The following is a 71,524-nucleotide window of genomic DNA, read 5'->3' on the forward strand; positions in this document are numbered from 1 at the left end:
ATATCCAGTCACCTCTAGCACCCACAATTCAGCGTCATCTCATTCTATCTTCACTGCTTTGTCTTCCGCCGTTTGGCATAATAGATTAGGACATCCAGGGCTTCCTGTTTTGAACGCCCTGCTCAATAAAAAGTTGATTTCTTGTAATAAAGTTAAGGATTCTTCTGTTTGTTCTTCATGCATTAATGGAAAACAAGTAAAATTACCTTTTCAGTCCTCCAACAATTTTGCTTATATGCCTTTCGATTTAATTCATAGTGATATTTGGACTTCACCCGTTCTTAGCTCGGGTGGCCATCGTTTTTATGTACTGTTTTTAGATTCGCACACCAATTTTCTTTGGACCTTTCCGTTAGCTCACAAATCTCAAGTCTATTCCGCTTTTCTTATATTTCGGTCGTATGTTCGAACTCAATTTGAAAGAGAAATTAAGGTTTTTCAGTGTGACAATGGGGGTGAATTCAATAACAATTCCTTTAAACAATTCTGTCAAACAAACGGAATGCAATTTCGGTTCTCTTGCCCGTATACCTCACCTCAAAATGGGAAATCAGAACGTACCATTCGCACCATTAATAATCTGATTAGAACAGTAATGCATCATGCTTCCATTCCGCTTAAGTTCTGGCAACATGCTCTAGAATTAGCAACATATCTTCTAAATATATATCCTCACAAAGTTCTAGGATATCAATCACCCACCAAGATTCTGTACAAATAGGAACCCACCTATTCCCACTTGCGCATCTTCGGATGCATGTGCTACCCTCTAATTCCATCCCAAACATGAAATAAGCTCGAGTCTCGTTCCTTTCCATGTGTTTTCTTAGGTTATCCTTCTAATCATAGAGGATACAAGTGTCTGGACATATCTAGAAATAAGATAATCATATCACGTCATGTAATTTTTGATGAATCAATTCTTCCGTTCTCAACAGCATCTCCACATCGCACATCTCCCCCGCCAACTTCTGTCGAATCGAACAACGATTTCCTACCCGCTGTCCCGTTTCGCACTCACACGACTCCTAATTTCGCTGATTCTGCACCTTCGTCCGCGTCACCCACTTCTGTTGCGTCTGTCCCGTCATCTGCGTCACCCGTCACTCCCTCAAGTCCAACCGAGTCGTCCGTGTCGTCTAACCCGACATCTGGTCACGTCAGTTCGTCGGTGTCATCTGTCGTCCCGTCAAGTACACACCCTTCGTTCGAGTTGTCTCCTGTATCGTCATCTAATCCCAGTCCGTCCGTCTCCTCGTCTGCGCGCATCGCGCACACGCAGTCCTCCGAGTCGATTTCAGCCCTCATTTCCCCCTCCAATACATCTCAAACTTCTGCTGATACAACACCTTCTGCCTCGTCTCCTCAATTACAAATTGTTAACAATCACAAAATGACCACGAGAGCTCAACATGGCATCCATAAACCTCGTCGAATGCTAAATCTATCCACATTAACCAAACCTACCATATCTCCGCTTCCAAAAACACCTTCTCTTGCATTAACTGATCCAAACTGGCTACAAGCCATGACTGATGAATTTGAGGCTCTTATTGCAAATAAGACGTGGGTACTCGTACCCCGTCCAAAATGTGCTAATATTATTCGTAGTTGGTGGATTTTCAGGCACAAAACAAAGTCAGATGGCTCCTTTGAAAGATATAAAGCAAGATTGGTTGGGAATGGTTCCGGACAGTTGGCAGGAGTTGATTGTGGTGAAACATTTAGCCCTGTGGTTAAACCGGCCACTATTCGTGCTGTCCTCAGCATAGCACTGTCTAAAAATTGGAAAATTCGGCAATTAGACGTCAAAAATGCCTTTCTCCATGGGGATCTTACTGAAACAGTTTACATGCATCAACCACTGGGGTTCCGGGATTCCAGGTATCCTGATCATGTCTGTCTGCTACAGAAATCACTATACGGCCTGAAGCAGGCACCTCGGGCCTGGTATCAGCGGTTTGCTAACTTTGTCATACGAATCGGCTTCTCCAACAGCATATCTGACAGCTCCTTATTTATCTACAGACAAGGCTCTGACACGGCATACATCCTTCTATATGTTGATGATATTGTGCTAATCACTTCATCTGACACACTTCAGGCTTCAGTAATGTCCAAATTGAGCTCCGAATTTGCAATGAAAGATTTGGGTCCTCTACACTATTTTTTAGGCATATCAGTAACTCACTCTCCTGGCTCCTTATTTCTGTCTCAGCGGAAGTATGCTTCTGAAATAATTGCAAAAGCCGGGCTCAGCTCGTGCAATTCGGCTACCACTCCAGTTGACACCAAACAAAAGCTCAGTATCAATTCTGGCTCTGATTATCATGACCCCACTGAATTCAGACGATTGGCTGGTGCTCTCCAATATCTCACTCTCACCCGACCTGATATCTCATATGCAGTTCAACAGATATGCTTATTCATGCACAACCCAAAAACTACACACATGGCTTCTCTTAAACGCATTCTCAGGTATGTTCAGGGTACTCTTGACTTTGGCCTCACACTTCTGGCATCTTCTCCTAGTCAATTAATCTCCTACACGGACGCCGATTGGGCAGGCTGTCCTGACACTCGCCGATCAACATCAGGCTACTGTGTATTCCTCGGGGACAATTTAATCTCTTGGTCCGCCAAACGACAGCCAACACTGTCCCGATCCAGCGCAGAAGCCGAATATCGCGGCGTTGCCAACGTCGTATCTGAGACATGCTGGATACGCAATCTGCTTTTAGAACTTGGCTGTCCGATTCAGAAATCTTCAATAGTGTATTGTGATAATATCAGCGCAGTGTACCTCACGGGCAATCCGGTTCAGCATCACCGCACTAAGCATGTGGAAATGGACATTCACTTTGTCCGAGAACGCGTTGCAAAAGGCGAAGTCCGTGTCCTTCACGTGTCATCTCGCTATCAAATCGCTGACATCTTCACCAAAGGCCTTCCGTCAACACTATTTGAAGATTTTCGTAATAGTCTCAATGTTCGCCCTCCGAACCTTTCGACTATGGGGGCGTATTAGAATATGTATTATTTATCTGTATCAATTCTGTTATTTATCCCTAGCCTAGAATATAGGCTCAGTTGTTGACTATAGTTGTTCACTACAGAGTGAACTGTATTCTGTATAAATACGATATTTCATATCAATAACAACTTACTGAGAATCACAATCTCACAAAAGGTAATCAACTTTTTTTTTTTTCCATTCCTTTTCTGTTCAGAAAAATCTAACAACCGAGGGTCAGATTTTAGGAATGTTTAAAGTGCAAAATGTGTAGAAATTTTAATACACGAGTCGAAGCCACTGGTCACTTGTTTTTCTAAATTAAGCCTCTGAACTCACTTTACACAAATTGAGCCTCTAGCTAACGACTATTCTAGCTAAACCATTAGTGAATGGCCCAAAAATCTTTATAACTTTTATTGATGAAGTTCATGATTTTAGTTTTCACACTCATTAAGCCATTCACTAACGTAACGTTAGTAAGTGGCTCGATGTATGTGAGAATTGAAGTTTATGGAAATTAAAGTTTAGTATGTTGTTAAACAGGGAGTCAATTAAAGTATATAAATGATATAAAGACAATGGAAAATTATTTTCATGCAGCAAACAAGGGAAATATAAGAATTATCTTTTTGGACCACAACCTTTTATTTAAGAATTGTGTGAACTCACTTTGCAATTTCTCTCAGTCAATAATGTTATTGACACTTTCTCCACCATCAATCTTTTCTTGATTTCGGAAGAAATAATTTTCAAATATGCATATTTTCCAAATAAAGAAATTGGAAAATTATTTTTTCAAGACACATAAAAGAATAGTTTAAATGGTAAAATGTATTAGGTTACAGAATTTAGAATAATTGATAATGGTAAAATGTGGCTATAAATGGTAGAGGTGTTTATAGATTGATTAATTAATTTGTAAGAGAATTAAATTAATATAATGTCGAAGATGATTATTATTATAATTATGATTATGATTATGGGATTAGTGAGCATTTAGGAATGACTTTAAGTTAAAGGATTAGACCTCAATTGTACAAAAATATTCAAATCTCTCTGAAAATAAATAACAATAAGTCTATTAACTTTTTTTTTTTTTTTGAGCAGAGTCTATTAACTTATTTAGCAGGTAAAATGTATTTTGAAGCCTTTGATTTTTTAAGTTTTAGTGTATTAAATTTTGATCTTTTATTTAGATGCATAAAGCTTCTAATAATTAATATTTGGTTGTTATCGGGGATGGAGCCAGCTCAGGGTTCAAGGGGGAGAGCTCCCCGGCCATCGGCTCCACCCTTAATACCTGTAGTTCCGTTCCTTGTAGCCCTCCTAATATTAGTTTATATATACTTTATGTACTATTATTTCAATCCTTAATGGTAGATGAGATGGGTTAAGAGGTCATAGATTCAATTGCCACCAACCTTAATTTATTTTAGAAAGTTTTTATTTATTTGAACTTCATTTTTCAATAATTATAAAATTATGTTACCATTATTAATTAATGGGTAATGATATATACAATCCTTAGGGCTGTATATTAGCATTTAACATTAGCATTTAATAGGGTAGTATATTTATGTGTATTTCTAATATTTGTATATATTATTGTATTGAACTTTTGAATAAATTAAATACAATTGTATACTTCCAATATTTACATTAATAGGTTTTGTTGTATTTAAAATTTCAATGTAATAATAAATGTAAGTAATACACTAATAAATATAAATATACTATCCTATTAAATGCTAATATACAGCCCTAAGGGCTGTATATATCATTACCCTTTTTATTATGTATTTTTATTAAAAAGATAAATTTTAATTTATGAAAAATATAAAATTTCAAAATTTAAAAATCGAAAAATATAAAAATGTTATAATTTTTTTTAGAAACTAGCATTGAACTAGTGAAAAATACAGGATTGGTCAGTTGGAGGGTCGATGTTACACGTATATGTGTAATTTTTTTATTTTTTTTGCTAAATCGAACTTGTTCAATTTTTTTTTTTTTTTTGTACATACATGTTATTATCTGAATGTTCAAAAACCAATTTTTAAGTATAAATATAAAACTTTTCAAAATTATTCTATATTGTGTTTAAGATTATTAACATGTAAAAAGTTGTGTGTCTAATAGAAAAATCGGATTTAGGGGAAGGCCTAATAGGTAAAAAAAGTTAGAAATTTGGATTTAAGAAGGGTTTAATATGTCAAAAAATTCGAAATTTGGATTTAAGGAGCACCAATAGACCCTAAAAAAAAAATAGAATTTTAGATTTAGAGAGAGACTAACAGACTAAAATAATTAGAATTTTGGATTTAGAAAGAGTTTAAGAGGACATGAGCTAATTTTAGGGTGCTAATTCAATATGCCATCAAAATTTCTTGGAAACAGAGGACGGGAACCACTAGAGCCTCAAATTTTGTGGAGATAGGAGGGATTGAAACTACATATGGTCATGGTATTCTGGCAGTCGGAAGGTCTCGAATCTCTCCCTATATGCATTGCATTGAACTAATAGAAAATTAACTTAACTCCAAACGGTTAAAATTAGCTTTCGCTCTGCCACTAATTATTACTTTTCTTTAATTCGTCAGATGTTAACTTTATGATATAAAAAAAATTCCCATTAATATCTGACTATTTCTATGGGGGAACCACGTGATAAGTTTCTTCTTCTTGTCAGTTATCTCTTTGGCCCCTACACTCCTAATGATTCAAAAATCTTACATTAAAATCTAAATAAAAGCAAATACACTAAAATACAAATATATTACTATATTTTTACTCAATTTCAGAAATTTTGAACTTGATATTCATTTGGAATTTGACATGAATCACATGGAGTTCCCCGTGAAACTTAGTCTATGCCAAAACAACTAACATTCACATTAGGGTAAATAATTTATTAGTATTTTAGTTTTTATTTAACACACTGTTTAGTTTTTCTATTTTGAAAAGTACATTATAAGATCCTTAGTTTTTTTATCGATATTAACTATTTGGTCCTTCTACTTATTTTATTTTAGATTTTTAACCGTTATATTTGGCATAAACAAAAGATGAAGAATATATACTCCTTCTAAATAAAAGATAAAGACTAAAAGGTCACCCCTAGGGTTACCAACAACTAAGGAGCCCTAGGGATAAAATAGGAAAAGCATAAAGATAGATATTAGGGTAAATAAGTTCAATGGCAAAGAGGTAAATAGTAGAGTGGCAAAACAGTAATAAGAAGGTGGCAGATATTGTCCTCAACAAGAAGAACTTGGGGAGGAAGTATTCTCCAGGTCCGATACGCCCCGCGTGGCCTCCCTCACGCCCCGCGTGGATGTGTCCCTGAACTTGGTGTTGCTGGCTCGAACTCAAGACGCGAGGCGCCCGATAGATTACGCCCTGCGTCAAGATTACGCCCCGCGTCGTGCGACCTACACCCCGCGTACTCGACCTCCTGATCTGAACTCTCATCCGAGGTTGGCTCCACGTCCCGCGCCTCGCCATACACGCCCTGCGTGTATGACCTCCTGGATGGTTCCCACGACTTCGAGTCCTCCACGCCTCGCGTCCCAGCGGACACGCCCCGCGTGCTCTGTTCTTCGCCCTTTCCTTCCTCCTTCTCGGTTAGCTTTCTACGGATCCCATCCTTCAACTCCGGTTCAATCTTTAGGGACCGGATGCCCTCATCATACTCTCCTTCTTTAGAGGAGTTGGGCCCCAACTCAATGTTAGTACGAAGGTGACTCTGCCTCAAGGTTGATGCTCCGCTCTCCCCACTAGCAATGCTCGTCTCTTGGGTCGGCTCACCCACACCTAACAACCCGACGGGCTGCTCAACACAGGTCCCTTCTAGCGGCGTCGGTTCCCGGCTAGGGTATGCAATCAATGCCGCTTTCTTTTCTTCCTTAGTCGGACCCATCAACGGTATGAGAATATACTTGACCCCATCTTTGAAGATGGTGTACGTGTTGTCCCGTCCCGCATGTGAGGCGTCACGGTCGAATTGCCAAGGCCTCCCAAGAAGCAAGTGATACACATCCATATCAGCCACATCACACATAACCTCATCATGGTAGGCCCCGATAGAGATAGGAACCTTGCACCGGTGAGTGACATTGAGCTTCTCCCCCTCTTTGATCCAGCCCACTCGGTATGGCTTCGGGTGTGGCTCGGGTACTAAGACAAATTTGCTCAAGGCGGCTTTGCTAAGGATGTTCTCTTGGCTTCCACTATCAACGATCATTTCACATTTCAATCAGTGGACTAGACCTCTAGTCCTAAACAATTGGTGCCTCGGGTCATGCTCTTGTTTAACCGACATCAATACCCTCTTCACTACATGGACCTTCTGCTCATCCCCGGATGATCCACTATCAATGGGCTCACAATACAACTCATGATTACCTCCATAATCACCATCATCACATCGCTCAACCATATTAGCGCTCCTCCTCCTTGGACACTCATTCGAACGATGGCCCGGTTCATTGCATCGGAAACACTTAAACGGAGCCGGTTTTGTGTACGGGTTGTTGCCCTTAGGAAGGGTGGCTGTCCTAAAGGGTCGCACATCTCCGCTAGGTGATTTTCCCCCACTCAAGATCTTGGTTCCACTAGAACTAGCACCACATTTATCCTTGCCCACCTCTTTGGACTCTTCCCCCTCTTCACAAACTTCCTCAATTCTCGGCCTCCGGTATCCGTCACGTGCCCTAACATTCAATTGAGACTCGGCCTTCAAAGCTAGGTTCCTTGCATCTTGAATCCAGATTACCATTTGTGTCCCAATTCTGTCTTGAATATTATACCGTAGCCCCTCTAGATACCTTGAAGTCTTTTGGCTTTCGGTTTCCGACAAGTTAGCCCTTGCCGAAAGCCTTAAGAACTCCGAAGTATACTCGTGCACGCTCCTCGGTCCTTGTGAGCAATTCCGGTAGGAGCTGTAAATATACTGCTCGTAGTCGGGTGGTAAAAACCGCTCTCTCATCATCGATTTCATCCTCCTCCAAGACCTAATCGGTTACCTTCCTCCTCTTCTCCTCTCTTCCTTCACATTATCCCACCATACCGAGGCTCCCCCTTTCAACCTATATGCCACTAACCGAACTCTCCTATCTTCCGGTATCCCCGCATAGTCGAAGAACCTCTCCACCTCAAGCAACCAATCAAGGAACCCCTCAATGTCAAGTTCCCCTCCAAATGAAGGTAGATCAACCTTGAGTTTGAAAGCATCATCCCTATCATAGTGTCCTCCATACTCCCCTCTCCCATTCATTCCGCCTCTATATCCGCCCCTATCAATAGCATGACCCCCATACGGATCATTCATCCCATAGTTTACCCTTCCGTGACCACCTACATCATCATCATTTAAAATATCCAAATTCCCGGCACGCACATGCTCGGGACCAACAACATCATGCATAGTCATACCATTCATATGTCTAACATCCAAAGCATCATCATCCATTCTAATCCCTATAGTTCTAGCAATTTTAGGCATCTCAAAATCATCAAATAGATCTCCATCGCTCAATATCAACGTTTCTAACGGCTACGGGATTAGTACATCTTACCTCTTGAACCCGAGGGTTCTTTCATTGTGGTGCTTGGTTTCTCATAGGAGGTGGCGTAGGGTGTCTATCCGGTGGTGGCCGGATTGTATCTTCATTTCTCCGGTGAGGGTCTCCGGCGGGTTGAGTGTGGGTACTTCGAAACTCAAGAGCAAGTCTCTCCATGGCAAGGAGTATGTCTCTTCTACCCGCTTCTTGCTTCTCTTCAAGCTCTATCATCTTATCATTCATTGCCTTCATATTTGCTTCCATTGCCTCAAACCTTTGGTCATTGGCTCCCATGGCTTCGGTGGTGATACGTGGTTGAACCATTTCCGAGAAGAAGTCTCCGGTCAAGGAAAACGACTCGGCTCTGATACCAAATGATGTAGATTAAAATCGACTGGAGGTTTTAATCGTAAACCAACAAAGATTACAAACTTCTCAAGCTTAACTTGAAGGTTGAATAAACCCAAAAAGGAATGAATCCTTGCTCCAATGGAGGCTTCAAAGTATAATATTCATCAAAATTACTCAACATTACAAAAGATGGAGAATATATACTCCTTCTAAATAAGAGATAAAGACTAAAAGGTCACCCTTAGGGTTACCAACAACTAAGGAGCCCTAGGGATAAAATAGAAAAAGCATAAAGATAGATATTAGGGTAAATAAGTTCAATGGCAAAGAGGTAAATAGTAGAGTGGCAAAACAGTAATAAGAAGGTGGCAGATATTGTCCTCAACAAGAAGAACTTGGGGAGGAAGTATTCTCCAGGTCCGATACGCCCCGCGTGGCCTCCCTCACGCCCCGCGTGGATGTGTCCCTGAACTTGGTGTTGCTGGCTCGAACTCAAGACGCGAGGCGCCCGATAGATTACGCCCTGCGTCAAGATTACGCCCCGCGTCGTGCGACCTACGCCCCGCGTACTCGACCTCCTGATCTGAACTCTCATCCGAGGTTGGCTCCACGTCCCGCGCCTCGCCATACACGCCCCGCGTGTATGACCTCCTGGATGGTTCCCACGACTTCGAGTCCTTCACGCCTCGCGTCCCAGCGGACACGCCCCGCGTGCTCTGTTCTTCGCCCTTTCCTTCCTCCTTCTCGGTTAGCTTTCTACGGGTCCCATCCTTCAACTCCGGTTCAATCTTTAGGGACCGGATGCCCTCATCAAAATATTACATAGTCATTAAGGTCCATGTGATCAAAACCGATTGGAGTTATTATTATTGACCCACTCGAAACCGGAATAACCCCGATTTACTAATTAAACCAGTGAACTCGGATAGCCTTGGTTTACTAATTAAATTGAAAGATCTCACATTGAATACACAAGCTTTTTAATGAGCAATCCATCCTTATATAATTATGCGCAGTTGTTAATAATACAATCAGGTCAAGTTAAAAAAAATTATCAGATTTTTTTCCTTTGAAAAAATATTAGATTCATGTAAAAAAAATATTTCTATTCCATAAATTTAAAATCATATGATTACACACCAATAATAAGCTTAATGTATAAATTATTTTAAGCTACTAAATAAATATTTTTTATTTATTAAAAACATATAATATCAAGTAAAATATAAAGAAATTGATAAAATTTAAATCATATATAATATATACTATTATTTATGATGTGATTTGATTCAACACAATCCGAATAAATCGATTGATTCTATTAACCCTAACCTAATATGTCCCTCACGCTGCTCTTAGGTAAAAGAATTGAACTCTCCACACAATTCTATTAACAGCGTACAACTTTTAAATAAGCTTTACAACAGATTGAGTTTGTTACAACATGATATCTCTAATTCAAAAATAGAGGACCAATTCAAGGTCTATCTTAACTAATTAGGAATTGACACTATTAACCTTATATATATGATTGGGCCTTAATTATAAGCTCGAGCTTTTAGTTCAATCGGTTCCTTGACATTAGGGGCTTTAGAGTTATAAAATAGGAAAGTTGAGGTGTGTGATAGGTTCAACTCAAAGTTGTGGGCGACAAAAATTGGATGGTGAAATCATGTATTTAGTCTTTCAAAGTGTGAGTTCTGATATAATTAATTATATTTGCAGATTTAAGAAACCTACAAGAGTTGGGATTGAGTGTAAATAAAATCACTGAACTCATAGTATCAAAAGGTACACATTCATTCAACACTTAGTTTCATTACATTGTTGATTTATATTCATTTATAAATGTGAGGTGAAGAATTCCTTAATACAACGATAGATGATTCCTTAAATCTTGAAAAATAAAAAAATTCCATATATATATATATGATGTTGATTTATATTGATTTATAAATGTGAGGTGAAGAATTCCTAAAACTGAACAAGTTGGAGAATCTTGATCTAAGTTGGAGTCGCTTCAGTAATAATATCTTGTCATCTCTCAATGGACTTTCATCTCTCAAAACTCTTGATATTAGTTACAACAATTTGAAAGGACCATTCCATTTCAAAGGTTAGTTATAATTGGTTAACCAATTTAACAAGTAGCTATTTCAAACAATTTTAATTAATATAACCAATTAATTATATTTGCAGAATTGGATGGTTTAAGCAACCTACATGAATTAAAGTTGAGCGGAAATGAAATCAGTGAATTCATAATATCAAAAGGTTAAGGTTTCCATTCAACACATGTTTCTTTACATTTTGCAATCAATTATTCAATATTAACACTGAAAAATGTTTTGCATGGTGCTGGATATTTTCTTTGGAAAATATAAATTTAATTCTTAAACCTTCCCTATTGAACTTTAATTCAAAACATAAGTTTTGTCTAATGTCTCTAAATTTTATTTTTATTCTTGGAAAAACAACAACCTAACAGTTGAAATTATTTTGATTTTAATAGATTATATTTTATCTTTTACTTCAACATCAAATTTTTTATCACTCTTTTTTGTTACATTGGGTTTTTGCTTGGCAAATTAATTAATACTAAAGATATAATTAGGTTAAAATAATGTTACTCATTGTGCATATGAAAAATGCTCAAATTCTTTATCTTGAAGCTTCAAATTGTTCTAGGTTTATGATTGAAAAACTTTTTTTCTTCACGGAGTTGCAGATCTCAGAGGTCTATCCAACCTCAGTACTTTTTATTTGAATAATATGACATCAAAAGATGAAATAAGCAATCTTCTACGGCCACTGGAGGAGTTTCCAAAGATAAAGACTGTTTCTCTATGCTTTAATAATTTCCAAGGACAAATATTTGGTGAAGGTACTTTACAACCTTTTAACTTCATAATTTCTTTCATTTTTATTTTCACAGAAATTGTTTTTTCCTTTAACAATGTAGGATCTATTTTCGAAAGTTTGGAACATTTGTACTTGAACGATTCTATTGTTGATAACAATTTTTTACAAAGCATTGGAACAATGAGAACCCTTAAAACTTTATCATTGGAAGGATGTGGACTCAGTGGCAACATACTTACTTCTCAAGGTATATATCATCACTTATATTTTTTGTTTTTTTTTTCCATAAGTCATGCATTTCAACTCATATATTTGCATTTGCATAATTTCTTATTAGGATTGTGCCAATTGAAGCATCTTCAAGCACTTGATCTATCAGATAATGATCTTAATGGAAATATACCTTGGTGCTTGGCCAATTTCACTTCCCTTCAATATTTGGACCTCTCTGAAAATCAATTCAATGGAACGATGTTTTCGTCTCCCTTACAGAGTTTAACATCCCTCAAATATCTAAGTCTCTATGGCAATCTCTTCCAAATCCCAATCTCACTGACTCCACTTTTCAACCTTTCCCAACTCAAATCATTGATTGTTGGAAAAAATTTGATATATGCAGACATAAATGACTATAATTTGATTCCAAAGTTCCAATTAGAGTTACTCAATTTTAATGGCTATTACGTTGGTTACGGTGACGTTGGAGCAATACCCAAATTCCTATATCACCAACATAACCTACAATGGGTGGTCATCTCGAACATTAAATTGAGAGGAAATTTTCCACATTGGTTGTTAGAGAATAACACAAGAATGAACGCTCTTTATTTGAACAACAATTCTCTTTCTGGGTCTCTTCAACTACCAACTAATCCTCATGTGAATTTGAGTTTCTTGGACATTTCTGATAATAGTTTCATCGGTTATATTCCTTCAAAAATTGGAGTATACTTTCCACGATTGGAATCATTAGATATGTCTAGAAACGAGTTCAAGGGTAACATTCCAGATAGCTTGTGTAACACTAGCGTATATGATTTGGACATGAGTCGAAACAATATATCAGGAAGAATACCAAAGTGCATGGGAAATATGTTTGAACTTAGAATTTTAGATCTCTCAAATAACAATATTTCTGGATGTCTACCTTTCAACTTTAGTTCACTCATTCAAGTAGTCAAACTATCCAAAAATAGGCTACAAGGATCATTGAACCATGCCTTTTATTATTGCTTTAGTCTAATAGTGTTAGACCTTAGCCACAACAATTTATCAGGAAGCATTCCTTCATGGATTGAGCGAGATTCTCAATTGAGTTATATTGTCTTGGGACATAACAATTGTCAAGGGGAAATCCCAATTGAACTTTGCAAGATGAAGCAATTAAGTTTGCTTGATATTTCTCACAATAGAATTTCTGGCCATATGATTCCATGTCTAAATTTTACAAGCTATTGGGATTTGAAACAAAGGTTTATTTCAATACCCTTGGAGTTTACAGTGAAGGGTTTTACATATTCATATGATAGAAAAATTCTTGGTTATATGTCAGGAATTTTGTTATCAGTTAACAATTTGATAGGCCGGATTCCTCTTCAAATTGGAGATCTTAGAAATATCAAAGTACTAAACTTTTCTCACAATAGTTTGAGCGGAACAATTCCTCCAACATTTTCCAATTTGAAAGAAATTGAGAGCTTAGACCTTTCACATAATAACTTACAAGGAACAATACCTCATCAGCTTACACAGTTAACCAGTATTGCAGTTTTCAATGTGTCGTACAATAATTTATTCGGTCGAACACCGAATAATGTGGCACAATTTGCAACATTTGATGAAAGTAGTTACAAAGGAAATCCTTTTCTTCGTGGTTGGCCATTGCTGAAAAGTTGCAATCCTCCAAAAACAACTTCAAGTGACAATGAAGAAAGCAACAATAGCTTCATTGACATGAAGTCTTTTTATGTGACCTTTGGTGTAGCCTATGGGATGATGTTGTTAGTAATAGTTGCAGTTTTGTGTATAAATCCATATTGGAGAAGAGTTTGGTTTTATTATGTCCAGATGACTATTGACAATTCCTACTATTTTATCATTGACAATATTCCATTTTTGTCAAGGTTTAAGTTTCCTAAATTTTGTCGAAGGATCTACAAATATGTTCGGGATTGAATAACTTGAACATATACATCATATGTAATCTGTGCTTTTGAAATATATGTACAACTTCCCAATTTAGTTTTCTTTTGTTTTAATGGTAAGGAAAAAGTTATGTCCTTAATAGATTTTATATGACTCATAGCATGAAAGTTAGAATTGTCTGGATGCTAGAAGTATTACAAATTCTGAATTAGAATCAGATTATAATGAAAATTACATATCTAATAACCCGAATGATCGTATTTCTAACTTTCTTTTATCTCCCAAACCATAAAAAGTAAATGACCCAAAAAAAATCTTAAGAAAAGGAATAAAATGGATGTCTTGAAAACCCAAGATGCAGTTAATTTACAACTTCAAATAATAAAAGTGTGTTTGTTTCATCTTTTCGAAGGAGCATTTAACGTTTCACTCCAAATCACAAGAAATATAGCGTTTGGTTAGGTTAATAGAACCACAATGTGTAGCATTTTCTCTGAGCATTTTGGAGCGTTTCACGAAAAGCTTCTATTTGGAGTTTTTCATAAACAGTTGTTTGTAGTTATATGTTATCGAAATTATCCTTCTTATTTCCACAAAATATGTTTATTCTTTAACATTATTTATATTTATACAATATAATTACCGTAAGAACAATGTTTTATTGCGTTCAATAAATTTTTTATTTTTTATATAGATTATTTTTATTAATTTGTATAACACATTTTTTATTTTATAATAGAATAAGATGCAAAAATACCATTAATATTTATAGCTAGGAGCAATTTTATCCTTAACGTCTAAAATGGTGCAACTATACCCTAATGTTGACAGCCAAAAGCAATTTTATGGATATTTTTTCACAGTTCCCTTTTATAATTTCATCATTGATTAATTTAAAACATGTCCATTTTAGACATTTTAAATCCGAACAACAACAGTTGAATATAATTTTACCAAACACTAATAATTAAACAGCTGATAACAAACAGCTAAAATCGAAAATGTAGTTCCATAGAAAATATGGCATTGAACAACTTTAATTCTTGAAAATTTTCATTTTCAGGTCGTTAAAGATAGTTTTAATAGTATTATTAAAAGTGTGAAACCTCAATCCTTGTTTTGACAAAAAGTAAACCATAGTCCTTTATCGGGTAAATTACATACGTGGTGTACAACTTTTGCCTGTTATCACACTTTGGTGTACAACCTTTAATTTTGCACACTAAAGTGTACAACCTTCTAGTGACCTCCCACTAAAGTGTACAGCCGGTATTTGTGACCGGTCAACGCAAGTCAACGTTGCCACGTCAGCATTTTGACCACTTTAAAAGTAAAAAATTCACCTCTCTAACATGGATTTACTAAAATATCCTCATCCCTTCCAAATTGAAAAAAAAAATATAATCCACTCCCTCTCTATCCCTTCCATTTCTCTCTCTAACTTTTCTCACTCTCTAGAAGCTTTCAATCTCTCTATCTTTCCCTTTCTCTCTCTAAAAACTTTCAATCTCTCTCCCTTTCCATTTTTCTCTCTAATTTTTCTCTCTTATTCTTACAACAAGTTACAACCCTTAACCTTTTTCAATCATTCAAATTTCAATCAAAGATTAGAAAAAATTAAACGCAGATTAAATTCATTTCCTGCGATAAGCCCTTAACCTTTAATCCCGAATCATCACCAACTGGACTTTAATCTGCGTTTAATTTTTTCTAATCTTTGATTGAAATTTGAATGATTGAAAAAGGTTAATGGCTGTAACTTGTTGTAAGAATAAGAGAGATAGAGAGAAAAATGGAAAGGGAGAGAGATTGAAAGTTTTTAGAGAGAGAAAACAGTTAGAGAGAGAAAGGGAAAGATAGAGAGATTGAAAGCTTCTAGAGAGTGAGAAGAGTTAGAGAGAGAAATGGAAGGGATAGAGAGGGAGTGGATTATATTTATTTTTTCAATTTGGAAGGGATGGGGATATTTTAGTAAATTCGTGTTAGAGAGGTGAATTTTTTGACTTTCAAAGTGGTCAAAATGCTGACGTGGCAACGTTGACTTGCATTGACCGGTCACAAATACCGGCTGTACACTTTAGTGGGAGGTCACCAGAAGGTTGTACACTTAGTGTGCAAAATTAAAGGTTGTACACCAAAGTGTGACAACAGGTAAATGTTGTACACCACGTATGTAATTTACCCGTCCTTTATCTGAAAATTAGTGAAACCACAGGGGTTTTATTTGAACTTTACCCTTTATAATATATGTTCAAATATATCTTTATTCCTAAAATTTTATTCACCGAATGTTACTCAGTTTCATATAGAATCACTAAACTTCAAAATGTAACATAAAAGTCACTCAACTTTATCTCTTTAATATTATTACCACTAAACTTCAATTCACGCTTCAAAATTACCGTTGACGGTCTATTTTTTTTAAGAACTGATGATATTCTAAGTAATTTTAATTCTTAAAAAATCAATTTTAAAGCCGTTTAAATATTGTTTAGTCAACAGATAAAATGAACTTTTAGGGAGATAAAACTCATGTTTTTGGAAAATACAAAATTTAGTTTCATAGTAAATGTTATTCTACAACTTTAATTCTTAAATATTTTCCTTTTGAGACATCAACTAAAATTTTGTGGCAATATATTAAAAAGTATAAAATCGATTGACTTTTACGTTAGGTTTTAAAGTTTAGATTTGAAAATCAGCAAAGTTAAGTGGCAATCTATGTAATTTACCCTAAATATTATCGTTTTTTCCAGCAGCAGGCACAACATTCAAAGCTGCCACTAAAGTTCGGGATAAATTACACCTAATTCAACTTTATTCATTTTAATATTATGACCATTAAACTTTAACTTTTAATAGTACGATCATTAAATTTTATACTTTTTAATATTGATAGCCACTCAACGTCTTAAAAACGACTATTGACGGCCTCAAAATAAAACATTCAAAGAGTTAATGATATTCTAAGAAACTTTAATTCTTGAAACTTTTCGTTTTGAGATTACTTAGGGGGTTAAATGCATCATGGGTCACTAAACTTACATGATTGTCTCAAAATGGCCACTCAACTTCAATTTATCTCAATAAATTCACTCAACTTTGAGTTTTATCTCAATTAAGTCACTTCGCCGATTTCATTGGTTAAAAGGCTCAAAATAATGACATGGGTGATACGTCAACATGAGTCAACTTAGATATGTGATCGAAAAACGAAATGTGTTATGCGCCAGTTGGCTATCATGTATAAATTATTTTTATGAAAGAAAACAAAATGTAGTTTTTTTTCATAAAAATAACCGACATGTGGCTACCATGTTTCGTTTCGATGCTTTTTAACCATTTTAACCGGAGGCGGATAGTTGACGTGTCACTCATGTCATTATTTCGATGTCTTTTAACCATTGAAATTGGCGGAGTGACCTAATTGAGATAAGACTTAAAGTTGAGTGATTTTATTGAGAAAAATTGAAGTTGAGTGCCTATTTTGAGACAACCATGTCAGTTTAGTGGTCAATGGTGCATTTAACCTATCATTTAGGTGTTGTGTGGTTAGAAGATGGAATGAATTTTTAGAGAGAGAAACATACTATAAAAGTGATTTTGCAAAATAAAAAATGTGGTTTAATGTTAAATATCATTCTGAATAACTTTAATTCTTTGAATATTTTCATTTTGAGATTATTAATGGTTATTTTGAGGTGTTAGTTAGAGTTTAGTAGCTACCGTTGTTAAAAAAAAATCTAAAGTTCAGTAGTCATACCATTGACCATTGAAGTTTATTGGCCAAAATGTAAAAAAGGGAAGTTCATTGGCAATGGGTATAATTTACCCCTAAAGTTCATGCTGGCGAAATCCAATCGGCGTTTCTCAACTACTGTAAATCTATAGTCGTTTTTACGAATTTGAATTGGGTATACGTTCAAGAATTTTGCTTTCCCTCTCTGTTAGCCCTTGAATTTCAGATTTTTTAGCAGTTTTCAGGTTGAATCAGAAGTAAATGAGTAATGCTGCTATATATTTTTGCTATCGTTTTTTCAATTCAATTTGGGGATTTTGCCGAATGTTTGTTGTTTTGGGAATTGAATAGGATTAATCGGAAAGGATTAACAGGTTGTGGGAAGATGATTCTTGCCCTAGATCCATCCGCAAAAGGAATGCAATCTTCATCTTCTTTACCTCTCTTCCGGCGAAAATCAAGACGATTCCCTTGTATGCTGCTTTTGAGGGTTGTTAGAGCTTGTTCTAATTCCAGTGGAGACTTGAATTCATGTGAGAATCAAAAACATAGAATTAATTTTGGTGGTGTGAGACTAGAGGAGATTGTAGATCCCAAGGCAGGAAAACTGAGGCTTGATTCTTGGATTTCTTCTCGCATTTCTGGCATCAGTAGAGTTCGTGTTCAGTCCAGTATTAAATCAGGGCTTGTTGCAGTCAATGGCAGGATTGTTGATAAGGTCAGTTTATACTACAATTTTATTTAATTTTTCAAACCTTGAATTCCATATCTTCAAACTATGGAAGATTTCTTTGCAATTAATATAGTTCTAATCATAGTCTCTTTTGTATGATCAGAGAGAACAGTTAGATCTCTCAAAGTGACAAATTTTGCCAAGTAGAAGGGCTAAAAATTTTGCCAAGTGATACATATATTAGATCCATCTTAATCTTAACCCGATTTTTGTATCAGGAATGCGAATCAAGCTCCAACCGGAGGTACCAACCGAGCTCTCAAGGAAAAGGTAATCAACTTTTTCTCTAGAGGTGGAAATTTCGTGTTTTGTGTTAAAATTGTGTTATTTTATATATATTTTTCATATGGTTTTTTATGTTATAAATACAAAAAAAAAAAAAAAATCGTGTCAATCGTGTCGTATCTGTTAGACATCCCACATTGCTAAATGAGGAAGCTATATGGCTCCTTAAATATGTGAGGCAATCCTCACCCTTTGAGGTATTTTGGAGTGAGTTAGGCCTCTGTTTACATGGTATCAGAGCCATGATTCAATGTTGGGACTCCCGCTGATATTAGCGTCATGCACCAAGTGAGTTAGACCTCTGTTTACATGGTATTAGACATATTATTATAAGAGACCACATATGATAAAGGATATTTGGTTGTTTGTTTTAGTGTTGAAACCTCAGTAGAACTTAGGTTATTACAATGAAATTCCTTTAGATAATTAGGAGTCCTTTTAATACGATCTGACTTTCTAATATTTAAAGGATGAATGGTCTGGTCCATAGGATTATGAACGGACTGCTCATTAGGAATAATACTAGAATCACAATCATTATTTAAAACATCAGGTAAAACTTGCAAATCTTGATGTGATAAAACAGATTGTGATTCTACATGTAAAATAGGTTCATTCCTATTATCATTCAACAAGATTTGATTGTCTTCTATACTAACAACCCTATCTGTTGACATATTCAAAGATTGATATGCATGTTCTTGTATAGACTGCTGAAATTCTACAGTAGGAAATGTTAGTGAAAAAGCATTTCCTGTATTATGCTTATTTGCATAAGGAAAAGAGAGTTCATGAAAAGTTACATCTCTGCTCACGAAAAACTTTCTATCTTGCAGATGATACAATTTATATCCTTTTGTATTCGTAGGATAACCAACAAAAATACACAAATCTGCCTTATTATCAAACTTGGTTTTTTTAGGTCCTAACTTAGATGCAAAAGCCAAACAGCCAAACACCTTAAGGTTTGTATAATCTGGCAATTTATCGTATAATTTTTGGTAAGGTGTTAACTGCTGTAGAAGTGGAGTAGGATGTAAATTAATCAAGAAAACAGCATGCATAATGCATTCACGCCAAAAAGTCAGAGGCAAATGAGATTGTATTCTTAATGCCCGTGCCACATTCAAAATATGTTGGTGTTTACGTTCCACAATACTATTTTGTTGGGGTGTATAGGGGCATGAGGTTTGATGTATAATGCCTTTGGATGAATAAAAACTAACTGGATTTAATTCATGCGCATTATCAGTACGAATGACTTTAATAGCTACCCCATATTGTGTCCAAACATAATTATAAAATTGTGGTATAACTTCTAGCATTTGAGCCTTACTTTTTAACATATACACCCAAGTATATCTACTGTTATCATCTACCACAGTAGCAAAATACTTAAAACTAGAAACTTTCAATCTCTCTCCCTTATAGAGTTTAACATCCCTCAAATATCTAAGTCTCTCTAGCAATCTCTTCCAAATCCCAATCTCACTGACTCCACTTTTCAACCTTTCCCAACTCAAATCATTGAATGTTGGAAAAAATTTGATATATGCAGAAAGAAATGACTATAATTTGATCCCAAAGTTCCAATTAGAGTTACTCAATTTTAATGGCTATTTTGGTTACAGTGACGTTGGAGCAATACCCAAATTCCTATATCACCAACATAACCTACAAGCGCTCGTCATCTCTAACATTAAATTGAGAGGAAAGTTTCCATATTGGTTGTTAGAGAATAACACAAGAATGGAAGCTCTTAATTTGAACAACAATTCTCTTTCTGGGTCTCTTCAACTACCAACTAATCCTCATGTGAATTTGAGTGTCATGGACATTTCTGATAATGGTTTCATCGGTTATATTCCTTCAAAAATTGGAGTATACTTTCCACGATTAGGAGCATTAGATATGTCTAGAAACGAGTTCAAGGGTAACATTCCAGATAGCATGTGTAACACTAGCTTATATGATTTGGACATGAGTCAAAACAATATATCCGGAAGAATACCAAAGTGCATGGGAAATATGTCCGAACTTAGAGTTTTGGATCTCTCAAATAACAATATTTCTGGATGTCTACCTTTCAACTTTAGTTCATTCATTCAAGTAGTCAAATTATCCAAAAATAGGCTACAAGGATCATTGAACGATGCCTTTTATTATTGCTTTAGTCTAATAGTGTTAGACCTTAGCCACAATAATTTTTCAGGAAGCATTCTTTCATGGATTGAGCGAGCTTCTCAATTGAGTTATATTGTCTTGGGACATAACAATTTTAAAGGGGAAATCTCAATTGAACTTTGCAAGATGAAGCAATTAAGTTTTCTTGATATTTCCAATAATAGAATTTCTGGCCATATGATCCCATGTCTAAATTTTACAAGCTATTGGAATCTGGAACAAATGTTTATTTCAATACCCTTAGAGTTTACGGTGAAGGGTTTTACATATTCATATGATAGAAAAATTCTAGGTTATATGTCAGGAATGGATATATCATCTAACAATTTGACAGGCCGGATTCCTCTTCAAATTGGAGATCTTAGAAATATCAAAGTACTAAACTTTTCTCACAATAGTTTGAGCGGAACAATTCCTCCAACATTTTCCAATTTGAAAGAAATTGAGAGCTTAGACCTTTCACACAATAACTTACAAGGAGCAATACCCCATCAGCTTACACAGTTAACTACTATTGCAGTTTTCAATGTGTCGTACAATAATTTATCCGGTCGAACACCGGATAAAGTGGCACAATTTGCAACATTTGATGAAAGCAGTTACAGAGGAAATCCTTTTCTTTGTGGTTGGCCATTGCTGAAAAGTTGCAATCCTCCAAAAACAACTTCAAGTGGCAATGAAGAAAGCAACAATAGCTTCATTGACATGGGGGCTTTTTATGTGACCTTTGGTGTAGCTTATGGGACCGTGTTGACAGTAATAGTTGCAGTTTTGTGCATAAATCCATATTGGAGAAGAGTTTGGTTTTATTATATTCAGATGACTATAGACAATTCTTACTACTTTATCATTGACAATGTTCCATTTTTGTCAAGGTTTAAGTTTCCTAAGTTTTATCGAAGGATCTATAGATATGTTCGGGATTGAATAACTTGAACATATGCATCATATGTAATGTGTGCTTTTGAAATATATGTACAACTTCCCGATTAAGTTTTGTTTTGTTTTAATTGTAAGGAAAAAGTTATGTCCTTACTAGATTTTATATGACTCATATCATGAAAGTTAGAATTGTCGTGGATGCTAGAAGTATTACAAATTCTGAATTAGAATCAGAATATAATAAAAATTACATATCTAATAACCCAAATTTCATTCGTATTTCTAACTTTCTTTTATCTCCCAAACAATAAAAAGGTAAATCACCCAAAAAAAATCATAAGAAAAAGAATAAAATGGATGTCTTGACCCAAGATGCAGTTGCTTTACAGTTTCAAACAATAAGTAAAAATGAATTATTTTAACCTTGGTTACCCATTTTTCATCGTTTTGTTATCTTCTCTTCTTCTTCTTACATAGATCTCCGCCTTATTTAAAATGAGTATAGTACATCATTTGCCTTTAAATTCATCTAAAGAGCTTGATTGGCATCTAAAGTTTTAAATTATCTCATAGTCCCATCAACTTGTATAAAATGTTCAGTTAGCCATCTAAACTTGCATAAAATGTAATCAATTAATTACTCGGTTGCAAAAAAAAAGTAAGTTGCATATGAAGATATATTGCGCGTGCCTTAAAATGTCATTACATGATTCATATAATAGATTAAAAATAAAGTTCTTACTTTCTCAAATAAAGTCCTCTATTTCTTTCCAATGTTCTTTTAGCTGATGCTATTTAATAAAATTGTTCTTTGCCTAAAAAAACAATTTCAACTTATAAATTCCCCGAAATTTTGGGGAATTTTTTTTCTCTTAAGCCTACAACCACAAAGATCTAGTATTGATCCACCATGGATTATCTAGATAACTACCTCGGTATAGAGGTTCTCTTTAATCCAAAGGCCCCTTTTCTTAATTCGCAATGGCGTATCCTGCAACCACAGATTGCTTCGATTTCAAAGGATCCTTTGAGAAAGCCTAATTTGGAGGTGCATGACAGGTCATTTGCAAAGGTCCTTGTTGAGAATCTGGATCCGACTCCTTGTTCGTCTACTGTGATTTCTGATATTAGCGGGCTTCGGTCGGTTAGAATTTCTCAATCTGCCTATGATAGGCGTGCGGCCCTTTGCTCCTCATCTCTGATTGGCAGATTAATCTTAAACAAAGGAGATGCCCCATGGAAGGTTCTTTCTCTTAAGGAAACTTTAACAAAGGTTTGGGTTTGAAGGATTCTTGGCGACTGATATCTATTGGGAGAGGCTTTTTTCATGTGGTTTTGGGATCCCATGAGATCAAGAATCAGTTGCTTGCACGGGGCATTATCAATACTAAGCCAGGTACTTTCCGTTTGCAACCATGGGTTTCGGACTTTGACCCCTATGCTGAGAAGTCTACAAATGCTCAGGTTTGGGTTAGATTATATTCTCTTCCGTGGGAGTATTGGGATCCTCAAATTCTTTCGGATATTTCAAAGGGTATTGGAGGGCTTATACGATTTGATAATACCACTCTTGAAGGTGAGTTTGGTCATTATGCTAGAATGTTAATTGATGTGGATTTGATGAATGAGCTTCCTGTTAAAATGGGTATTGAGAGAGAAGGAAAAAAAATTTGGATAGATGTGGTGTATGAGAGATTACCAAGCTTCTGTAAAGTTTGTTCAAATATTGGCCACATGGCTTATGACTGCACGAAAAATAAAAAACCATTGGAAAAGGTTCTAGAGGCTCCAGTTATTGAAAGAAAACGTACAATGGTTTCATAGGAGAGAAAGTTTGTGAAAAAGCCTAGTGCAATTCAGACCGAGGTGCCTGTTCAACATGCCACTTCACGGATTTTTTCTGAGCTTAGGCCTCCTACTAATACTGGTTGTGTGGTGGAGGTTGTTCTACCTGGCAGCCTGCAACTTAGGAAGGAGGATGAATACAGTTGTGATAAAACTGATAGGCCGGATTCACCTGGAATGGACAATATTCTCACTAGATATGAGGGAGCTGATTCAGCATCTGAATCATCATCCCATACTAAATCCTGGGTTGATATGGCAGAGGAGGATGACAATAGCTGGAACACAGTCAGCAATAAGAAAGTAAGGCGGAGGGAAAAAATTATGACAACAACGGAGAATTTGCCAGCTCGAAACAAACGAGCCAATAAACCTCCGGTCCGTTTTAAATGATCTTTCTTTACTGGAATTGTAGGGGTATTCTTAATAAGGATACTCAGGGTTACTTGCATCGCCTGTGTTCTCTTCATAAACCAGATTTTCTTTGTTTAGCTGAGCCTATGGTGGAGTTCAGTTCTGTTAATGAGGCCTTCCGGAGAAGGCTTGGTTTGTCTTTAATTGCTATGAACAATAAGGAGCTTCCAACTCTATGGGTTTTTGCAAAGATTAATTCTTCCATGGTTACCAATATTTGTTTCAGACATGAACAGTTTGTTATTCTGAGTTTGTCTAATTTAAATACTTTTGTCTGCTTTGTTTACGGGAGCGTTTGGGCAAATAGACGTGTCACTATGTTTGATGATATTTTGGCTCATCAAAATAGGTTGAATGGGCATTAGGTGCTTCTTGGAGATTTTAATTCTGTCATTGGATCTCATGAGAAATCGGGACGGGCTCCTGCTTTGCGTCCTTGTAGGGAGTTTCGTGATTTTATTGATTCTGGTTCTTTTGTTGATGGTCCTACTCATGGGGCCTTCTTTACTTGGTCTAATGGCAGGTCTGGCTCTGCGCAGGTTGAATGTCGGTTGGATAGAGTTTTATTATCTGCTTTATTCTCAGACTTCTGGGAATCGATTTGCAGTTTGGCTTTGCCGTGGCATCACTCTAACCATTGCCCTTTGATGTTTAGCTGCTCCAAGGGGAATCGCCCTATCTCTAGATTCAGATTTCAGTCTATGTGGATTCTGCATCTGGGGATTAGGGAGGTGATTGCTGATTTTTAGAATGGAATGCATGCTAGCTTACCTCCTATGCAAGCTTTATGCGATAAACTCAGGCGACTTCGGCCGGTGCTCCGTCACTGGAATAAAGTGGTTTTTGGTAACATTGATATGTGTCTCACTGATGCTGAGACGGATCTGGCCCGTGTGCAGGCAGAAATCTCTGAGAATGGGTTTACTCATGAACTACATCATGAGGAGATGAATGCTCATGCACACTTGGATAATATTTTGCATAGAAAGGAGGTTTTTTTTTGCGTGACAAGAGCAGAGTTAGATGGCTTAAGGAGGGAGATCAAAATACCAGCTTCTTCCATCGTATGGCATCTATTCGAGCTGCTGCCTCTGGGATTTTGGTGCTTCAAATTGAGGATGAGCTGGTTTTTAATCCGAATCAAATTGGGACACATATTGCTGAATTTTATTCAAGTCTTTTTAAAAATGATGAGATCTTGCTACAAAATTATGATCTAGTTTATGAGGTTGTTCCACATCTTGTCTCTGACTTGGATAATGATTTGCTTACTCGTTGCCCGGATATGAATGAAGTTCGTATGGCAGTCTTTGCAATGGATAGCAGTAGTTCTCCTGGACCTGATGGGTTTTCTGGGGTCTTTTTTCAGTCTTTCTGGGATATTGTTGGTGCTGATGTGTTTGTTGTTGTCAAAAGCTTCTTTATGAGTGGCATGATACATCCTGGCCTGTGCTCCAGTATTATGGTCCTTATCCCGAAGGTGGAGGGTGCGATATCTCTTGATCAGTATAGACCTATTGCAATGAGCAACTTTAGTTATAAAATAATTGCAAAAATTTTGGCTGATAGACTCGGTTCTATTGCATCTCGCATTGTTTCTCAGAATCAATTTGGATTTATTCCTGGACGAAGTATTCACCAATGCATTTCGCTTGCTTCTGAAGGCACTAATATGCTTCGTAAAAGTGTTTTGGAGGGAACTTAGCCTTGAAGGTTGACATCAGGAAAGCTTTTGACACTTTAAATTGGAATTTTTTACTTGCCGTGATGGATGCTTTTGGTTTCTCTATTCAATTCAGAGACTGGATTCTGAATGTTTTATCTACATCTCGAATTTCAATTTTGAATAATGGAGCCATTAGTGGATATGTTAGATGTTCAAGAGGGGTTCGACAAGGCGATCCGCTGTCTCCTATATTGTTTGGTATTGCCGAGGACTTTCTTAGCCGTTGGTTGCTTCACCTCGTGGATACTGGGCGACTTGCCCTAATGCAATATACTTCTGCAAAGGTGTTTCCGACTCATTTATTTTATGCTGATGACATTCTTCTCTTCTGTAGGTCCTCTTCGGGTAATCTAGCTGTTATTAAGGGTGTATTTGAGTTGTATGGATCTATCTCGGGTTAGTGTGTTAGTTGGAACAAATCTGAATTATTTCTGGGCTCTTTTGTTTCTTCTAGACGTGGCAATCATCTTGCTGATATTATTGGTATTCATCAAGGGTCTGTTCCATTTCGCTATCTTGGAGTCCCTTTGTTTTTTGATTTATACCAAAGACACGATATCTAACTAGTTTGATGGATAGGGTGCTTGCTCACTTTGCTAAATGGAAAGGGCATTGTTTGTCTATGGCCGGGAGAGTGGCTCTGGTAAATTCTGTAATTACTGGTAGCTTCATTCACTCTTTTAGCATTTATAAGTGGTCCTCTGCACTGCTTACACGTATGACTAGGCATATGAGGAATTTTATTTGGTCTGGGTCCATTAATTGCAAGAAGCTTGTCACTGTCCCTTGGAAAATTTGTTGTCAAAACTTCAAGGATGGAGGTCTTGGAATCAAGAATTTGTCTATTCTAAACAAGGCACTGAATGGAAAGATGGCTTGGGGTCTTCTTCAAGAAAAGTCTCTATGCTTTAACTTACTTAGAACTCGTTTTCTCAATAAAGCGGGACAGTCACGACATTATATCATGAATTCTTCTATTTGGGGCTCGATAAAATCCATTTATTCTTAAGTTGAGCATCACTGTTTTTGGTGGATTGGTCAGCACTCTGAACTTAATTTTTGGAATGGGGTCTGGATGTGTCCTTCACTGGCTGCACATGTTGGCCTATGTGCTAGTCAACAACGTCGTTGTTTTGATTTGGTGGAGGATTATTTGGATGGTAATAATTGGTATAATCTGCCCGTGTTACCTGCGGATGTGGAGAATAGATTGCAGAATATTAGGCGGGGTAGGGACGATGTTGATATTTGTGTTTGGAAGCCTGCTACGAGTGGGGTTTTAACTGTTAAGCTCTTGTAAGCTTGACTTAGATCTCCTCCTACTCAACATCCTTGGAGTCATTTTTTAAGGTGTCAAAGTGTTCCTCCTGCACACTCGCTTATTGAATGGCGGGCTTATCTTGGGTATTTGCCAACACATGATCAGCTTCAGTTGCGCGGCTGTCAAGTTGTTTCTCGTTGCAGTTTGTGCTCGTTAGATTCTGAAATGTTGGACCACCTTTTTGTCTCCTGTCGGTTTTCCAAATTTATTTGGCATGGTGTTAGCTCATTGTTTGGAAGACGAATTAACACAGACTCGAATCTTAAGAATCTGGTTGATCATGCTGTTATTCAACGTTTCAGTACTCAAATCGCTGATTTGTGGGCGGCAGCAATTGTTAATACAATTTGGGCTATATGGCTTGCTCGTAATAGGTCCATTTTTGAAGATGAGAGGGTTGATACTTCCGTCACGCTGAGAAGGATTTGGGGAGCTGTTCGTGAATCTGCTCATACTGGACGGGGCTCCGTTTGGAATTCGCTAGTTGAACTTCAAATCTTAGGTGAACTCGGGATTGAAAAGCGTCTTGCTAAGGCTCCGCACATTACTCCAATATTTTGGCAACCACCTCCGAGGGATTGGATTAAGATCAATACTAATGCGTCTGTCACGGGTGCTCCTGGTCCTGCGGGTTGCGGAGGTATTTATCGCTCACATACTAGCATCTGTCTTGGTGCGTTTGCTTTTCCGATTGAAAGTTCATTTGCTTATCTTGTTGAACTATCTGCTGCTATTTACGCCATTGACATGGCTATCAGCAAAGGTTGGCAGAAAATTTGGCTTGAAAGCGACTCAATGTATGTTGTGTAGATGTTCAAATCTAAATCTTGTTCGGTTCCTTGGTTGCTTAGACAAAAATGGTTCAATTGTTTAAATCAGATCGATTCTGTGGCTTTTATGGTGTCTCATATTTTTCGTGAAGGAAATCCTGTTTCGGATTCGCTTGCAAATTATGGACGGACGGCAACAGCTTCGACTTGGTGGGATGTTGTCCCAGATTTTTATGGATCGGTCTTTTTTCATGATCGTGTAGGACGTTGCGTTTATCGCTTTTCCTAATTCTTTGGCTTCATTTTATTTTTTATTTTTTTTGTATTATGACATTTATTTACTCTTTTAATAAATTTGGTTCGGGGCTTTTTTGGGTCTGTGGTGGGGGTGCCAGCATAGCTGGGATGCCCACCGCTTACCCTTCCTCACTAACCAATCTTTAATCAAAAAAGATCTAGTATTAAACTTTTATTTCATATTCAAAATCTTATCATTTACTCTTCGTATTATCATTTGATAATATTTGTCATATTTGACTTTTAACCGATTTTGATGAAAAATTAATTAAATTGTTAACTTTTGTTCCATAACACGTAACATGTAAACATAGTAATTGTTTTTTAATTAATATGTGGATAAATAAAAACTTTTTAATTATTCATCCACATATTAAGTCTATAGGAAAAAATGAGAATTTCTTCAAATAAAAAAATTAAAACAATATTTTCTATACATATCAGTTTTAAAAATTATGCAATCTGTTCAAAATTAATAAATTAGTTAACTTTTATACCCTTAACAAATTAGGTAACTTTAATTAAAAAAAAAAGTTAAATGTGATTTATAATAAATATATCTTCTTTTTTTGATAAATATAATAAATATATCTTTATTTCTAAAATTATATTCACAAAATGTTACTCAGTTTCATATATAATCACTAAATTTTCAAAATATAACATAAAAGTCATTTAATTTTATCCTTTTTAATATTATTATCATTAAACTTCAATCCACGCCTCAAAATTACCGTTGACTGTATTTTTTTTAAAATGGATGATATTCGAAGTAATCTTAATTCTTAAAAAAATTTAATTTTAAGATCGGTTAAGTATTATTTAGTTAACATATAAAATGAACTTTTAGGGAGATAAAACTCGTGATTTTGGAAAATACAAGATTTGGTTTCATGGTAAATGTTATTCTATAACTTTAAGTTTTAAACATTTTTATTTTCAGACATCAACTAAAATTTCATGGTAATATGTTAGAAAGTATAAAATCGAATGACTTTTACGTTAGGTTTTAAAGTTTAGATTTGAAAATCAGCAAACTTAAGTGGCAATAGATCTAATTTACCTAAAACATTATCGTTTTTTCAAGCAGGAGACAAAACTCAAAGGCGCCTATGTAAATTACACCTATGCCCACTCAACTTTATTAATTTTAATATTATGACTACTAAACTTCAATTTTTAACAGAAAACTCAATGAATTTTACACTTTTAACAGAAAAGTTAATGAATTTTATACTTTTTTAACATTGATAGCCGCTCAACGCCTTAAAATGACAATTGATAGCCTCAAAATAAAACATTCAAATAGTTAATGATATTGTACCTTTTTAACATTGATAGCCGCTCAACGCCTTAAAATGACCATTGACGGCCTCAAAATAAAACATTCAAATAGTTAATGATATGGTAAGGAACTTTAATTCTTGAAAATTTTCATTATAAAAGTGATTTTGGAAAATAAAAAATACGGTTTCATGGTAAATGTCGTTATGAACAACTTTAATTCTTAAATATTTTTATTTTGAGGCTGTTAACAATTATTTTGAGGAGTTAATTAAAGTTGAGTGGCTACCACTGTTAAAAAATGTAAAGTTCAGTGGTTATACTGTTAAAAATTAGTCAGTAGCCATAACGTTAAAATGGGTAAAGTTCAGTGGTCATGGGTGCAATTTACCCCTATAGTTCATGCTTAATAGTTGGGGTTAAATGCATCGTTGCTTAATCTTAGTTTGTCACAATAAACTCAATTTTGACTTTCATCTCAATTAGGTCATTCCAGAGATTTCAACGGTTAAAATAGATCGAAATTATGTCATGGACATGTGAGCACGAGTTAACTCATATGTCTCCGAAATGACATGTGGCAACCACATGTTGGTAATTTTTATGAAACAAACTAAATTTTGTTTTTTCATAAAAATAATCGGTACGTGGCTGTCAGGTAGCGCATAAACAAATGCCATGTGTCGTTTTAACCATATATCTAAGTTGATTCATGCTGATGTGTCACTCATGACATCGTTCCGATACATTTTAAAAATAAAACTCAAAGTTGAGTGACTTTATTAAGACAAATTGAGGTTGAATGACCATTTTGAAATAATAACGTAAGTCAGTGACCAAGGGTGCATTTAACCTTAATAGTCCCCATAGCCGGCAAAATCCAATCGGCGTTTATCAACTACTGTATACGTTGAAGACTTTTGCTTTCCCTCTGCGTTAGCCCTTGAATTTCAGATTTTTTAGCACTTTTCAGGTTGAATAAGAAGTAAATGAGCTTCTATTTTCAGCACTCAGGTCAGTCCCCTTTTCGCAATTATGAGAATGAGTAATGTTGCTATATCTTTTTGCTATCGTTTTTTCAATTCAATTTGGGGATTTTGCCGAATGTTTGTTGTTTTAGGAATGGAATAGGATTAATCGGAAAGGATTAACAGGTTGTGGGAAGATGATTCTTGCCCTAGATCCATCCGCAAAAGGAATGCAATCTTCATCTTCTTTACCTCTCTTCCGGCGAAAATCCAGACGATTCCCTTGTATGCTGCTTTTGAGGGTTGTTAGAGCTTGTTCGAATTCTAGTGGAGAATTGAATTCATGTGAGAATCAAAAACAAAGAATTAATTTTGCTGGTGTGAGACTAGAGGAGATCGTAGATCCCAAGGCAGGAAAACTGAGGCTTGATTCTTGGATTTCTTCTCGCATTTCTGGTATCAGTAGAGCTCGTGTTCAGTCCAGTATTAAATCGGGGCTTGTTGCAGTCAATGGCAGGATTGTTGATAAGGTCAAATTGTAGTTCAATTTTATTTAATTTTTCAAACCTTGAATGCCATATCTTCAATTTTAGCAACTCTTTTGAAAAGTGTGCTTCTGTAATATGATGTTTTCATTTGATAATCAACCTCACTTCTGATAAGAATTTTGATTTTTCTTATCAGAACTGTTTTCTTTTGTTATGGTACTCATTCCCTATTCTATATTTGTAGATGTCTAGATTTGTTTTGTGGTTCTTGGTCAATGAAGAACTTTTAATTTTACTGTTATGGTCTATGTTGCACAGAAACTTTAAAGTGTTTCAAGTTTCCAAAATGTTTCAGAATCCGAAACTCTTGAAAACTTGTAGGAAGTATTTCCACATTCCGCGTTTTGGAAACCGATGTACCCTTGTATTTTTATTGTTTGCACGTTTCCGTAATCTATATCTCTTATAGATATTGTTTATCGATGCCCATTTCCGTTTCAGTTTCCGTTTCCATGTAACATAGATTATTGTTGAGCAGGTTTCACAGAACATCAAGGCTGGGGATCAGGTCATCTGCACAATTTCAGAGCTGCAATCCTTGAGGGCTGAACCTGAGGAGATGACTTTAGACATAGTCTATGAAGATGAGCACTTAATCATTGTTAATAAGCCTCCACACATGGTAACAACTGGAATATCTAGCATCAATCATTGTTCTTTTGGTGAATTTCATATGATATTCGCATATGTATCCCTAGCTAATTAGAATAGGAATTGAAAAATTCATATTTTAAGTGAATGCTACTAGGAAATATAAACAAAAGTCATTTGCTTAGTTATTTGCATCGATAGTCTATGAAGATGAGCACTTAATTATAGTCTATGAAGATGAGCACTTAATCATTGTTCTTTTGGTGAATTTCATATGATATTCGCATATGTATCCCTAGCTAATTAGAATAGGAATTGAAAAATTCATATTTTAAGTGAATGCTACTAGGAAATATAAACAAAAGTCATTTGCTTAGTTATTTGCATCGATAATTTTGGACCTTGTGCTCTTTCCTTCGAATATGCATATCTGTAAGCGTTTTGGTGCAATCGGGTCTGATTGATTTGAGAGTTAGGAACTTTGCATAAAGGATGAGATTTCCTTACTGTTGTACCAATTTGATGATTACTAATGAATTATGTGCTGCTCCTCGCCCGTTAAAAAAAAAAAAAAAAAGGGGCGGCCCGGTCGCATTACGCGTCCCCGCTGAGCGAGGGTCCGGGGAGGGGTCCCACCACAAGGGTGTATTGGGGGCAAGCCTTCCCTTGTCAATTTAATTGGCAAGAGGCCGCTCCTAAGACTCGAACCCGTGACCTCTGGTCACACGACAACAACGTTTTACCGTTGCGCCAAGGCTCGCCCGTTAATGTGGGCAAAATCAGCCGAACCAGATAAATCTCTTGTTTTTGTGATTGCATGTCTAATTTTATGTTCGGCATATTAACTTTTGTTGAGGTAGACTGGGATGGACATCTTAGCATTGCATGTCACATTATTCATTCTGTTGCAGGTTGTGCATCCAGCACCTGGTAATCCAACGGGCACACTTGTAAATGGTATACTTCATCATTGCAATCTTCCAAAAGTCGCAACTTCAAGCCAGGATGTTCTTTCAGATGCTGAAGATATTTCTGACGATGAAGGTTTCAATTCTAGCTTATGTGCGGCTTCTATTCGCCCTGGGATAGTTCATAGGCTGGATAAAGGAACTAGCGGATTGCTTGTTGTTGCGAAGGTGATTAGACACAACACCAAACTGTTCAGGTTCTGAATTCAGTTGATTATTTTACCTGTGGATTGATTGTTGATCTGTGATTTTTAGTGACTATGCCATCGTGTTAATTCGTTTGTGTATTATCTATTGATGCAGGATGAGCATGCTCATGCTCATTTGTCTGAACAATTCAAGCAACACACTATCCATAGGGTTTATATTAGTATTACTTGTGGAGTGCCATCTGCATTGTCTGGGCGTATCGACATCCCTATTGGCCGTGATGTGAATAACAGAATTCGTATGGCTGCTATACCTGGACCAACTAAGAAGGGACATGCTCGTCATGCTGCTAGTAGGTGGTTTCGTGCTCCTTCACTTCAAGTATACTGTGATAGTGATCTTATCCTAGTTGAAAACATGATTTTTTCGATGAATAAAATCATTTTATGCTATTTCCAATCTTCAAATCAACGTTTAAGATCCAAATGTCCTCTTCTCTTCACCGGTATGAAAAATAACCTGCAAGAGATTCTTGCTTCTTGAAACTTTCTTATATGGAAGATCTTCATATAAGTAGTTGTATATGCTTATACACGTAATGCATCTCATCCTTCAAGTAAGCTTTGTCAAAATCCCCGTAATTTATGCTGCCAGGGACCTTAGATTGGAAAGAACTATTGAAATTCATGAAATTCGCCAACTTGAATTGTAATCTTTCTCTTCTAGTTTGTGTTATGTCATTGAACTTAGCTGGATTTTTATCATATGCTGATCTTCAAGCAAAATTTGTAGTATGTTTATATACATGGTCATTGATAAAAAGGATTAAATTGTGGCTCAATATGTAATTTCTAGATTTGGTTGGCAGTTTGGATATTTTTACTTGCTATTTTGTATGCTAGTGCCAATTCTTGGGGTAAATTATATGTCAGAACCTGAGTTCTGATGACTGAATAGAAGAATTAAAGAGAGAAAAGGGAGAGGGAGAGAGAGAGAGAGAGAGAGAGAGAGAGAAAGAAGAGAATATAGGAAGAAGATGATGATTTCATTCAAAATAGGATAATGATCCCAGAACAATGCAGGCCCTCTAAATAGAATGAGGACAAAAACTGTTACAGGGATAAGCTGTCATTTTCATACAGCTGGCTAACTAATTCACTAGAATCCAAAATAGCAAAACAGACTAGCAATTAACTACACTCAGCTTTAGGGAATAAAACACAGGAATTCTAATAACAGAATAACAAATATCAGTAAAGGACTAAATCACACATTCAGTCCTCCTAGTTTCTTCCTTCTTTGATACATGACAATACCCCCTCCTTTACTGCATTTTTGTCCCCAAGAATGATAGAATTCTGGAAATTGAGCTGCAAAATGATCTCGAGTCTCCCATGTAGCATCAATAGTAGGAAACTCTTTCCACTGGATGAGTAAAATGACCCTTAATGATAACGTTGCGAGAGTTCACCACTTTAGCCGGCTGAATGATGAATTCCCCGTCTGAAATTGGAGGTAAGGTAGTGAGAGGGGTAGTTGCAGGGTTAGGCTTCCTTTTGAGGAGGGATATGTGGAAGATATCATGAATACGACAAGTTGGGGGTAACTGGAGCTGGTAAGCCACTTTACCAATTCTGGCAATGATTTTGAACGGTCCATAGTAGCGTGCAGACAACTTTAGGGAAGTCTGTTGAGCAAGTGTAACCTGTCTATAGGGTTGGAGTTTGAGGAAAACCCAATCTCCAATAGCGAATTCTCTATCTGTTCGTTTAGGATCAGCAAATTGTTTCATCCTATTGTGGGCAGAGGATAAACACTCTTTGATGGAATTGGTCATTTGTGTCCTTTCACGAAGTAAGACCTCCACAGCCTCTATATTAGAGGATTGAGTAGGCAGTATAGGTAGTTGAGGAACCACCCCATAGAGAGCCTGAAAAGGAGACATCTTAATGGCGCTATGGTATGTAGAATTGTACCAGTATTCAGCCAAGCTTAGCCATTTAGACCATTTCTTAGGAGCCTGAAAACACATGCTGCGTAGATAATTCTCTAAGCATTGGTTGAGTCGCTCTGTTTGACCATCAGTTTGGGGATGGTATGCACTGCTAAAGAGTAGTTTGGTGCCAAGTAGAGTAAGCAACTCCTTCCAAAATACTCCTGTAAATATTCTGTCCCTGTCAGAGACAATAGAGCGAGGAAGTCCATGAAGCTTAAAAATGTGATCCAGGAATATCTGGGCAATTGTAGCTGCACTGTAAGGATGAGATAAGGCAATGAAGTGGCCTCCTTTAGAAAACCTGTCCACAACAACAAGTATTGCATCATAACCATAAGATTTAGGTAATTTAACTATGAAATCCATAGCGATATCTCTCCAAGCTCCATCCGGAATGGGAAGTGGTTGAAGTAGACCAGGATAGGCAGAGTTGTCAGCTTTGCATCGTTGACATGTGTCACAATGTGCTACCCAAGTAGTGACAGTGTGAGAGAGTTGAGGCTAAAAGTGGTGTTGAATGCGAGAGAGGGTACCCTTGATGCCAGAGTGACCTCCCATAGGAGAATTATGGCATGCCTCTATGATCCTGTCTCTCAAATCTGTAGAGGACCCAATGTAGAGTTTGGAATGGAATCGGAGGAGACCGTTAGAGTAAGTGTAAGGAGAGGGAGTGGTGGATTGGATCAACAATTGGGGAATCCATTTGGATGCAATGTCATCCTTGTCATAAGATTTGTGAATATCCTCCATCCATGTAGGAATGACCATAGTAAGAGCCTGTAGCTGAGAGGGTTCCAACCCTTCTTGCTGTCTAGAGAGAGCATCTGCAACCTTGTTCTCACTGCCCTTCTTGTATTGGATGCTATGAAGCACCGATACTTCCCGGAGGTCACCGTACGCGTATCCGATACTCCGGGTACGGGGATTCGCGGGGATACGTACGGGATTCGCCTGGGAAGTATCCCCTTTTATCTTTTTCTTTTTAAATGAGGGGATACGCGGGGACACGCCGGGTACACTTCGGGGACACGTCGGGGATACTTCGGGGATACTTTAGGGTTTTTTTTTTAAAAAACTTTGAAAGTATAAGGGTTTTTTTTTTAAAAAAAACTCAGTAAATAGAAGGATTAAAATGAAATAATCCAAGATTACTGGTATTTGTGGTTTTATAATGACTTGAGAGTATTATTTATGTTTTTATAATGACTTTATGAATATGATTTGTGATTTATATATTTATGTATCTTTTGAATTTTCATTATAAATGATATATATATTATTACGTATATATAAAATTTGCCGTATCCCCGCCGTACCCGTATCTCATATTTTTTAGAAATTCTGTTTACCGTACCCGTACGCGTACCCGCACCCGTATGCGTACCCGTATCGGTGCTTCATAGATTGGATGGTATAGTCCAATCCCAAAAGCTTGGAGATGCCCTTATGTTGGAGATAAGTATGAAGCTTCTGTTCTAGGAGATGCTTTATACTTTCATGGTCTGTTTTGATCACAAAAACAGAGTTCTCTAAGTAGTGTCTCCAAGTTGAACATGCCAGCAAAATAGCCAGGAGCTCTCTTTCATAGGCTGAAAACCTTTGATTCCTGGGGCTAAGTGATTTAGACAAAAAACATAAAGGTCTGCCCTATTGCATTAGAACCGCCCCAATCCCTATACCGCTAGCATCACACCCCAAGGTGAAAGGTTGATCGAAATCTGGTAAGGCAAGAACAGGTGCCTAAGTCATGACACATTTGAGTTTATCAAACGCCAATTGGGCTTCTGGGGACCAATGGAAACTGTCTTTCTTTAGCAATTCAGTGAGAGGCTTGCTAATAGAGCCATAACCCTGGATAAACCTCCTGTAGTAACCTGTGAGTCCCAAAAATCCTCGGAGTCCTTTTAGTGTAGTTGGGGTTGGCCAGTTTTGCATAGCCCTGATCTTTTCAGGGTCAGTTGCTACACCTGCAGCAGAGATAATGTGGCCCAGGTAGGACACCTGGAGAACTCCAAAATCACATTTGGATGCCTTGGCATAAAGCTGATGAGAGGAGAGCAATTGAAATACTATCTCAAGGTGCTTGACATGCTGTGCTTCAGAAGAGCTGTAGATGAGTATATCATCGAAGAATACTAAGATGAATTTACGTAGATAGGGTGCAACCACATTGTTCATAAGGGATTGGAAAGTTGCAGGTGCATTAGTGAGGCCAAATGGCATGACTAAGAACTCGTAGTGCCCTATGTGAGTGCGAAAGGCAGTTTTTTGGATATCCTCTGGTTTCATCCTAATTTGAAAGTACCCAGCCCTTAGATCAATCTTAGAAAAGATTCTAGCTCCTTTTAACTCATCAATCAATTCCTGTATCACTGGTATAGGAAATTTATTTTTGATAGTTGCCTTATTGAGTTCCCTGTAGTCTACACAAAACCGCCAGGTGCCCTCTTTTTTCTTCACTAACAAAACCGGTGAGGCATAAGGACTGTGGCTGGGTTGGATGACACCATTAGTTAGCATCTCTTTAACTAATCGCTCAATTTCGTTTTTTTGGTAATGGGAGTATCTGTAGGGTCTCACATTAACAGGGTCTGTGGCATTTTTGAGAGAAATGGCATGATCATGTGATCTTTTTGGTGGTAGGGTGGTGGGGGGTAAGAATAGGTGTTTGTACTTGTGAATGGTATGCTGATAGTAAGTAGGAACAATGGGAATGTGGTCTGTATTGAGTGAGGGCTTGGTAATTTCAGTAAGAGACATCAAGAACAGTCTAGAAGTGACACCCTTGTGAAGACTCTTCTGCCATGCCTTGTAACTCTAAGGGTTTATGATCCTTATGGATTATAAGTTTGTTGAATTCAAAGTCGAATGTGACAGGGGTATGACTTCGCATCCAATCTGACCCTAAAATTAGATCATAGTCTCCTAATTCTAGTACCCTTACAGGAAATTGAAATTTAGAGTGATTCATAGACCAATTAAAGTCTTCACACTTGGTACTTACAATGAGTTGCCTCCCATCTGCCACTGCAACAGCTGCTGGTTTGACTTGTAACAATGGCAATTTGGCCTCCATGGCTATCTTTTGATCCACAAAACTGTGGGTACTACCACTGTCAATCAGGATCATGATGATCTTCTTGTTCAGGATGCCTTTCAATCTCAAAGTGTTTTGGGTGACCCCTCCATCTAATGCATTCACATAGAGTGATATAGGCTCAGTTGTTCCCTGGGTCACTTCTTCATTGGGGTCAACTTCCTCTTCTTCCACTATCTCACATTCTTCTGCAGGTTTCTCTTCCAGATTAAGTACATTGAGCTTTTTGGTTGTGCATTGATGTCCTGGGAAGTATTTCTCCCCGCATTTCCAACAAGCACCAGGGGTTCTTTTGTAGGTGAGGAGTTGGCCTTGAGTTTTTGGATCAGGTGGTTTAGGGATTAAGGTATTGGAAGAGCTAGGTTGAGTAGTGGTATTTGGTTTAAAAACTGAGATTGGGGTGGGGTTCCAAGGTCTGGTGTTTGGTTGGGGTTTGAAGGTTGATTTAGGCTTAACTGCCTCAATCATTTCCTTAACATGGCTCTCCTGTAACTTAGCTTTTTTATGGCAGAGTATATATCTGGAGGTTCGAAAGATCTAACTGCTGATCTTAATTCTGGTTTTAACCCAGAAATAAAACTAGAAATATAGAAATGCTCAATGATAGAGGGATAAACCTTCTCCATTTTGAGCTTGAGGGCCTCAAATTGATCTTGGTAATCAGCAACGGTGGTTGATTGCTTGAGTTGTGCCATCTGCTCAACAATATCAGTTGTTTCAGTTTCCTGAAATCGCTTGGTTATAGCTTCAATAAACACTTCCCAGCTAGCCTCTGAATTCACCTTGATCCAATTTTTGAACCATTTATCAGCCCTTCCATGTAGGTATATTCCCACTAGATCTAGCTTCTTTTCTTCTGAAACACCCACTTCCGACACCCCCTCGAGGTCGACATGACTCGGAGGCGCTCCTCGCCTCGTCCACGTCCTCGGAGTCTCGCTCGAGGTTCGAGGGTGCGGGCGGCACTCGGAGTGCTTGGCAAATCGTTCGCTGCGGTTTCCTGCCTACTCGTGCTCGCTTTCGAGCACACCACTTGCGGTCCACTTTTAGACTCGCCACCGCGGCCAATGGAGCACTCGGCAAACGGCGCAGCTAGCACACTATCGGCGCTGATACCATTTGTCACGGGGTCGAGGCAACTCCCGTGCGGCACCTCAAGTTGCGACACAACTCCTTGAGGTCAGCCTTGCCATCTCCGTGCTCGCTGGTTTTCGCCCTCCCATGGGCTCATCAGAGGAGCGGGATCAGCTCCTGAACCAGTTTAGTGCCTAGATGTACACCCTTCCGAAGATAGGATGCAATCTATATAGCACGTACTCAACCTTATCGCTAATCCCGCGTCTCACGTTTCACGTTCAACCAGCAAGCACCCGCTCTGTCTGCGCGTCACGAACTTCGGTCGTGACATTATACCTATGGTCCTCAACTTTGGTCTAACTTCCTTTATGGCTTCTGAACTTCAAAACGGACATAAAAGTCCCTTAACCTTTGACCACTCCAATAGCAGGTAATCATCCATTGTAGAGTTGATGGAAATTATATTCTAAGCAACTTTAATTCTTGAACTTTTTGGTTTTGAGGCCATCTAGATGTTGTTTGGTTAGAAGAGAGAAAACAGTTGTCTAAAGAGAGAGAGCTCCGAAAATGCTGATTTTGGAAAATAAAAAATGTAGTTCTAAACAACTTTAAGTCTTGGATTTTAAAATTTTGAGGTCGGCAACTGTTATTTTGACGTTGTTACTTCCATAAGGGCTTTTATGTTAGTAAATGGCAAAGTTCAGGACTTCTATGTCTGTTCGGGTACCATAAAGAAAGTAAGGCCACAGTTGACGGGGCATGGGGTGTAATGTACCCCTAATTCTTGTGTAAACAAGTCTCTGTTGTGCAAGAGGACGCAGGGTCATGCTGCAAGGATAACTTACTCGTTCCATCTCTTATGTGCTTGAATCATTTGGCTTATAAATCTTGTAAGCCTAGAAATTTTGTAGTTTTGTTGTATCCTTCTAAATTTTGTAGTACTTTTATCAGGTATAAAGTAATCGAAATACTTGCTGGTGATGGACTCGCATTGGTCGAGTGGCGATTAGAAACTGGACGTACTCATCAGGTACTTGTAACCTGGAATTTCAGGTCAATTTAGTGGTTGCCCATTATAAGTAATTTTTTTCTACCTATGAATAAAAGCACGGTTGCACATTATAAATGGTATATATGATCTTTAACATGTAATAAGAACCTGTTAGAGTAGATTAGACTTCTATCTACTTCATTCGAATCCCGTCAATCAATGGGTAGATGTTACGAAAAATTGAGGTACATGGAGCTAGATGTACCAAAATTGATGCAGAGGGGTGTAAAAGATAAATTATGCTAAGTATAGATATCAAATGTGCCAAAGTTATAATACTAAGGAAGAAAATGACAAACTGTGTCAAGTACAAGGACCGGATTTTGACTTTTTCCCGAAGTTGATCGATCTGTTCTTGGTTCATTTTTGTATTGTTGAGTTAAGTTTTTTGACGCAGATCCGAGCACACGCCAAGTATATTGGAATGCCTCTGCTGGGTGATGAGGTCTATGGTGGTACTAGAAGCATGGCTTTATCGCTGCTTCGGCCTAGAATCCCCCCGAGCTGCCAGCATCAAGTTTCTCTAATGCTTGCAGGATTGGAGAGGCCTTGTCTACATGCTTTGGCTCTCGGGTACGTCCATATTATACGTTAAACGTTTAGTCTGCTTGCTATATTTTTCTGCAAAACGTGGTTGATAGATGTTGAATGATTATTTATGCCCATTATCTTCTAGGTTTATCCATCCACACACGAGGAAAGAAATACGCTTTTCATGTCCGCCGCCTCCAGATTTTGCAGGGATCTTGTCCCAGCTTCGTAAAATGGGAACGGAGAAGGTATTTCTCCATTTATGACTTATTTCTTCTGCAATTTATTGTGCTCATCAAATTGGTAGCTCTCCAAATTCATCTTAAACCTGAAAAATTCGTGCAGGTTTAACTGGTTGCATGTTTCCTGGTGACCAAGTCGGCGAGGATCATAGTTTATCGGATGTTCGAGTTCGAGTCTGGCCTGGGAGAAGAACTAGTTCTCTACGGAATCACAATGCAAGAATAGCATATGAACATAATGAAGTAGCTCGCCAAGGTTGTGCTGAGTTGTGACCATTTTTCGCCCTGAGTTATACAGTTCAACAGCAACGGAAGAAATAGGTCTCATGGTGACTTCATTTGTTTTATGCAGTCGGCTATCAGTTTATGATACGAGAACACACTTTGCAGAGACGGCCGGCTTGATACGATTATCATTTTTTGTTATTCATATGATATATAGTTATGTAGAATATATAAATGGTATAATACGAGTAATAACACGATAACTCGTCTTAAGTATAAAACTTTTTTTTGTCTTTATTACTTTCCTCTCATTATGTGGACTCCCTGCTCAATGGTTCCGTCCATTGTACTCGAGCAATTAGTTTAATGATCCTACTTTCAACACCCATTGTAACGATCTGGTCCTCAGCGGATGGTACCAGAGTAAAAGATCCAAGTAAGGATGAGCTTTAAAGAATGACAATGAGTGTTTTATTGAATCCCCGTCGAAAATGGACAATGTGATTGAATTATATTAATAAGGTGGGGTCTACAATCTGTATGTGTGTGTTTTAAAGTCGTGAAACCTAAAGAATAAAACAAATAGACTATCTACATGATATTGAACTATATTAATAAGGTTATACACTTGTTTTAAAACCGTTAGACCCAAATAATGAAACTTACGTCAAAACATAGTATGGTATTGAAATGGGCAGTTACATTCAGAAATTCTCAGCCATCGGAATCCACCTTGAAAGGTGTGGTTCCAGGCGACTTTACGCTCATGGCTTCACCACTAGCTATACGTATTAGGTATATTTTCTACTAGAAAAATCTCATCCATTGAAAAACCAATTTAAAAGGATGCAAAAGAATGAAAAACTGTTCCTTTTCTCACATTTCTTTTATTAATCCGATTAAAAAATGGCTGCAAATGCTGAAATTTAACAGCAAAAACCTTTACATGAAATATTTTCCTCAATGGTTGTACCCTTAAAGCCTTAACCTGAAACAATATAAACAGGATTAAAAAAAAATATGTATATGTGAAGTAACAAACTTTGCAGCTGAAACTTTCCCAACATTGAATTTGGTATAATCCCATTTATCTTCTGATCCTGCTGTCTGTTTTCTTATGCTTCCCACACTCCCCGAATTCGCCCGCTTCTTCGTCTCGAAAAGTAACTAACTTTGCAGCTAAAACTTTCCCCCAACATTGAATTTGCTATAATTCCATTTATCTTCTGACCCTGCTCTCTGTTTTCTTATGCTTCCCACACTCCCCGAACAACGGAATTCGTCCGCTTCTTCGTCTTGATCGAACAGGGGTACCTTTTGCCTGTCCAAAGTAAGAAACATGTCCATATTGTCAGAGATTAATATAAGATCTTAACTATTAGCTTGAGCTTTTAGTTCAATCGGTTCCATGACATGGTATCAGAGCCTCTAGGACTAACGGTTCGAGGGTTCGAGGGTTCGAGTCCTGGCAACCTCATTAATTTGTAGAATAAAAACACATAGCAGGATGGACCTGTGTTGTGCACGCTACAAGCCCAAGAGTAGGACTGTAAATGAGCTGAGCCGCTCATGAGCGGCTCAGTGGCCGGCTCGATAAAAGCTCGGCTCAACTCGGCTCGATTTGTAAACGAGCCGCTTGTGAGCACGATTTACTGGCTCGGTTCGTAAAGGAGCCGAGCTTGGGCCGGCCAAAACTTGGCTCGAAAGCTCGTGAGCAGGCTCGATTAGAACATTTATGAACAAATTTTAGTTTTATAGAAAACTATATAGTTTTGTGTTAGTTCACAAATATCTAAACTTAATATTATTTCATTTGCTATTAGATGAGTTCGTTCATAAATATAATAAATGATTAACAGACGAACTATTTGTAAGCATCTTATTTATTTATTCACGAACTTTGCTTATGAGCTTGTTTATGTACACAATTCAAGAGTTATTTGCGAGCAAACTTCACAAATATAATTAACGATTTACTCAAACAATTCATGGTTAGATAATTTTCTTAATTAACCAAGTCCAAAGAGGATTTTGGGCTAGAAGCTCGTCTCGAGCTCGTTGAGTAAGCCAAAGCTCGGCTCGAGCTCGAACTCGTTAATTTTATAGCAAGCTCGGCTCGGGTTCGAGCTCGTGAATTTTATAGCGAGCTGAGCTTGAGCAGGTCAAAGCTCGGCTCGATTACAGCCCTACCCAAGGGGCATTTGTGTGTGGGGTGTGTCAGAGATTAATATAAGATCTATGATTGGGCCTTAACTATCAGCTTGAACTTTTAGTTCAATCCGTTCCAGGACACATATTAGCCAAGGAAAAATGGCAAAAGCTAAATTTAGTCCCCTGCATTTGGCACAATATTGTGACTTCGACTCGTGTATTCTAATTTCGACACGTTTTGCACTTTAAACTTTCGTAGAATCTGACCCTTGGCAGAGAATTAACAGTCAAACATTAGCTTTTTCTGAAAAAGAATGCAAAAAATGTTGATTACCTTTTCCTTGAGAACTCTGTTGGTACTCCAACAGAAAAGTCCGCTGCAACCTCCGGTTGCTGAGCTTGATTCGTATTCCCTGATACAGAACCAGGGTGAGATTAATTAAGATGGATCTAATATACGTATTTCTCATGAACACACAGAAAATATGAAAATATCAGCAGACTCAACGAGTAGAAAAGGGATCAGGTTAGGACTCACAGGCTTTCCTTGTTTAAATTGCCTACAAATTTGCTATCATGCAACAAGCTTGGAGATTTCGGAAAATGATCAGCCCGTTTACTGATCTGGTCCTTATGGAGCACCCCATGTTCTTCCATCCTCAGGCTTTTGAGTTCATGGTTTAGTTCGTCTTCCCAATGCTGAGATAAAAGCCCCATTGAACTTGCAGATTCCAATTGATTCTGTTGATGGATATCCTCTTGTGGCAGCACCTGATTCTTCTCGGGTTTCAATCGACTCAAGGAACCAGGAGTGCCTTTCTCTGCAGCCTGTAACCAGGCGGTCTCTAACCTTTGCTCCCGGATGATTGATTCTATCCTCTGCATTGGTAATTCTGGTATTCCTTCTTTCTCTTCACCATTTTCCGTATCAGCATTTAAGCCTCCTCTGGATAATTTGAGGGAGGACTCTACTTGAGAGTCAGAGTAACCATTTACCTTTCTTTCCTTCTCAATTGAAGTATCAGCTTCTGCTACCTTCTGACCCTGTAACTCACTTTGAATTGCAGAGTTCAATGAATCCGCACCGTCTGGCACTCGAATGATTCTCACCTCTACATTGCATTTCAGCACCATTTCTATCGAATTCGTGATACTACTCATAAACCTTTCAGCTCTAGCTTTAATATCTTCACTTTGAAATGCAACATAAACAGCCAAAGCACCTGCAAGCAAAGAAATTTTTCATATCTAACCAGGACCAATAAACACATGCCAAGGACGTATTTAAATGGAAAAAGTTAAAATTTTAGCCCTTCTACTTGGCAAAATTTGTCACTTTGGGCTCACGTACTTCAATTTTGATACATTTAGACAGACGTGCCAACATGAGCTCTAACTATTCTCTCTAACAGTATAAAAGAGACTATAATTAGAACTATATTAGTTGCAATGAAATCTTCCATAATTTGGATTTCGAGTTAGCAACTTCACTACTTTTTCCTTCCTTTCTTCTTCATTTCAGATCAGATGTTGAAGTAAGGATTGTCTAATGTACTGGTTGTGTTGAAAAGAGCTTTAATAAGAAATCAACTGGTATTTCAAGATATATTACTAAAAGAATTGACAAAATACACCTACTAAATTGAAACTGAGAAACTTCAGTCCTTATTCTTACAAACATACATTTCACGGGGAGATAAAGGAATAGATGGAACAGATTGCTTCCGTGTCACCTGTAATACACTGCGAATGTAACTAAATGTCTAGTGAGGACCAAAATTTTCTTTAAGTGCCAACATTTAAAAAAACAAAACAAAAACAAAGTTAAAGAACATGGGTCAAATGTGCCAAATTCAAAGTATGCGGGTCAAAATGAAAAATTATGCCAAGTACAAGGGTCAATTTGAATTATAAAATGAAATTCCAATCATGATTGGTGCAACAGCAGGACAATGGAATTAATTATAACAGAATCCAGTAAACATGAGCAGGATTCCGAATCCTGTTTAATTAATTATCATTTATCACATAATTACACGGCTAAGCTTGATAATCACACCATTTTATCAGTTACCGATGTCAAAGACGAATAATATCAGTTATTAATCATAGTTTCACTACCAAAATGTACACAAAGTTAATGGAAATACCTTCAACTTCAGATATGGAGAAAAGCTTTGAATGAGCATGTAGGAGTTGTCTAAGTGTATTTGAGTGACACTTTGAAATACATTTTTCCCAAATAAGGTCCAACTTTTCCGAGTTCCGGTATCTAAATAGCATAGTTTGAACCAATTCATCATCCTGTGAAGCAAATGAGCTATCGAGTGATTGACTATGAGGAGGTTTGGAACTAAAACCAGATTCTACTTGATGACCGGAATTTCCGTTCATTCCTTTGTAAAAAGAAGCAGGCGAACTAGATCTACGAGGCAAAAACTGAGGATCAGAGTGCTGCCTGTACACGGCAACTTCTCTTGAAGCACTTGAAGGATCATCCTCGGTAGTTCTAGAGCTCTGCCTCCTACTGCTGCTTGACTGCGTAAGATCTGGTGAAGGCACTGAACCAAGCTGTAGAAGAGTAGCTGTGAACCACGTTGAGCGGTCACTAGAAACTCGTAGCTGTTTCTCAGCCTCTGATAGAAGCTTCAAAGCATGCTTTAATCTCTCCAATTCTGGTTCAGTCACTGAAGAATAATTCAAAACATCAAATACATATTAGCTAATTGTGCCGAGGGGAAAATTCACACATGATTGTAGACATTTATTTACATTCACATGCATTTCTTATTGTGTAATTCATGGCATTTTAATTCGACCAGATCACTTCCGTCGTATACATCTTAAAAAAATGAGCTGTTCTAGTTTCAGGCATAGATCTATTGAGTCAAGTCTCGGGAAATAGCTAATATTTGACCCCTGTACTTGGCACAATCTGTCACTTTGGCCCCCTTCAATTTTAACTTTTCATAAAGTTTGGTTCTTGACAGAAAATTTTGTATTTGACAAACAGTTCCATTTGCAGTGCGTTACATGCGTTGTTATACTAACAGAGCCGTCTATGGAGGGTCGTATTTTATAACTAAAAATTAAAGTACAAGGGCCACAGTGACAAATTGTGTCAAGTATAGGACCTAAATTGCAGCTTTGCCATCATATCTCCAAGCTATTTCAAAGGATAAGAGGTGGCAATTTCGTATTTCGTGTCAAAATCGTGTTATCTCATATATATGTTCAATATGGTTATATATGATATAAAGGCTAGAAAAATGATTTCCGTGTCAATCATGTCGTGTCAGTCGCAGTTGCTCTGTAAATCGTGTTTTCGTGTTATAAATTGCCACAGTGTTTATTTAGGTGTTCAAATCTTTACGTTTCTCAATCAAGTTCTAGGTTATAACCGAAATTGGAAAAGGCTAAATTGCCTAACAATATCCAAGTGCAAACACAATTATAATCGAATATAACTTCAAAATCAACCGAAATTCTTTCGACTATAGCATAAGGCTTGAGAAGTTAGTACTTACAGTTTCTTCCACCAAAGAATGAATCACTATGTCTAGAATCAACAACATTATAAGTTCCAGAAATGATGTCCATAATGAGACTTGCCAATTGAGACATCAAAACCATGGGATCAACACCGGAGTCCATTAAATCCCGAGCCCTTTTCACTGTCTCTGCTGTGTCCGATGACATTGACAGCTCCAACAACTCCAGTAATTTCTCATCTGGTACAACACCCACCTGAAAGGATAAAAGAGTGTAAATGAAATCAAACCTTTCAGCTAAAGGAACTTCGTTTTAGAACAATTTTAAGCATAAGAAAGAACTCACAAGCTCATTTACGAGGGATGTAGTTATCCTTTTGCCCAACAAACTTAACTGATCTAACATAGTTTCTGCATCTCGAAGCGATCCATCTGCATTCATAGCAATCAAATCCAATGCATCCAAGTCAACATCGAGACCTTCTTCAGTAGAAATTTTCTTCAGCCTTGCCACAATATCCCCTTCTTTGATTTTGTTAAATAGGTATTTCTGACACCGAGATTGTACTGTACGAGGGACATTATCTGGATCCGTTGTTATGAACACAAAAACAACTCTTTTTGGCGGTTCTTCAAGAAATTTGAGAAATGCCAGCCACATCTTAGAGGGCAACAAATGACACTCATCAATAAGGAAAACCTTATAACGGGACGACCCTGTAGGAGGCCACTCCAATACCTTTTTTAAAAGGAGTCTAACTTTATCAATGCCCTTCTTATTCGTGCCATCAACTTCAAATAGATCTCGGGATTTACCAGACATGAACTCCGAGCATTCCCTGCAGTAACCACATGGCTTTGTTTCTTCTGTAGAGTTACAGTTCAAAGCAGAGGCGAAAATTCTGGCTGTTGAAGTTTTTCCAGTCCCACGGGGACCTTGGAAAAGATAAACAGGGGCAATCTTTCCCCTGGAAATGGCATTGTTTAGAGATTGAACCACAATGTTCTGCCCAATCACTTCACCGAAAAAGAGTGGCTTGTACTTCTGGCTCAGACTTCGTATACTATCGGGTGTACCTTCCTCTTCCCCATCTCCATTTAGAGCTACAACTTCTAACCCATCTTGACTTCTACAATTAGACCATCTCCTCCCATCTAATCTACTCAAAGCCTCCAAATCAAGCTCTCCGTAATTCGTAGAAAGCTCATCATCACTAATCCCAGTTCCAATAGACGAGCCTCCTACACCATCACTATAAGCAAGCAAAGGAAGAAGTCCTTGTGCACTTCTGGAAGCAACTCTTCTCTTATTTGAAACGGATGAAGAACGTCTACGTCGTTGTTGATACATCGACTGACGACCACACAGAATGCTAGTCCCTTTCCTCAAAGTATCTGAAAGGGAAGGAGAGCAACAACTTCCACATACTTGTCTGTGTGTTCTTGGTGTTGTTCTTTTCGACCAATAGCAAGGAATCCCGCACCCCTGGCGACCTGGTAAATCCAAATGATCATCCATATCTTCATCATCGCCGTTCAATGAAGTTGTGGTGGCATCCCAAGATCCAACTGTGCTCGGGTTTCGATTGCAATACCTATTATAAGAACTAGCTGATAATGCAGGTGTGCTATAGGTGTAAGAAGAATCCCCTTTTCGACTACTTCTGAAATGTGACCAATTCTTATGCTTAAGCTTAATTAACAATGGAGATGCACCAGACATTTTTCTTAAATCCTCAGAATAATTACTATAATCTTCAGTATCATCAGATTGCTCAATAGAATCAGCTCTTCCTAAACCTAAAGCCATTGAAGGATGACTCTTAAGCAATCTTCTTAAATTCATCTCTTTCTGCTGATATCTAGATAAAATATCTAATTGGGAATTAGTTTTCTTACCATTTTTCCCCATTGCTCTTTTCATAGTTGGTGATATCAGATTCGCCTCTCGACACCTGAAAATCGTGGAACCAGACCTGCTTTCGCCCAAGTAAGTATCACTCTTCGAATCAGTAGCATTCCTTGCATCACTCAAGCTATCATCAACACTCTCTTGAACAGAACGAGACTCGAACTCGAACTCGAAATCTTCATCAACAACATCATTCCTCGCAACACCACTTTTCTCACTGGAGGATTTCTGAGTCTTCCAATTGTACAGAAACACTCTCTTCTCTTTCTCACTTGCCCTGAAATTCGAATCTAAATTGAACTTCTTACCATTAGGAATCACATTCTCATTCTCAAACTGCTTCCGAGCAGAAGCAGAAGTAGACGCTGCTGCGAGAGCTGCTGCTGCAGATCTAGAAGAACTAAGAGGCGATCTCCATGAAGTTGTAGTCCCCGGATCGCGCAAAACTCGAGCTGCTTTTCTAATTTGAGTTAGCTCCTTCTTCAAATGCAATCTGCTCGGATCAGAAACTCTGATTCCTGACATTTTTCAGCTTATACCTCCCAACCTCCCAGAAAGAAAATCACAACCCACATTTCGATTTCATTTGATCACTCAGCTAAATTGATGAAGAAGCAATCAATTTTCATTTATAGAAACAATAAATAAGTAGAATGAAGCATTTATGGCGGTGATTGTGGAGGTAGTAAAGATGAACAAGAAGTCAAGAATAGATCTGACAGTAATTTTGGGGCTGGAACAAAAATAAAAAATTGAATTTGTTGTATATTCTAGTGAATGTGAAATCTATATCTATCTACTGCTTTTTCTTACTTTTGATTCCCTTTCTCTCTCTACTTTCTCTGACTAGGGTTTCTTGTTTGGCGCCCCAAATGAAAGTTGAATCTTTTTCAACTTTGGGGTATATGATTTTGAAAAGGAACTTCCAAAAAGACAAGCTCTGGACTGTGTGTTCTTACACCAAGGTTTATTGTTTTGTTTGTTTCTATTTTTATTGGCCTAGTTAGTAATTAATTGAGGTATAATTTAATTTAAAATGATTTTTTTATTTATTTTGGAATCAGTTATAAAAAAATTATAAAAAAATGACATTTCATTAGGTTAAAGAGTATAGATAAAGCAAAATTAGAAGTTGGGTGTCAAAATGGGTTAATGGGTCGTAAACGGATCGTGTTAACCTACTCATTTGACCCGTTTATTGAAACCCAGACACGACTCGTTTAATTTAACGGGTTGACACGACACGATTCGGTTAAAACACGGGTTGACAGGGGTCAACCTGGATAACCCGTTTAACTAAATTAAACTCATAGAGTCTACGGACAATACAAGATCCATAAAAAAAGAAAAACCACTACAAAGAGCAATAAAAACATGAAAAATACAAACACAATAAAACTATAAATCATATTCTTTCCGTAAATCGAATCCCGTTGTAATCTATTTTTCGTCATATAAATTTTTCTGGACATTCGAATATGAGTTTTTCTTTTCTTTGCAACCATGCAGATCTATAAATCTACATGATGAATCTTTTTCTCTCCTATTAAGACTGGAAAAAAAATTAAATGAAAGAAGTATATGTAATAGATGTAGATCAGATGGAAAAGAAGTTCAACAAGGTATATAGATTTTAAATTAATAAGAAAATGTAAATTTGAAATTAAGAGGCTTAATATATGTAATAGATGTAGATCAGATGGAAAAAAAGTTCAACAAGGTATATAGATTTTAAATTAATAAGAAAATGTAAATTTGAAATTAAGAGGCTTAATAAATCACCAGTTCCCTGAACTTGTCCATAATAGTAGATTGGCTCTCTGAACTTTGCAAGTGTCTCACCAGTTTTCTAAACTTGCTTATTTCGTATCACCAACTCCCTAAACTTGTCCATAAAAATTGATTAGCTCCCTGAACTTTGCTTATTCTGTAACAACTAAATACAAAAACCATAATACTAACTCGGATTAAGGTGCAAAAGTACCCCGAACATTTTGGGTCAGGAGTAATTTTACCACTAACGTCTAAAATGGTGCAATTTTACTCCTAACGTTGGAAGCCAAGAGCAATTTTACCCCTAATATTGATAAATTCGGTTAATTTGAGAAATAAGTCATCAAACTGTGTTCTCGGTCATGAATCTTGTCATCTACACTTCACACGTGCGTCATTTTATCAGTAACAAATCACAAACATATGTTGGGATTGTTGGTCCCTTGTAAGGTTGCAAATATAGTTCCAAGGGGGGTTAGGAACTATTTGACCTTTTTAAATGATTAGGGCAAATTTCTTTTTCTTAAGAAAAGATTATATGACAGCGGCGCTGATCAATCGACAAGACACTGGCTTAGTCAACTAGTGACTAGGTCAGTTTCGTTGCTTAGGTCAGGAAATAGCACTTAGAGTCTATTCCTGAACTAATTCGTTGGCAGCGCACAACTCAGCTTGACCTCTTTTACTTGGTCAGTGTTAGTTTGTTTTAAGCAAGCAATATAAATAAGGAGTTAAGGTTTAGAAATACTTCACTCATCAGATTTATCCAGGTTCGGCTTCTTCTAAGCCTACGTCCTGTCCCCGGAACACTTCCGAGATTTCAAATCCTCTACTGAGCTCTTTAAAGGTAGAGCCTCAAACCTTTTACAATATCAGCAATTGAGTATGACAAGAGTACCTTCCTCTATACTTCTACTCAATCCTAATCTCTCCGCTGAGTACTTAAAACCGAGTACTCAGCCTCTCCTTTCTATTCCTAGAAATGATTAAGATTTGTCCTAAACAACAATTGCTAGAACACCTTAGATGATTGAGGATCAATCACTCTAGACTTTTACACAAATGAATAAGCTTGTGGTGTAAGAATTTGCTTTGCTTTTGATGGAGAACTTTTTGTACACGTTTGGTCAGCGTAACGGCTTTTGCTCAAAGTTCTCTATTTTAATGTGGATTCTGAATGCTCTATTTATAGAGAGCTGTGAGAGCTTCTGGTTATTTCGAATTTCGAAATAACCGTTGGAGGGAAACGGCTACAGGTCGTTTTCACTCAGTCTGTCAGCAGTTCTCTTAGCCAATCAGATTCCAGCATCTTTTGTTCTTTGGTCAGTGTGACAGTATGTTCCTCCATTTTAGGTAATGTCAACCAGACAGCTTGCTGTGTCTTCTGATCTTTACTAAAAGAGGAAATACTTTGTCTGGAAGCTGCCTTGAGGTCAGCGGCTGTCTTGTACGTTTTGTCGAGACAGCTCAGCAACTTCATACCGAAGTTGTCTACGTGGATCTTCTCGATCCTTCATTGGTGAGCTCCGTTTCAATACTCAACGGCAGCGTTTTGAAATACGCGGGCTGAGTGATCTTGGGCTTGTTTGACTTGGGCTTTGACTTCCATATAGGGCTTGGGCCTTATGATCTTTATGTCTTATAACAATTATAAACTCAACATTGAACAAACACATTAGTAACAATAAATCAAAGCATTTAAACTTAGTGTGTTGTAGAATATTTAATTTCACTTAATTAATTTTGTCAAATCAAAATCATGTGGAAAGGTGTTTCAACAAACTCCCCCATTTTGATGTTGGCAAAACTAATCAGCAAGGAACTCAGCGTTGAGCTCCCCCATGATAGTTGACCTTTTTGATTAAGTGAACTCCCCCGTCAGGGCTGAGCTACTGACTTAGTTTTATTCTAAACATTCTAAGGTTTAATTGAATAAGTCTAAGATCAGTTTTCAGGTATAGGTCAGCTTATGGGTCATATTCTATTTTACTCAGTATTCAGTGGAAGTAATGACAGAGCGCTGAGTAATTTATTTGTTCAATGGTTTAGTTTAGACAGGTTCAACCATTAATTTCTACGCAGCATGCATTTAATAGGTATTCTACTCATTTACTGAGTTTAATTTGTACTTAGAAGATGCATTCATAATACTTAGCTTGGTAGGATAAGTAACACAAGTTGGATTGATAATGCAAGTATTATATTAGATAACATAGAATAGTCAGCATACATAAGAAGAAGGAAATAACTAAGTATAGACTATGTTTAAATGCGCTATCTATTTCTTCTTCTTTTGCTGACTGCCTTCAGCTTGAGTTCTTCGCTGATCTTTCTTCTCCCCTGTTTTGCCAGCACCAGGTGGAGGCAACTTGAAGGAGTCCAAAAGAACAGCTCTGGATAGCTCAGCAGAGAAGGTCTTCAAGCGATCAGCACTTTCGTCTAACCCATCAAAAATAGGAGCACCGTTGCTTAGGACCTCAGGACTAATACGGATGTCAGCAGCACTGAGCATACTGAGTACATAGGCTTGTCCTTTTCCCAGCCATGTAATTGTGTCTGTCAGCGCAGTAAAAGAGTTATGGAAAGTTTTGAGAAGTGAAGTGTCGTAGTGCTCGCGCTGAAGATTCGTATGTCTGACATGGTCAAAAAATTTCTGAGAAGTGGTCAGTAGCGCATCCTGTTTGAGCTGAGCGGTGTCCATTTCCTCTTTGTGAAGGTTGAGTAGACGAACTGCTTCACTTAGTTGCTCCATTGAGCATTGAGATGTGTTTGCAAGCTGAGCATTTGTCTTGTTCTGTTCAGTGTGAAGCTGAGCAAACAACATCTTTAACTCAGAAGACGTGGCGAGATTGGGATTCACAGCTGACAGGTTCTGGATTTGGGTAGATAGAGTAGTGAGGCATTGAACAGTGGTCAGCTGGATCTCAGCCAGTTTAGCTATCGAATCCTGCCTAGCATGCTGTGCTTGCGAAGATAGGAGAAGACTTAGCAGATCTTTAAGTTCCTTAACTTCATTGAGAAGTTGAGTTACTTGAGAAGGCTGAGTAGACTCAATTGGAGAAATGGCAGCAGCAGCAGGAGTTGAGTGTTGAATGTCTCGAATCAGGGCCTGCACTGAGTCAATGATTCTTTGACTGGACTCAGTGACATTTGTTGTGGCCAGAGAGTTATCAGTTTGACCAGGTAAAGAAGAGGTTGCTGGGTCAGGGACTGGAGTTAGTGTTGGGTTCTGCTCAAGTGTTTGTTGTCCAGATGTTTGGTGAGCAGGGTCAGCTTCAGTGGAATGGGCAGTTTGGATAGGTTCAGAGCTGACGGGTGCTATGTTTTCTTCTTGAGTTTGCTCAGTGTGGATTGTTGGATTTACAGGGTTAGGTTGTTCGGCATGTTCCTGTGTAGAAACAGAGGCTTGTTTTTCTAAGGCCTGGGAAGGCTGAGGAGTTGGTGCAGAAGGAACTGGCTTCCTAAAGAAGGTCATCTTTACCTTGGAAGGATCATGTACCGGTGCGCTGACTGGTTGGTCTAAGATGTTGGCCTTTACCAGTCTTCTTCTTCTGGGCTTTTGTACATGAGGAAGATTAGCTTGATTCTCATCAGCTTGAGATGGAGAGCCTTGTATGTTCTGATCGACAGGTTGCTGGTCAGTTTGTTCTTGATGTTGTTCAACTCCATCGACTGACTCATTAGTAGCTTGATCAGCTTGAGCATTTTCACCGGCTGTCCTTTCAGAGTCAGCTTCCTCCGCTTGCTCCTGTGCATTCCCTTCATCCTCAGTATCGTCGTTTTCAAGCTCTTCCTCGAGCTGAGTGACGAAGTGTTTGTCTAGGTCCACCTCATTTTCATTTGAATTTTGGTCGGTTTTGCCCTTGGATTGTCCAATCGGCAGAAACCCTGACATTTATGACACTTTTAAGACGTATTCGGCGCATGCGTTGTACAGGTGTCATGACGCGTGCGTTTGCATTGAATGCTCATGATTACTTTTACTCAGCGTTTGTTGTTATAAACGTTTCATATTCTGAGTAGTCAGTTTTGTTCAACGGATAGTTATAGAGATTAGTTACTCGGCATGAGATAACTCACACAGTGTGCATTTATTTCTGGGCATGTGATTTTGACAGATACTCTTTAAAACACTCAGCATGTTAACATTCATTCAGCATGCATCATATCACATTTTTACTTAGGAATTTAAGACAGTGGATTAAACATACCAATGGCTTCTCTCAGTATGCTGAATTGCTCTCGTGCTAGAGGCTTTGTAAAGATATCAGCGAGCTGCTCATCGGTTGGTACATAAGTCAGCTTGATTTCTTCTTTGAGTACATGATCTCTGATGAAGTGATGTCTTATACTGACATGCTTCATCCTGCTGTGCTGGATTGGGTTCTTTAAGAGGTCAATTGCACTTTTGTTGTCGCATTTAACTTCAATTGTCTTTGTTTGAACACCATAATCTTCAAGCTGTTGCTTAATCCATAGGACTTGAGCAACACAGTTTCCAGCAGCAATGTACTCAGCTTCAGTTGTGGACAGGGCTACTGACGCCTGCTTCTTGCTGAACCAAGATACAAGATAGCTTCCTAGGAAATGGCATCCTCCAGAGGTACTTTTTCTTTCGAGCTTGTCCCGTCCATAGTCAGCGTCAGTGTATCCAATGAGTGTAAAGTCATGAGTATTTGGATACCACAAACCTGCATTAACTGAGCTTTGCAAATATCTAAGGATCCTTTTTACAGCTATGTAATGGGATTCCTTAGGGTTAGCCTGATATCTAGCACAATAACATACTGAGAACTGAATGTCTGGTCTACTTGCTGTTAAGTAAAGTAAAGAGCCAATCATACCTCGGTACAACTTGCTGTCTACTGACTTACCATTTTAATCAGCACAGAGGACAGTGTCAGTGCCCATAGGAGTGGATATTGGCTTACAATGTTCTAGTTCATATTTCTTCAATATCTCCTTGGCATATTTAGCTTGACTGATGAATATGCCATTCTTTCCTTGTTTAATTTGAAGTCCAAGGAAGAAGTTGAGTTCTCCCATCATTGACATTTCGAATTCAGTCTTGCTAAATTCCTTGCACATAGATTCATTAGTAGCACCAAATATGATGTCATCTACATATATTTATGCTAGCAGGATATCTTTACCCTTTCTCTTAATGAATAAGGTTGTATCAGCTTGACCCCTGACATAATTTCTAGTCAGTAAGAAGTTGGTCAGCCTCTCGTACCAAGCACGTGGTGCTTGCTTGAGGCCATACAGAGCCTTTTTGAGTTTGTAAACGTGGTTTGGGAACTTAGGATCCTCAAACCCTGGAGGCTGATTGACATAGACCTCCTCGTTTATTACTCCATTAAGAAATGCACTTTTAATATCCATTTGAAACAGTTTAAAATTCATATAAGATGCATATGCACATAAAATCCTAATTGCTTCTAGCCTTGCCACTGGGGCAAAGGTCTCACCATAGTCAATACCTTCTTGCTGACTGTAGCCCTGAGCTACAAGTCTTGCCTTGTTTCTGACTATGTTTCCTTGTTCATCCAGCTTGTTCCTGAAGACCCATCTTGTTCCAATGGTCTTTTGGCTCCTTGGATGTGGCACTAGCTCCCATACATTATTCCTCCTGAATTAGTCGAGTTCCTCTTGTATGGCATTCATCCAGAATTCGTCATGCTCAGCTTCGGCAAAGTTCTTCGGCTCCTGAACTGAGACGAAAGCTACATTGCCGAGATACTTCCTTAGTTGATTCCTTGTCATCAGCGTATTTCCAGCTGAGTCAAGAATTGCATTTTCTGAATTCCCTCTTGGGACTCTTATCTCCTTGGGTAGATTCATGTCTTGTTCTACTCATGTTTCAACATTCTCTGCAGAAGTAGATTGGTCAGTGAAAGTAATTTTAGGTTCACTCTTACTCTTGGTCAGCCGTTTTGTGAAGGACTCAGTAGCTGGTTCTTGATCAGCAGTTGCTGAGTTTGGTTCATCTTCTATCAGCGGCTGGTATCTTCCTGCAGGGTCAGTTTCATCGAATTGCACATGTATAGATTCTTCTAATACTTGGGTTCTCTTATTAAAAACTCTGTATGCTTTGCTGTTTGTTGAGTAGCCTAGAAAGATAGCCTCATCAGCTTTTGAATCAAATTTGGCTAAGCTATCTTTGGTGTTTAAAATAAAACATCTACAGCCAAAGGCACGAAAGTATCCAATGTTGGGCTTTCGTCCTTTCCAAAGTTCATAAGGGGTTTTCTTAAGTATAGGTCTGACTAGAGCCCTATTTAGAATATAGCATGCTGTGTTAACAGCTTCTCCCCAAAAATACTTTGGAAGCCTATGCTCATCCAGCATTGTCCTGGCTATTTCAACCAGAGTCCTGTTCTTCCTTTCAACAACCCCATTTTGTTGAGGCGTTCTAGGAGCAGAGAAATTGTGGTCAATGCCGCTGGCTTCACAGAATTCAACAAACTTTTGGTTTTTGAATTCTCCACCGTTATCACTACGGATATGAGCTAATTTTAGGTCTTTTTCATTTTCAATTTTTCTAACCAAGTTTGAAAATGTCTCAAAGGTCTCATCCTTGCTGGTCAGCAAGATAACCCACGTATACCGAGAGAAGTCATCTACAATGACCAAGGAAAATCTTCTTCGACCCAGACTCAGCGGCTGGACTGGACCAAAGAGATCCAAGTGTAGTAACTCTAACGGACGTTTAGTTGAGACAATGTTTTTACTATGAAAAGATTGTTTGGTTTGTTTTCCAGCTTGGCAAGCGTGGCATAGTTGATCTTTTTGAAATTTAAGTTCAGGCAGTCCCTCAACCAATTGCTTTCTTGCTAGTTTGGCCAGGAGGTCCATGCTTACATGACCAAGTCTCCTGTGCCATAGCCAGGAATTTTCTTCCTTTGTTACTAAGCACACAGTTTTTGAAAACTTTTTCTCTAAGTCTAGCATAAAGACATTATCTATCCGAGGGGCAGTTAAAATTAACTCATTAGTTTTACCCTCATATATTTTACATCCAGTAGTATCAAATATAACTTTTCTCCCATTGTCACATAGCTGAGCTACGCTGAGTAAGTTATATTTGAGTCCGCTGACTAGGGAGACAGATTCAATAGTAGGGTTACCTCCGATGATTCCTGAGCCTACTATCTTACCCTTCTTGTTGTCTCCAAAACTTACACTCCCTCCTCGTTTACGTTCAAATGTGATGAACTGAGTTTCATCACCCGTCATATGCCTTGAGCATGCGCTGTCAATATACCACATCTTTGACTTCTCGGCACATCTCAGGCTTACCTGCATTGTAACTAGTTACTTTTAGGTACCCAATTCTTTTTGGGTCCTGACTTGTTAGGTGCAACAGGTATAGCATCATATTTTATTTTATGGCGACATACATGGACAGTATGGCCATTCTTTCCACAGAAGTCACAACTGACCTTCTGTTTAGGATTTTTTACTGACTTGTCAGCACCCCAGTGCTGAGCGTGCCATCACACTTTAGTAGTGTGTCCTAACTTCCCACAAAAGTCACATTGGACTTTTCGCTGGGGATTTCGTCTCTGCTGAGTACCTTGGCACTGTGTACCTTGATACTGAGTTCTCAGCGGAAAATTGTTTTTGTTTGGAACCTTTAATTGGTTCTGAATGGTTGTGACATCCTTCCTCAGTTTCTTTGAAACTGACTGGACTTCAGAGACAGACTCATGAATGATTTTCATATTTTCATGCAAAACTGAGTTGTCTTGAAGAAGGTATCTGAGGTCACTCAGTTTGACCTCTTCTACTTCATCACAGCGCCGGCTGAGTGCTTTAATCTTCCTGTTACACTTTTTAACAAGTGTATAGAGATCACTCAGGGCGTTATCCATTTCATTTCTGAGTTGAGAGAGTGAGATTACCTCATTAGATTGCTCTTCATTATCTGACTCATCAGATTGGTCAGCATGCTCAGAAATGCATGACTCAGCAAGTTCGTCAGCCATAAAGCATATCTTCGCTGACTCGGTGGCCTCAGTTTCTGTTGATGAAGATTCATCACTATCACTCCAAGTAGCCACCATTGCCTTCTTCCCACTTTTCTTGTCTTTCCTCAGCGTGGGGCAGTTTGACTTAATATGGCCATCTTGATGGCACTCAAAGCATGTAATGGGCTTTGAGCTGTCCTTTCTGTATTTGCTGTCGCTTGAGTCAGCCTTATATTTATCAAACTTTTTGTAAGGCTTTTTAGAATATTTGTCGTTCTTCCTGAACAGCCTCTTCATCTTTCTTGTGAACATGGCCATCTTCTCATCATCAGTTGAACTCCCGTCAGTGGAGTCAGCCTTCATGACAAGTGACTTCTGCTTCTTGTCATCAGATTTTTCCTTCACCTCAAAGTTTTTCATGGATATCTCATGGGTCAGCAATGAACCGATGAGTTCGTCATATTTGTAGGTGGTTAAATCCTGAGCTTCCTCAACTGCTGTCTTCTTTGCTTGCCAGTCTTTTGGAAGACTCCTGAGTATCTTTTTGACTTGTTCTTCCTCAGTGAAGATTTTCCCAAGTCTCTTGAGCTCATTAATGATGTTGGTGAACCTTGCGTTCATGTCTGAAATGCCCTCATCATTGTTCATCTCGAACAGCTCGTACAGTCTCATCTGCTGATTCACCTTGGATTCTTTTACTTTGTTTGTTCCCTCGTAGGTGACTTCCAGCTTCTTCCAGATCTCTTGTGCCGACTCACAACCTGAGATTTTGTTATATTCTGCAGCATCGAGCGCACAGTGAAGCATATTGATAGCCGAAGCATGGTTTTGAAGCTTCTTGAGATCATCCTCTGTCCATTCAACCTCAGCTTTAACAACTGACTGGCCAGCAACAACTTTCACAGGTACAAACGGGCCTTGGACTATAGATAGCCAGGCACTCATGTTTGTAGCTTGAATGAAGTTCTTCATCCTATTCTTCCAAAAGGTATAGTTTGACCCGAAGAATAGGGGAGGCCTAGTAATGGACAGCCCCTCAGGTAATATCTGAGTTGTCTGGTTTCCAGGGAGAAACCGAGTGCTGTTTTCACCCATGGTATGGATCAATTCAAGGTTGTTAGACCTTTAGTAATGAGCTTTTAGGCTCTGATACCACTTGTTGGTCCCTTGTAAGGTTGCAAATATAGTTCCAAGGGGGGGTTAGGAACTATTTGAAATTTTTAAATGATTAGGGCAAATTTCTTTTTCTTAAGAAAAGATTATATGACAGCGGCGCTGATCAATCGACAAGACACTGGCTTAGTCAACTAGTGACTAGGCCAGTTTCGTTGCTTAGGTCAGGAAATAGCACTTAGAGTCTATTCCTGAACTAATTCGTTGGCAGCGCACAACTCAGCTTGACCTCTTTTACTTGGTCAGTGTTAGTTTGTTTTAAGCAAGCAATATAAATAAGGAGTTAAGGTTTAGACATACTTCACTCAGCAGATTTATCCAGGTTCGGCTTCTTCTAAGCCTACGTCCTGTCCCCGGAACACTTCCGAGATTTCAAATCCTCTACTGAGCTCTTTAAAGGTAGAGCCTCAAACCTTTTACAATATCAGCAATTGAGTATGACAAGAGTAACTTCCTCTATACTTCTACTCAATCCTAATCTCTCCGCTGAGTACTTAAAACCGAGTACTCAGCCTCTCCTTTCTATTCCTAGAAATGATTAAGATTTGTCCTAAACAACAATTGCTAGAACACCTTAGATGATTGAGGATCAATCACTCTAGACTTTTACACAAATGAATAAGCTTGTGGTGTAAGAATTTGCTTTGCTTTTAATGGAGAACTTTTTGTACACGTTTGGTCAGCGTAACGGCTTTTGCTCAAAGTTCTCTATTTTAATGTGGATTATGAATGCTCTATTTATAGAGAGCTGTGAGAGCTTCTGGTTATTTCAAATTTCGAAATAACCGTTTGAGGGAAACGGCTACAGGTCGTTTTCACTCAGTCTGTCAGCAGTTCTCTTAGCCAATCAGATTCCAGCAACTTCTGTTCTTTGGTCAGTGTGACAGTATGTTCCTCCATTTTAGGTAATGTCAACCAGACAGCTTGCTGTGTCTTCTGATCTTTACTAAAAGAGGAAATACTTTGTCTAGAAGCTGCCTTGAGGTCAGCGGCTGTCTTGTACGTTTTGTCGAGACAGCTCAGCAGCTTCATACCGAAGTTGTCTACGTGGATCTTCTCGATCCTTCATTGGTGAGCTCCGTTTCAATACTCAACGGCAGCGTTTTGAAATACGCGGGCTGAGTGATCTTGGGCTTGTTTGACTTGGGCTTTGACTTCCATATAGGGCTTGGGCCTTATGATCTTTATGTCTTATAACAATTATAAACTCAACATTGAACAAACACATTAGTAATAATAAATCAAAGCATTTAAACTTAGTGTGTTGTAGAATATTTAATTTCACTTAATTAATTTTGTCAAATCAAAATCCTGTGGAAAGGTGTTTCAACAGGGATGTCAAAAAAAATATACTTATTTTTGTACGAATTGGACAAAAAAAATTCAGAAAATTCACTAAATTTATAAATTTGCTCTTAGCTACTAATGTTAGGGGTAAAATTGCACTATTTTAGAAGTTAGGGGTATTTTTGCACCTTAATCCGAGTTAGTACTATGAATTTTGTATTTAGTTGTTACGGGATAAGCAAGTTTAGGGAGCTGATGAGACATTTGCAAAGTTCAGGGAGCTAATAAATTTTTATGGACAAGTTTAGGGAACTGGTGATACGAAATAAGCAAGTTTAGGGAGCAAGTGAGACACTTACAAAGTTCAGGGAATCAATCTATTATTATAGACAAGTTCTGAGAGTTGGTGATGTATTTGGCCACACTAAAAACTAAATCTAAAACATAAATGAAAGAAGAAAAACATCAATGGAGAAGAAAAATAGAGGGAAGGAGAAGCCTCACTCGCTCTATCGTTTTCATTGATTTGGAAGACTTAAATACTTCTTATAGCCAACAATATTAATTCAACACTTATTACTACCTCCGTCCCATAATATAAGTCGTTCTAGAGGTTTTCACACAAATTAAGAAATACAATTAATGTTGAGTCAAGTTAATAAATTTGCATTGATTAACTTAAAAAGGAATTCTCTCTCATGTCACTATTGGGTAATAAATATTGGAATGTTCAAAAACACATAGATCAATACAAAATATTTAATGTTTGGACCAAAAAACTAAACTAAAAGTTCTTGAAAAACCAAAACGACTTATATTTTGAAAACAAAATCACCTTCTAAAACGACTTATATTATGGGACGAATGGAGTATTGTTTTTAATATGGACTTAATTACTAAATTTAAATCATAATTGCTTTTATTAAATTTGAATCATTTGATTGTGACTCTTAATCCTCCACAACAAACTTTATATTTTGTATGATTAACATATACAGTAATTTATAATATTATTTATTCATTAAATGCTAATTAATGATAGTATGTTTAAGTAAAGAAATTGAAAGGCTCCAATACATTTTCTCAAAAAAAAAACCCAATAAAAAAAATATAGCTTAATGAAATATAATTTCTTTCAGTATAGGTTTAATATACTCATAAAATTTTAATTGAAAAATTATCCTTTAAAATATTTAACGAGTCTTAGATCGAGTAAACAAATAATTTATTTAAAAAATACTTATAAATTATTTAAAAAAGTAAAAAGTATAATTAAGTCCATGAATTTTACCTGTTTTAAGACTCAAATCTCTGATCAATTATTTTATTTAATTTTTTCATCGAGTTTAGACGGCACACATTGTTAGGGTGATTCGGTCTATTCATGTGGACAAATAAAAATAAGAGTTTATTAATTAGGATATATAGAGAGTAAAAAGTAAAAAGAAATTATAGAAAGTAGGTTCTACTAAACTCGATATTCTTCTCTCACATTTCGCGATTTCCAGCATTAGAATCGCCAAATCGATTTTCTCTTCTAATACCAAAATCAATTTCTAGTAAGTTCTTCTAAACTCGATTTTCAACTTAAAAGAATCTAGTGGAAATCGATTTCTGTAAAAAAAAATTACTTTTTACTTTCTCTCCGCTAGTCAAGAAAGTTAATTTTTTATTTGTCCGTAGGAAAGTGAAAGTGTCCATGTTAAAGGCTCGTGTTGTCCAAACTCGACGAAAAAGTTAAATAACGACCAAATCCATATTAAAATCAATGATCGATGATTCAATGTGAAAAAATAATTGATCTTGGGCTCGATCCTTTTTTTTCCTTTAATAAATACTTCTTCTCTGTACTGTTTCCGGGTTTGATTTTTTTTTATTGTAAAGTGAATTTTATAATAATAACACAATAATTTTTTGAATTTTATAATTGAAATATTTTATTTATTTTCTCATCTATATATCTGTGAAAAGGAAAGTATTTTTTTTCTTAATTGCAAAGTGAGATATAAATTGTATTCTTCTCCTGCATTTTCTATAGAGTAATTGATTAATTAAGTATTTAATAACCAATGAACATTGGGGCAAAAAAGAAAAAATTTAAAAAGGGAAGTAGTAATAATTTTATGAAAGAATATTAATGAATAGTAGGAATTTGAAAATATGTCCCTTTTTCATCTAGTTACAAATAATTATAATTATGAAGGCATTTGGTTTAATCACTTTTTTCCTTTTAGTCAAAAGAAAATCTCATAATTAATATCATGATTAATTACTAAACTTGGTTTTATTTAACATACCCCACCAATGAGTATCTAAATAAAGAAAAAGTTAATGGAAGGTCATAGTAAGTACTTAATTAATGTTTTCAGAAAAATAAATAAATAATTAATTTTTTTTTTTTTTTTGATAGGATAAATTTCCTAAAGTTAAAAGATGGATTTCTGCCTAACTTCATTAGATTGGGCAAGTATCATAAAAGTGTCAACAGACTATGCCTTGACTTGTGGTGTAGACTTCAACCTTAAAAAACATTGATGTGAGTAAATATATGTGGAGTCTTGTGACATAAACTAAGGGTTTTTTAGTTTACTTAATGTTTGTTTGCCGTTATAGTTTGCTGTTCGAAAAAACCGTTTTTCCAAAAAAAAATATTCTCTTCTTTTGTAAAAAGTTATTTTTCAGCTATAAAAAGCAAACACGATATGTCTAACCAAACACCTGAAATTATCCCATTTAAAGTAAAAAGGTAAACATGAGGAGAAAATTAAGTAACAAACATCCCCTGAGATTCTTTCAATGTCTAAAATAAATCAAATAATGTTCGAGGATTGACGACCCACTCTGATGCTAAAGTTTACAAAGTTGAGAAAGGTAGATACTACAGTAAAACCTCTATATAGGAATACTCTATATAGGAATAACCTCTATTTTGTTATAAAAAAACTCGGTCCCAATTTGGGCTAGTTATAAATAGGAATAACCTCTCAAACGTTATTTGTTATACACTTTTCAAGTCCCACCTTTAAAAACTATGTCTCTATATAGTAATAATTATATATATATATATATATATATATATATATATATATATATTAAGAATTCAAACTAAATTATAAAATATTTGAAAAAACTATTGAAATTATCTATCAGTTGGAAACACAAACTATAACTTCAAATTATAAATATTTAATATTCTCATTGATGTTTACATTTTTCCCATAAAACTCTTCCAATTATCTATATATTGAAAACCTAAACTCTAAATTGAAATTCTAAATATTTAATTTGTTCCATTAATATCTATTGTTATACATTATATATAAACCATGCATGCATATGATAATCTTAACCAATTTCAAGTGGTATTATTTCATATTCCTTAACCATGTCTCCAATTTTAGATTTTATGTGCTTGCTTAATATAACCTAAATCTGAGGTCACTCAGTTTGACCTCTTCTACTTCGTCACAGCGCCGGCTGCGTGCTTTAATCTTCTTATTACACTTTTTAACAAGTGTATAGAGATCACTCAGGGCATTACCCATTTCATTTCTGAGCTGAGAGAGTGAGATTACCTCATTAGATTGCTCTTCATTGTCTGATTCATTGGAAGGATCAGCATGCTCAGAAACGCATGGCTCAACAAGTTCATCAGCCATGAAGCATATCTCCGCTGACTCTGTGGCCTCAGCTTCAGTTGATGAAGAATCATCACTGTCACTCCATGTTGCCACCATTGCCTTTTTGCCATTCTTTTTGTCTTTCCTCAGCGTTGGGCAGCTTGACTTGATGTGGCCAGTTTGATGGCACTCAAAGCATGTAATGGGCTTTGAGCTGTCCATTTTGTATTTGTTCTCGCTTGAGTCAGCCTTATACTTATCAAACTTCCTGTAAGGCTTTTTGGAGTATTTGTCATTTCTCTTGAACAGCCTTTTCATTTTTCTTGTGAACATAGCCATCTCCTCATCGTCAGTTGAGCCATCGTCAGTTGAGTCAGCTTTCATGACAAGTGACTTCTGCTTTTTGTCTTCGGATTTTTCCTTCACCTCGAAGTTCTTCATGGATATCTCATGGGTCATCAATGAGCCGATGAGTTCATCATATTTGTAGGTGGTTAAATCATGAGCTTCCTCAACAGCAGTCTTCTTGGCTTGCCAGTCTTTAGGAAGACTCCTGAGTATCTTTTTGACTTGTTCTTCCTCAGTGAAGATTTTCCCAAGTCTCTTGAGCTCATTTATGATGTTGGTAAATCTTGCATTCATTTCAGAAATGCCCTCATCATTGTTCATTTCGAACAGCTCGTACAGTCTCATCTGCTGGTTCACCTTGGACTCCTTCACCTTGTTGGTTCCTTCGTAGGTGACCTCCAGCTTCTTCCAGATCTCTTGCGCTGACTCACAACCTGAGATTTTGTTGTATTCTGCAGCATCCAGCGCACAGTGAAGCATATTTATAGCCGAAGCATGATTTTGTAGCTTCTTGAGATCATCCTCTGTCCATTCAGCCTCAGCTTTCAAAACTGTTTGGCCAGCCACAATTTTGACAGGTACAAACGGACCTTGGACTATAGATAGCCACGCACTCATGTTTGTTGCCTGAATGAAATTCTTCATCGTATTCTTCCAGAAGGTATAGTTTGACCCGAAGAATAGGGGAGGCCTAGTAATGGACAGCCCCTCAGGTAATATCTGAGTTGTCTGGTTTCCAGGGAGAAACCGAGTGTTGTTTTCGCCCATGGTAGGGATCAGCTCAAGGTTGTTAGACCTTTAGCAATGAGCTTTTAAGCTCTGATACCATTTGTTGGTCCCTTATAAGGTTGCCAGTATAGTTCCAAGGGGAGGGGGGTTAGGAACTATTTAACCTTTTTTTAAAAATTACGGCAGACTTCTTTTTCTTAAGAAAAAGGTATATGACAGCTGCGCTGAGTAATTAGCAAGACACTGGCTTAGTCAACTGGTGACTAGGTCAGTTTCTTAGCTTGAGTCAGGAAATAGCACTTAGAGTCTATTCCTGAAGTAAGACGTTTATAGCGCACAACTCAGCTTGACCTCTTTTACTTGGTCAGTTTCAGGTTATATTAAGCAAGCAATATATATAAGGAGTTAAGGGTTAGAAATACTTCACTCAGCGGAGTTATCCAGGTTCGGCTTCTTCTAAGCCTATGTCCTGTCCCCGGAACACGTTCCGAGATTTCAAATCCACTACTGAGCTCTTTAAAGGTAGAGCCTCAAAAACCATTTACAAATCAGAAGCTGAGTATAACAAGAGTACCTTCCTCTATACCTCTACTCACTTCTATTCTAATTCACTAAGTACTAAAACCGAGTACTCAGCTTCTCCTTTCTAATTCTAGAAATGATAAAGATTTGTCCTAAACAACAATTGCTAGAACACCTTAGATGATTGAGGATCAATTACTCTAGACTTTTACACAGATATGTAAACTTGTAGTGTAAGATTTGCTTTACTTTTTGATGCAGAACTTTTGTATAGTTTTGGTCAGCATAACGGCTTTGCTCTAAGTTCTGTGTTGAATGAAGATCCTGAAGGCTCAATTTATAGAGAGCTGTGAGGCATTCGGTCATTTCGAATTTCGAAATAACCGTTGGAGGGAAACGGCTACATGTCGCTTTCACTCAGTCTGTGCACAGTTCTCTTAGCCAATCAGATTCCAGCATCTTCTGTCTTCGGTCAGTGTGGCAGTATGTTCCTCTAATTCCGGTAATGTCAAATAGACAGCTTCCTGCATCTTCTGTTCTTTACCATAAGAGGAAATACTTTGTCTGGAAGTTGCTTCGTGCTCAGCGGCTGCCTTGTACATTTTGTCGAGACAGCTCAGCAGCTTCTTGCCGAAGTTGTCTACGTGGATCTTCTGGATCCTTCTTTGCTCAGCTGCGTTTTATCACTCAACGGCAGCGTTTTGAAATACGTGGACTGAGTGGCCTTGGCTTTGTTTGACTTGGGCTCTGACTTCCATATAGGGCTTGGGCCTTATAATCTTTATGTCTTATAAACATTTATAAACTCAACATTGAACAAACACATTAGTATAAATAAATCAAAGCATTTAAACTTAGTGTGTTGTAGAATATTTAATTGTACTTAAATAATTTTGTCAAATCAAAATCCTGTGGAAAGGTGTTTCAACAAACTCCCCCATTTTGATGTTGGCAAAACTATTCAGCAAGGAACTCAATGTTGAGCTCCCCCATGATAGTTGACCTATTTGACTAAGTAAACTCCCCCGTCAGGGCTGAGCTACTGACTTAGTTTTACTCTAAACATTTTAAGGTTTAATTGAATAAGTCTAAGGTCAGTTTTCAGGTATAGGTTAGCTTATGGGACATATTCTATTTTTACTCAGTTTTCAGCGGAAGATTTGTATCATTGGAGAGCACTGAGTAATTAATTGTTCAATATTCATTTTAGTCAGTGTCAAACATTATTTTTACGCAGCATACATTTAACAAGTATTTTTACTCATTTACTGAGTTTAGTTTGCTTTAGAAGATGCAATCATAATACTAAGCATTGAAAATAAATAACAGTGTTATAAGAATAAAATGCAAGTATTATATTATAACATAGAAACAGTCAGCATACATTTACATAGAAAATAAACATGCTAACTAAAAGCTATTGTTTGCTATCTATTTCTGTTTCTTCTTTTGCTGACTGTTACTGCCTTCAGCTTGAGTTCTACGCTGATCTTTCTTCTCCCCCGTTTTGCCAGCACCGGGTGGAGGCAGCTTGAAGGAGTCTAAGAGAACAGCTCGGGAGAGCTCAGCAGAGAAGGTCTTTAGCCGATTAGCACTTTCGTCTAAACCATCAAAGATTGGAGCACCGTTGCTTAAGACCTCGGGATCAATACCGATGGTAGCAGCGCTGAGCATACTTAGTACAAAAGCTTGTCCTTTTCCCAGCCAAGTGATGGTATCTGTCAGCGCAGCAAATGAGTTGTGGAATGTCTTCAGAAGTGAAGTATCATAGTGCTCGCGCTGAAGATTTGTATGTCTAACATGATCGAAGGTCTTCTGGGAAATGGTCAGTATTTGATCTTGTTTTAGCTGGTCGGTGTCCATTTCTTCCTTGTGAAGATTGAGAAGATGTACGGCTTCACTGAGTTGCTCCATTGAGCACTGGGAAGTGTTTGCTAGCTGTGCGTTGGTTTTATTCTGTTCAGTATGTAGCTGAGCAAATAGCATCTTTAACTCAGACGAAGTGGCTTGATCGGGGTTCACAGCTGACAGGTTCTGAATTTGAGTAGACAATGAAGTTAAGTATTGCACCGTTGTCAGCTGGATCTCAGCCAGCTTAGCGATTGAGTCATGTCTGGCTTGTTGTGCTTGGGAAGATATCAGAACACTCAGCAAATCCTTCAGTTCTTTAACTTCAGAGAGAAGTTGAGTTACTTGGGAAAGCTGGGTGGTTTCCAGAGTTGAATCCGCAGCAGCATGAGGAGTTGAGTTTTGAATGTCTCGAATCAGAGCTTGCACCGAGTCAAGTATTTGCTGGCTAGACTCAGTTGCATTTGTGTTGGTCTGAGAGACTGGATGTACAGCAGTTTGACCAGAGGTAGGAGGAGTTGAAGTATTTATTTGGTCAGTGACTGGAGTTGGAATTTCATTCTGCACTTGTTCTTGAGGGATAGGTGTTTGGCCAGCAGATACATTCTCTGTTACACAGTCATACTGAATTAGGGCAGTACTGACTGGAACTGAGTTGTCTTCGAGATTACGCTCGGTTTGGATTGGAGGGTCGGTAGAGACATTAATGTCGGCTTGTTCCTAAGCAGAAACATAGGCTTGTTTTTCTGCCACTGAGGAAGGTTGAGCAGGTTTGCAGAAGAATTTCATCTTGATTTTTGAAGGATCATTGACTGGAGCACTGACTGGTCGGTCTAACGTATTTGCCTTTACCAGTCTTCTTTTTTTCTTCAACACTAGAGGAGAATCAGTTTGATCATCATCAGCTTGAGATGGAGAGTTTCTTCATTTTGATCAGCAGTGTGCTGGTCAGTTTGATCTTCTTGGTGCTCAGCTCCATCAGCTGACTCAGTTTGAATTGGGTCAGCTTGATCATTCTCACTCGCTGTCTCTTCAGAGTCAGCATCCTCCTCTTGCTCATGTTATTATTCTTCTTCATAATCATCTTTCTCAAGCTCTTCCTCTAGCTGAGAGACGAATTGTTCATCCATTTCAACCTCATTGTCCCTTTGCTCAGTTTCACCTCCTTGATGCTGAGCATGGTGAGAATCCTCAGTGATAATAAAGTCAAGGGGAAGGGCATCAATGGGTGAGAGTGTAGAATTTTTCTGTTTCTTCTGAGGGTGAGCAGAAGTTTCCTCAGTTGTAGGCTCACCTTGCCTACTCCTTTTCTCAGCTGACTGAGTTTTGTCTTGAGTGGACTCAGCAGCTGGTTTGGATTTCTTGGCTTGAGGCTCAGCCTCCTTAGAAAGGGTTCCAGTGGGTTTCCTCTTCCGAATGGCTGGAGCCTTTGTCCTTCTTCCTTTTACTTGAACGGTCTCCTCAGCAGGCTGCTCATCATCAGCTTGCTCAGCTGGTAGCTCAACAAATTTACCTTTCTTCAAAGGCTGGCCGTATTTAAGAGCATGCAGTGACGCTACCGTGATCTCTGAGCCTTTGACACAGTCTTCTCCTTGTAAATCTACCTGGTGGTCAAGCAGGATTTTGGTGATCAGTAAGCCCAACCGCAGATTGTTTGTGCTTCTCAGGAACCCAGCAGTGAGAAACACCGGCATGTTGATGGGCTTGTATGTCAGCATATGCCAGATAAAGCACTACTCGAAGTGTGATGCTGAGCTAGTGCAGTTGACCTTCTGGTATATGAGGTTGATCAGCAGGTAATGGGCCATCTTCTGGTGCTGACCCATAGAAGAGCTGGACACTTCTCCCACGTATCCAGCAGGTTTGCAGAAGGTTTGGTCGTAGTAAATGTCTTCTTGGTCACTATTTCTTCTCAGCTTGACACCTTCAAGCTTGAGGCTGAGTAGGGATCCCAGATAAGTTGGATTGACAAAGATGGTTTTCCCTTTCACCTCGGTGACTAAGTAGTCCTGGTCCTTGGTGTCAGCTTTGAGGTTGTGGTAGAATTCTATAACCAGGTCAGGATAAGTTGGGAACCTGAGTGAAAACAACTCAGTCCATTCATTCTTCTTAATCCATTCGCAGAATGGTTGTTCAGAATCGATGAAAGTTTGGGATACCCAGCGCAAAGCTTCCACTTTCCATTCTCTTACGTTTTCGAAGACTTGTATGTATTGTCTGGGTTTAGCAGGTTTAGCTTGTAGGACAGCTTTCCCTTTGCTCTGTCCAGCTGACTTCGAAGGTGAGAGTTGAGTTGAGGGATTTGCTCTTGGTTGTTCATCGGTGTTGGTCTTAGAACGACCGGCATCAGAGATATTGAAGGAAGGTCTTGTCATTCTGGGAGAGGAGTTGGAGTCTTTAGGGTTTACTTTCTTAAGGATTGTCTGAAGTAGTTAAGAGTTCAGTACGCGTAAAGAACAAGTAGTGGGGAAATGCCCACTATTTATAGATTTTTGAATTAGGATTGACGTTGAATTTTAAGTCGGTTTTGCCCTTGGGTTGTCCAATCGGCAGAAATCCTGACATTTATGACACTTTATGACATATTCGGTACATACGTCATCCTAGGTGTCATTGCGCATGCATTTGCATTGATTGCTAATGATTACTTTACTCAGCGTTTGTTGTTACAAACGTTCCATATTCTGAGTAGTCAGTTTTGTTCAACGGATAGTTAGAGTAATTAGTTATTCGGCATGAGATAACTTACTCAGTGTGCATTAATTACTGGGCATGTGATTTTGAATAATAATCATTAAACACTCAGCATGTTATCACTCAGCATGTAGGGGTTCACGTGGTCGGTTAACCAGTCTATTAAGGTTAATTCGGTCGGTTAACCATTTTATCGGTTTTTTAAAAACACTAACCATACACTAGTCCACTAAATTCGGTTAACCACTAATCGGTTAACCAATTATTTCGGTCGATTACCTTTCATTTCGGTTTCTAACCATTAGTAAATAAAAAATAATAATAAAAAAATTTAATTTTTATTGTGAGTGGAACGACGGGTCAATGGTGAGTTGAAGTGATTAACGATGGAGAGAGAGAGGTGCATGCATTATGTACGTTGGACTATGGATTGGATATTGCATTTTTCCCTTATAGCAACTCTTTAAGGCATTAAATTACTATGTTTTTTGGACCAAAATTCTTATCCTCCGTGCTTTACCAACTAAGCCTTATCCATGTATATTAATTTCATTAATTATCTAATTTGTGAAAAATTTGATAGTACGACGACATTTGGGATGAAATATTTCATCATTGAGCCTTAGTTACCGGAAATAATTAGTGTTTTTTTATTAAATTTTTGCTATTGATCCCTGTATTTATTTTAAGTGGGATAATGTATAATTATAGGTATAAATATGAAGTTAAATAAATATATTTTTATATATTTAATTGAATTCGGTCGGTTTCGGTTAACCGCGGTTTTTAGAATATGAAAACCGTAACCATTAACCACTATTTTTAAAATTAAAAACCGTACACTAGTCCATCGGTTTCGGTTAACCTTATTTTCGGTTTGGTTTTTCGGTTTTTCGGTTTTACGGATTTTTGTGTGCACCCCTATCAGCATGCATTTATCACATTTGTACTTAGGAATTTAAGACAGTGGGTTAAACATACCAATGGCTTCTCTCAGTACGTTGAATTGCTCTCGTGCTAGGGGCTTTGTAAAGATATCAGCAAGCTGCTCATCTGTGGGTACATAGGTCAGCTTGATTTCTTCCTTGAGTACATGATCTCTGATGAAGTGATGTCTTATGCTGACATGCTTCATCCTGCTGTG

At 37.7% G+C, this 71,524-nt stretch overlaps 4 protein-coding genes and 1 pseudogene across 15 annotated transcripts in view; 4 read left to right on the plus strand and 1 right to left on the minus strand.

Annotated features, from left to right (window-relative positions):
- LOC136202124 (cuscuta receptor 1-like) overlaps nt 1-14,057 on the plus strand; it is an 18,568-nt gene extending 4,511 nt beyond the window's left edge. For 2 of the 5 annotated variants that reach the window (XM_065992609.1, XM_065992608.1), the window contains exons 6-11: nt 10,654-10,719; nt 10,898-11,044; nt 11,128-11,202; nt 11,657-11,812; nt 11,864-12,037; nt 12,128-14,054. In XM_065992609.1, coding sequence (XP_065848681.1) covers nt 10,654-10,719; nt 10,898-11,044; nt 11,128-11,202; nt 11,657-11,812; nt 11,864-12,037; nt 12,128-13,965 — 2,456 coding nt within the window. In that variant the 3' untranslated portion in view covers nt 13,966-14,054. Of the gene's footprint in view, nt 1-10,653; nt 10,720-10,897; nt 11,045-11,127; nt 11,203-11,656; nt 11,813-11,863; nt 12,038-12,127 lie in introns of all 5 variants that reach the window. The other 3 variants (XM_065992611.1, XM_065992610.1, XM_065992612.1) reach the window with 3 other exon arrangements.
- A 3,640-nt stretch (nt 14,058-17,697) lies between these two features.
- LOC136204235 (receptor-like protein 15) lies at nt 17,698-21,878 on the plus strand. Of its 7 annotated transcripts, none has more exons than XM_065995455.1 (4): nt 17,698-17,849; nt 18,049-18,392; nt 18,626-18,677; nt 21,397-21,878. In XM_065995455.1, the coding sequence occupies exons 2-4, from the start codon at nt 18,060-18,062 to the stop codon at nt 21,801-21,803; spliced, it is 792 nt and encodes a 263-aa protein (XP_065851527.1). In that variant the 5' UTR covers nt 17,698-17,849; nt 18,049-18,059; the 3' UTR covers nt 21,804-21,878. The 7 variants fall into 7 exon arrangements, with proteins under 7 accessions (XP_065851527.1, XP_065851523.1, XP_065851524.1 ...); XM_065995451.1 differs by having other exon boundaries at nt 17,717-17,939; XM_065995452.1 differs by having other exon boundaries at nt 17,718-17,939; nt 18,026-18,392.
- LOC136202655 (cuscuta receptor 1-like) lies at nt 19,931-21,330 on the plus strand (annotated as a pseudogene).
- An 8,432-nt stretch (nt 21,879-30,310) lies between the features above and the next one.
- LOC136204237 (RNA pseudouridine synthase 2, chloroplastic-like) lies at nt 30,311-41,170 on the plus strand. 2 transcript variants are annotated; one of them, XM_065995459.1, is made up of 9 exons: nt 30,311-30,429; nt 30,536-30,913; nt 31,410-31,553; nt 32,434-32,658; nt 32,794-32,996; nt 39,762-39,840; nt 40,259-40,434; nt 40,538-40,640; nt 40,738-41,170. In XM_065995459.1, the coding sequence occupies exons 2-9, from the start codon at nt 30,581-30,583 to the stop codon at nt 40,741-40,743; spliced, it is 1,269 nt and encodes a 422-aa protein (XP_065851531.1). In that variant the 5' UTR covers nt 30,311-30,429; nt 30,536-30,580; the 3' UTR covers nt 40,744-41,170. The 2 variants fall into 2 exon arrangements, with proteins under 2 accessions (XP_065851531.1, XP_065851530.1); XM_065995458.1 differs by having other exon boundaries at nt 30,317-30,429; nt 30,570-30,913.
- A 546-nt stretch (nt 41,171-41,716) lies between these two features.
- LOC136202445 (protein STICHEL-like) lies at nt 41,717-49,292 on the minus strand. Its single transcript, XM_065993068.1, has 6 exons — nt 46,848-49,292; nt 46,538-46,757; nt 45,161-45,697; nt 43,549-44,233; nt 43,345-43,423; nt 41,717-42,180 (listed from the first exon to the last, which is right to left on the minus strand). Exons 1-6 carry the CDS (start codon nt 48,936-48,938, stop codon nt 42,079-42,081), a joined length of 3,714 nt encoding a protein of 1,237 aa, XP_065849140.1. The 5' UTR covers nt 48,939-49,292; the 3' UTR covers nt 41,717-42,078.
- Between the last annotated feature and the right edge of the window lie 22,232 nt (nt 49,293-71,524).

Source organism: Euphorbia lathyris, chromosome 8, assembly GCF_963576675.1.
Source record: "Euphorbia lathyris chromosome 8, ddEupLath1.1, whole genome shotgun sequence".
NCBI lineage: Eukaryota > Viridiplantae > Streptophyta > Magnoliopsida > Malpighiales > Euphorbiaceae > Euphorbia > Euphorbia lathyris.

Excerpts from the sequence above, each read along its gene's own strand:
- LOC136202445 (XM_065993068.1), bottom strand. The coding sequence starts at position 48,938 with ATGTCAGGAATCAGAGTTTCTGATCCGAGCAGATTGCATTTGAAGAAG. Across the intron at positions 44,234-45,160 it reads CTCCATATCTGAAGTTGAAG|GTGCTTTGGCTGTTTATGTT; the intron begins GTATTTCCATTA and ends CTTTGCTTGCAG. Across the intron at positions 43,424-43,548 it reads AATTTAAACAAGGAAAGCCT|GGAATACGAATCAAGCTCAG; the intron begins GTGAGTCCTAAC and ends GTTCTGTATCAG.
- LOC136204237 (XM_065995458.1), top strand. The coding sequence starts at position 30,405 with ATGAGCTTCTATTTTCAGCACTCAG. Across the intron at positions 30,430-30,569 it reads CTTCTATTTTCAGCACTCAG|GTTGTGGGAAGATGATTCTT; the intron begins GTCAGTCCCCTT and ends AAGGATTAACAG. Across the intron at positions 39,841-40,258 it reads AAACTGGACGTACTCATCAG|ATCCGAGCACACGCCAAGTA; the intron begins GTACTTGTAACC and ends TTTTTGACGCAG.
- LOC136204235 (XM_065995450.1), top strand. The coding sequence starts at position 17,943 with ATGCTGCTATATATTTTTGCTATCGTTTTTTCAATTCAATTTGGGGAT. Across the intron at positions 18,393-18,625 it reads ATGGCAGGATTGTTGATAAG|GAATGCGAATCAAGCTCCAA; the intron begins GTCAGTTTATAC and ends TTTTTGTATCAG. Across the intron at positions 18,678-21,396 it reads ACCGAGCTCTCAAGGAAAAG|TTTTCAATGTGTCGTACAAT; the intron begins GTAATCAACTTT and ends CTACTATTGCAG.